This window comes from Apium graveolens, unplaced genomic scaffold, assembly GCF_009905375.1.
Source record: "Apium graveolens cultivar Ventura unplaced genomic scaffold, ASM990537v1 ctg2686, whole genome shotgun sequence".
NCBI lineage: Eukaryota > Viridiplantae > Streptophyta > Magnoliopsida > Apiales > Apiaceae > Apium > Apium graveolens.
The window spans coordinates 17,755-89,843 of record NW_027417767.1 but is presented as its reverse complement, the minus strand read 5'-3'; the positions used below and the strand labels follow the sequence as shown (position 1 = coordinate 89,843).

General features: G+C 31.5%; 2 long non-coding RNA genes across 5 annotated transcripts; both read right to left on the bottom strand.

Moving 5' to 3' along the window:
- Positions 1–37,847: 37,847 nt before the first annotated feature.
- On the bottom strand, positions 37,848–39,212 carry LOC141700665 (uncharacterized). The gene is made up of 4 exons (XR_012566450.1): positions 39,036–39,212; positions 38,902–38,965; positions 38,009–38,127; positions 37,848–37,920 (listed from the first exon to the last, which is right to left on the bottom strand). It is a non-coding gene; the product is annotated as an uncharacterized LOC141700665 (long non-coding RNA).
- Positions 39,213–39,959: 747 nt separating this feature from the next.
- Positions 39,960–48,051, bottom strand: LOC141700668 (uncharacterized). Of its 4 annotated transcripts, none has more exons than XR_012566453.1 (10): positions 47,764–48,051; positions 46,631–46,736; positions 46,430–46,544; positions 46,107–46,146; positions 44,683–44,746; positions 43,773–43,859; positions 43,558–43,695; positions 41,425–41,616; positions 40,615–41,344; positions 39,960–40,525 (listed from the first exon to the last, which is right to left on the bottom strand). It is a non-coding gene; the product is annotated as an uncharacterized LOC141700668 (long non-coding RNA). The 4 variants fall into 4 exon arrangements; XR_012566452.1 differs by having other exon boundaries at positions 39,962–40,525; positions 40,615–41,296; positions 41,398–41,616; positions 46,631–46,698; XR_012566451.1 differs by having other exon boundaries at positions 39,963–40,525; positions 40,615–41,296; positions 41,398–41,616.
- Positions 48,052–72,089: the final 24,038 nt, after the last annotated feature.

Sequence of the window (72,089 nt, the reverse complement as noted above, 5' to 3'; positions counted from 1 at the left end):
AAATACACATAATCAACTTTAAAAGGGTTTCTTCATAATAAATTTAGAATGGATGATTTTGACAATCAAGGAAAGTAAATTTTAAGCACAAATTAGCAAGAAAACAATCCTTAAAAGCATCTCTATTAATTTTCATTTTGCTAAATAGTAGAACCGCTATACTAGTTACAATACTATAAAAAAATGTGTTCCACATAAGTATCCTTTGTAAATTTTAAATATAGCATTTGAAACTGCATGTTCGCCACCAAGGTACATGAGTTCCAATGTACATCGATGGCACAAGAATGAATTTAAAAAAAAATCCACAGGTCAAAATGGAACTTTGTCAGAAGAATGGATGTAGCATAAATTTTTAACACCAATATACCATCACTTAGAAGTGGACTCTTCTTGAGCAAAAACTAATTTTAAATAAGGTTCCTTCAGTAAAATGAATATACTTGACCCAACAAATGAATAAAATGATGGGTCAAGCTTCATTATCAAGTAGTGTTTACGCTCAGATATGCACGGTCACCTATCCACACAAGTTGGAAATTTGATTCATAGTCACATCTTAAAAGTAAAAACAGACAACACAAGATGCAAACATCCATATAACAAAACAATGTTTGAGGTGCACCTCTGCTTTTCCTTTGTTGAACATCTACCATTTTCCCCTGTATTTCTAATGCTACCTCGTGGGCCTGCATACAACAACATAAAACAAAAGTTCTTTTGTAGACGCCAGAATTCATTTAATCATTACAGAAGTAGAAGTACTAGTGCGTATGTCCAAGTCACTAGTATCATGTTTGTTAAAACAGCAAACAGACGGAAAAGTAATCGCAACACAAATGAAAAAATGGTGCAGCTACAGGAAAGAATTTTCCCTAAGTGGCACTTTTAAATACCTGACAAGGAAGTGTTGTTTATCAAGAGCAAACCACTTTTTATAATCTGATCCCAAATAGGGAAACATTTTGTTAGCATTAGATTTAAGAAAAAATGTACCTTATTATTTATTCGCATACCTGATTTCTGGTTGTCCAAAAAGTTATCCTTCTATTTCAAATTTACAGATATCTTACAAATAGGGCTTATTGAGATAACTGCAACTGTTTACAATGTTTTAGATCATCAAAACTATTCAGAATTAAAAGTACGCCACCTGGGCTGTTCTTCTATGTGGACTAACAACACAGCCAAGAAACAGTTGTTTTCACAAAGTACTTGACACTTCCTTTAGTTACTTAAAAAAAAGAGTTGTTTCCATTTCTCTTCTATTCTAACCCTTTCACCACATGACTAACTTTTGTTGAGAGCTTACAAACAAAAAATGATGCAGAAAATAAGATATTTAAATATAAAAATTGGTACTTAGATACAAAATTATATTATATATATAGCTAATTTTACGTCAACGTGCTATGTGAATAGAACTCTTTGCCTACTTGTGGAAAAAGGGGAACAGAAATTATAGTACTCATTTTTTTCTAAAGTAGATCACAACAGGGAAATTATTCAAATTGGTAAGAAAATTTGAACGACCACTTAATATTTCGGCACATCTTCCTTACTTACAAAAAGTCAATGATACACTTGAACCAAAGAAACATAAAGAATCTAAAAAACTGATGGTAAAAATAGGAACGATAGACATAAGACATATATACACGCATGAATTTCCTTCAGCATATGACACTTAGATGACATAAATGCAATAAAATCATGTCTTAAGAAAGATGGTGAAAAAATAATCACACTTTCATAAGATAAGAAGAACACTTCTAAAATCATGGGACTGACTACGAGCCTACATGTATTTCTTATAAAAGTTAAATGTTACCAATCTTATTAGCCATAGTCATTAGAAATTAGATTCTTCGCCCCCATTCCTTAAAAAAGGCAAAATCAATATAACGTTATCCATAGTACACTGTATCACCTTTGTCTTTTTATGGGTATCATCAAATGGTAATGTGATCAATAACTAACAGAGTCAACACTACTTAACTACTACAGGTAAGTAGACATGCAACTCATAACTTCCAAAAAAAATGAAAAGCAAGAAACTCAGCAGAAAGATGCAAATAGGACGAATCATGATATGGGGAGAAGAATTACCTTAACTTTTTGAGAAAATGATATATCCAAGTATTTCTCCCTAATATGACAGGCATAACTTGTGTGTCAGAGTATTTGCAATATCGTACAGATGTAAATAACACATACAATCATTAACAAAAGCGAGATGAGTAGCCTTCCACTACCTTCTCTATAAATAAAAGAAAAAATCACAATTACATTTATATCAGAGAACTATGTATTTCCATGTATTAGACCAATTTGGATATTTCCAACCGAAACTGACATAAAAAAATCAGAAGCTAGATACTTTATATAATAATTATGCGCAGATTGTATATAGTGAGAGCAGTGTTATTAACTTTTAATTGGTTATTTCCAAGTTGCTTCAGCATAAGATAGTCCTTGCCACTTCACCAAGTACTCCAAATTATCTAAACTTTCCTTGCTGACTCTTTCTGCAATTACCCTTTCCACCTGACGTTTCATCAAAATAATTTAGCACATAATGACATGGAAAAGTAATGGATGACGTAAACAACAGTACTGTATCAATGCTGAACCTGACTGTTTTGTTTTGTGAAATTTAAGTCCAATTACTTGCTCATGTCATGGACCTCGATCTGAAAGGCTGTGCCACATGGTGTAAGGAACAACGGTGATCCAATACTAGGAAAATTAAACAGTTTGATTACATATGATCTTGACACTCATGAACCAAATGATTTTGTTGATGGTAAATTGGAAAGTAGAACTAAGTCATCCTTTGTAGAAAATAAAGATGTTACATGAACAAAAATCTACACAGCACAAAGAAGATGTTTATCAAATTAACATCCAATGAATCATAGCTTCAAGCCATTGGCTTTCACTCATAAAAACAAGTCCGCATTAACTTTTGCTGTTAAAACTGTAACAAGGCAGGTCTTTCTTGTACCATAGCAATTTTACAATGATAATATTCTTAGCAACTAAATTCAGAAATGATAAATTCAAAACGCCACAAATAACATAAACATGACGTAGATGATCATTCCAAAACTTTATCTAAGTTCTATTTAAGTACAACAAACACAACGTAATACATACATGTTTCACAAAAAATGCAACAATTCGAAGTTTGAATACTCACAACATAACAGAGTAGTTCAATTTCAGACAATAGTGGACTGAACTACTATCTTGCAACCTACTAAAATGCCAGATACAATTTCAGCAAACTTACCTCTGGTTAAAGTTCAGATAGTTTTCAACCACACACACAAAATACCCATCAAGAATTCATAAAAAAGCAGAGCGAGAACACTGAATTATATACTCAAAACCCACTATCATATATCTATATATATATATATACATACATTCAAGAATTTATATCAGGAATAAAAAAACCTAAATAAAAATCAATCATATACACACAAACACATATCATATCACACCCGAACATTTTTTTCAACCAGAAATCAAGAAAATCGATAAAGTTAAGAATTAATAAGAAATTTAAACCAAGAACACCGATTACATATATATACACATAAAGAAAGCAGCTACTCATTAAAAACTCATATCAAGAACTAAGAATTTCAAAACCCACAAAAATATATACGCACAAAAGATATTTAAGACCCCTAATTCTTCAAAACTCAAACCAAATTAACAGAAAAAATTCAAGAAAAAAAAACAGATAAAAATGATACCTTATTTTCTCCGAGTCCTTCTCACTCTGTTCTTCTCTTTCTCTTTCTCTATCTACTCTCCTCTCTCTCTATATATAAATAATATGACACCCGTTAGAAGCCATCTTTCCTGTAAAGAAAACCCCTTCTTTCTTCTCAATATCTCTCCCGTTAGAAGCCATCTTTCCTGTAAAGAAAACCCCTTCTTTTCTTCTCAATATCTCTCTCTCTCTCTCTCCGTATATCTTTCTCTCTAATCTATTTCTATCTCTCTCTCGACTCTCTTTTTCTCTCTTTTTATACAAACATTGTTGTGAGTCTGTTTTTCGTACGTTTGGAAAGCCGAAGTTCAATTTATAGCTGTCGCACGAATGTAATTTTAAATTCTGTCCGTAGGATCAATTTTTAATCAAACGTATGTTTTTAACTTTAACCCCCCTAATACACGATACATTTATTATTGTGTTTTTTTATCGCTGGTATAATATATTAATTTTAATTCTTCATTTCCGAGTAATTATTTCAAGAATAATTTTATTTTTCATATTTTTTTAATTGCGTTATATTGACAATTAATTAATTTTAAGGATAATAAACATCTTTTTAAAATTTTATAAATTTAATTTTCAATTAATAAACTATTTCTATTCATGAATGTTTGTTCATTAATTTCAAATTAATAAAATTTTTATTACATGTTTATACGCTAAAAAATTTTCTTTAAAAAATCAAATATATTTAGGCATTCATCCTTACAAAATTGCAAACAATTCTAGTCTTCATTTAGATAGTATTTTTATTAATATATTCATTTTGTTTCACTATTTTATATGTATTGTTTGAACACACGTGAGAAAAAATAATTAAATCAAATTAAGTCATATAATTTAGTACAGTGTTGTCATCTATTTAAGTGACTCAAATTTCTTTTGTTTATAACTATGAATTAAAAAAAAAGTTATGTGGCATCAAATATATTTGTGACATGAAATTGAGGATATAGAATTAGGAAAAAAAAACTTGCCCAAGGCATGTCTAGTTCATGGTCAAATTGAATATTTTTATTTATAATTTTGTTCTTATTTAATCATTTATTTATCGGTAATATTTTTTTTTAGATTCGAATGGAATGTCCGTAACACTTGAAATGATATTTTTATATATAGGTTTGAGTAAAGCTGCTGAGAAAAAGCAAGCATATAGTTAAATTCAAATTTTCCCTAATACTATAATGTACGTAGGTTAATGGAGCTAATATATAATACATTAATATATTTTACTCTCATTTAGGGAACCTAGATTTTATATTTTATAATTAAAATCAAGAAAGAATTAAAACATTGATTCAGCAACGAGATTTAAAACTAATATCGGCAAAGAAGTTAAGATGTCAAATATTACTAATTATTTTTGTTAAAGAAAAAAAAAGTACCTCATATTCGGAGACCAAACTGTTTTAATCTGATAAACAAGTTAAACTAGCCCTAAATTTTCTTTATTTGAGAACTATATTTTTTTGTGTTTACAAATTAAACTGGCCCTAAATACATACATACAACTAATCACTCTTAAAAGGTGTAATGATTTGAAAAGAAAACATTGTTCTACTGAGAAGAAAAGATTGTATATTTTGAGAGTGTTTGGATAAGTGAGCATTTTAGAATTGATTTTAGTGTTTTTAGAATTGAAAAAATAAACTGAGCGGTCTAAATTTTGGTTTTTGACCGCCTAAAATCTAGTCAAAATTTGACCCGCCAAGCCTAATTTTTCAGTTCTATGGTAACACATGTTTTATCATCAATACTAACACTTTATTTTATGTTACAATAGCAATTTGATCATGTCTATTGTAACATAAACTAAACTCTACAGCAACGTAAAAAAAAGGTGTTATCTTATATCACATTTTAGTAGTTTAAGGTAACACTTTTGCTTGTAACATCAAAAAAAATGTTGGTAAATACCAAATATGGTGTAGTGGATCTGGACTAAAACAAAGGAAGATATGCAAGAAGAGTTGGAGGACTAAAAGACTTGTAGAAGATATCTGATTGATATATTTTAGTAGACAGAATTATATTTCATATCAATTAGAATATATCTTGTAACTGTGTACTATATAAACACAAACTTAGGGTTTACGTGTTATCATTATCGAGAAGATTATACATTGTAACCTAGCAGCTCTTAGTGATATTGTTCATCACTGAGAGAGAACAGTTCCATTGTAACAGAGTTTATCATATTGAATATATCTGTTTACTGTTACTTGTGTTCAAAATCGATTTGATTGTATAAACACTGTATTCAACCCCCTTTTGACAGTGTTGTGTGACCTAACAAGTGGTATCAGAGCTTTTCTGTTAACACACATACAGTAAAGATCCAAACAATCATGATTGAAGAAGCACAAACTCCAACTAAGCCCACCAAAACTCAAGAAACTCAGAACACTCAAACTCACAGTAGATATGAGACTATCAGGGTTCCCATACTAAGACCATCTGAGTATCCCATATGGAAAGTGAAGATGACTATGTTTCTGGAAGCCACAGATCCAGAATACCTTGAAAGAATTAATGAAGGACCGCATAAGCCTACCAAGCTCTCTATTGCAGTTGCTGATCAACCAGCAAAGGTGATACCAAAGGAAAAAAGTGAATACATAACTGAAGACATCCAATCTATTGCCAAGGATGCAAGGGTAAGGCATTTGCTGCACAGTGCAATTGACAATGTGATGTCAAACAGAGTAATTGGATGCAAGACTGCAAAGGAGATATGGGATGCTTTGGAGACAAGATGTTAGGGAACTGATGCAATCAAGAAAAACAGGAAGACCATACTCACACAGGAGTATGAGCACTTTGACTCAAAAGCTGATGAGTCATTAACTAATCTATATGACAGGTTTGTCAAACTTTTGAATGATCTGTCACTGGTGGACAAGGAATATGATCTTGAAGATTCAAATCTGAAATTCCTGTTAGCTCTTCCTGAAACTTGGAATTTATAGTCTACATAAGAGACAATTATGACCTTGCTGAGACTACTCTTGATGAAATCTATGGTATGCTCAAGACTCATGAACTTGAGATGGATCAAAGGAGCAAGAGGTATGGAAGAAAGTCAAGGACAGTTGCACTTAAAGCTGAGGAGGAATCTCCAAAAGTGGTTGTCTCAAAAAGGGGCAAATGAAAAGCTCTCATCATAAAGTCTGATTCAGAATCATCAGATTCTGATGATGATGATTCATAAACTGAAAGTTTACCTGAAGTGGATGTTGATGCAGAAATGATGCAGCTGTGTGCTCTTATGGTGAAGGGTATCACTAAGATTGCCTACAGGAAATTTAGAAAGGGCAAGAAATTTTCCAGGAAAGGTGGAAGTTCTGATAAGAAGGGTTTCAGAAAGTCTGAAGGCAAAGTAGGAAAGTTTGATAGTGGAGACAACTCAAATGTCAAATGTTACATATCTCCTGACTGCAAGAAAGGAAAAGGTGACAAAGGCGAGGCACTTGTCACAAAGAAGAAAAGATGGACAGACACTTCAGATTCTTAAGATGAGGTGAAATATGCATTGATGGCAAATGCTGATAGCAGTACTGACACTGCTGAATTGAAGGTACCTCAAACAACTTATACTTTTCATACTGATGATATTACTGAGTTGAGATTATATCTTAAAACCATGTTCATTAGTTATAGAGATCAGACTTTAACATGTGAAAGATTAACTTCTGAAAATCTTGCTTTTAAAAGAAGGAATTACTATTTAGAAAAGGAGTTATTTATATTCCATCAAACTCAGAAAGAAAGAGTTGATGCTTTTTATGTTAGAGATGAAGTGCTAAAATTGAATGAATCTCTAAAAATGAGTTAGAAAAGGAAAGAGAAATTATCAGAACTTGGACTAACTTTGGCAGAACAACTCAGAATTTACTAAGTAGTGGAAACTGGAAAGAGGGCTTAGGTTATGGAGATGATAAAAGTGAGAAAGGAACTGAACAAATTGAGTCAATTATTGTTAAACAGACTACTAAGCCAAAGATAAATCTTGTTAAGTTTGTAGCAAAAACTGTAAAGTCTGATTCTGAAAAGATGAAAGATTCTAAGATAGAAGTAAAAGAAAAGTCAACTTCTGACAAATTAAAACAGGATAAACCAGCTAAAGTAAATATAGGCTTAATGACTAAGAAGCAGCTTAAGCATAAGCTGAAAGAGATTAGAAATGTCAACAAGGTTAAGGAAGCTAGGAAAAATAGGAATGGAAAGGAAGGTGTGAATAAAAGCAATAATTATATGCATGTTCCTAACGCTCCTAGAAAGAAATGTTATAACTGTGGAAACTCTAACCATCTTGCTTCTTTTTGCAGGAAGAATAAAGATATAAACTCTTTACCTCCTAGATCAGGAGTTAAGAGTCATTTTGTTAGGTTTAAACCATAAAATTCTTATTTTCATTGTGGTAGTTTATGGCATTCCATTTATACTTGTAATGAATATCATAGTTTGTACTATGATTATTATCAAATAAAACCTTCTTTAAAGAAAGTTAGCATTGTTCCTTCTAGTTTAAAGTCTGATGCAAAGTCTGATATAAATTCTGATAAACAACATGTTAGCATAAACTCTGAAATTAAATCCGCTACAAATGCTAAAAACTTAAAAAGGCCAAAGGATCCAAGCAAGTCTGGGTCCTTAAAAGTAACCATTAGTGGTCTTTGTGATTGCAGGGCAACAGGAAGAACATCCTAGTTCTGGACAGTGGATGTTCAGGACATATGACTGGAAATAAAGCCCTGCTATCAGACTTTATGGAGAAAGCTGGCACAGAAGTTTCTTATGGAGATGGCAACATGGGAAAAACTCTGGGATATGGCAATATCAATCTTGGGAATGTCATCATTGAAACAGTAGCTCTTGTCTCGGGACTTAAGCACAATCTGCTAAGTGTGAGTCAAATTTGTGACAGAGGTTATCATGTGGATTTCTTTGAAGAACACTGTGAAGTTGTAAGCAATTCTACAGGCAAAGTGGTTCTGAAAGGATACAGGCATGGTAACATATATGAAGCCAGACTTTCAACAAGTTCTGATGGTTCTGCAATCTGTCTGTTGAGCAGAGCATCAATTGAAGAAAGCTGGGATTGGCACAAGAAACTCTCTCATTTAAATTTCAACAATATAAATGAGCTTGTAAAGAAAGATCTTGTGAGAGGACTGCCAAAATCAGTATTTGCTCCAGATTGCCTTTGTGATTCATGTCAAAAGGCAAAACAAAAAAAAACTTCATTCAAGAGCAAAACTGAATCTTCAATTCTTGAGCCTTATCACCTACTGCATGTTGATCTATTTGGTCCAGTCAATGTCATGTCTATTGCAAAGAAGAAATATGTTATGGTTATAGTGGATGAGTTCACAAGATACACTTGGGTGTATTTCTTGCACAAGAAGACTGAAACTGCATCTACTCTAACTGATCATGTCAGACAGCTGGATAAGTTGGTGAAAGACTCTGTGAAAATTATAAGAAGTGATAATGGCACTGAGTTCAAGAATTCAATCATGGAAGAGTTCTGCAAAGAGCATGGAATGAAGCAGGAATTTTCTGCACCTGGAAGTTCACAACAAAATGGAGTTATAGAAAGAAAGAACATGACTCTTATTGAAGCTGCAAGAACTATGCTTGATGAAGCAAAGCTACCAACATACTTGGTTTGGCTGATGAAAATTCCATCACTTCTTTGGCTGACTTGAAGTCCAAGAAACTAACTTAATTCTCCAATCATGCTCATCTAATATTCACTCTGCATGAGTCTTGAAAATATTTGACATAATTTTTCATTTGTAGAACCAAAAATGATATCATCCACATAGATTTGAACCAGAATAATATCACCACCATGCTGCTTGTAGAATAGAGTCTTGTCAATTGTTCCTCTAATGAATCCATTTTTAAGCAGAAATTCTGACAGAGTGTCATACCAACCTCTAGGTACTTGCATCAATCCATAGAGAGCCTTTGGCAATTGATAAACAAAATCTGGAAATTCTGGATCTTCAGAGTTAGGTGGTTGTTGCACATAAACCTCTTCTTCCAACTCGCCATTAAGAAATGCACTTTTTACATCCATTTGAAATTTGAGTGTGCATAAAATGCAAGAAAAATCCTTATTGTTTCAAGTCTTGTAACTGGAGCAAAAAATTTCATCATAATCAATTTCCTCTTCTTGTGAGTAAACTTTTTCAACCAATCTTGCTTTGTTCCTTGTTACAATTCCATTTTCATCAATTTTATTCATGTATATCCATTTTATTCCAATTATGCTTATGTTCTTTAGGGCGGAAACCAACTTCCAAACTTTATTTATTTCAAATTGATTTAGCTCTTTTTGCATGGCAGATATCCAGTCAGGATCAAGTAGAGTTTCCTCAGTTTTCTTAGGCTCAATTTGTGAAAAAAGCATACATGTAGACATTCATTTACAGTTGTACTTCTAGTCCTCACTCTAGCATTTGGGTCACCAATAATTACATCTCTTGTGTGACTCCTATCCCATTTCCTGGTGTGATTTTGTTGACTTGAATTTTCTGCATTTTCTTCACCATTGGAATGACTTGCAGAACCTTCTCCTCTTTCTCCCCCTGAGTTTGTGCCATCAAATTTAGGTGTATGAGATGAGTTTTCATTCTCATGATTCACTTGCTCAGTTGACTCTTCATTCATTCTGTCACTTGTGTCAATTTTAACTTCATCTTCAGAATCACTATCAATGTTTAGATTTTCAAACTTAAGGGCTTCAGCTTCATTCTCATCAAGACATTCCAAGCCTGGACACTTGTCATCATCAAAGGTCACATTTGTGCTTTCCATAATTTTCTTTTGTTCAAGCACATAAACTCTGTAGGCAGTCCTCTCCAATGAATATCCCAGAAAAATTGCTTCAAAAACTTTAGAGTCAAGTTTTCCCACATATTCATAGTTGTCTTTTAGCACAAAGCACTTGCTTCCAAACACATGCAGATGTTTCACAGTAGGCTTCCTTTTTGACAAAATTGAGTAAGGTGATTTGCCAAGATTTTTGTTGATGAGATATCTGTTTTGAGTGTAGCATGCAATGTTGACAGCTTCTTCCCAAAAACTTGTTGGTAAATTGGTAAATTGGCATCTTGCAACATTGTTCTAGCAGCCTCAACTAGAGTTCTATTCTTCCTTTCAACTACCCCATTTTTTTGAGGTGTCCTTGCAGCTGAGAACTCTTGAACAATACCCCTGTCTTTGCAGAATTCATTTAAAATTGCATTCCTGAATTTTGTGCCATTGTCACTCCTCAATCTTTTCACACAATTTTGATCTTCAGCCTGCTTCTCAATCTTCTTGATGTGTTCAATTATGATATGTGGAGTTTCATCCTTTGAATGCATAAACTCTACCCATGTATACCTTGAGTAGTCATCCTAAATCACAAGTGCATATTTCTTTCTAGAAATAGATAAGACATTAACTGGTCCAAACAGGTCATTGTGAATAAGTTGCAATGGTGCACTTATGGAATTCACAGTTTTGCTTTTGTGACTGGACCTTTTCATTTTGCCTTTTTGACAAGCCTCATAAACTCCATCTTGAGCAAATTCCAGATTTGGCATGTCTCTCACTAATTCCTTTTTCACCAAGGTATTAATTGCTTTGTAGTTCAGGTGAAAGAGTTTCTTGTGCCACGGTTTGCTTTGCTCAATAGATGTCTTGGTCTAGAAGTAACATATACCATCCTTATTTGATGAGTATAGATCTGCAACAAACAAGCTTCCTTTCCTTGCTCCTTTCAAAGAAACTTCACCAGTCTTTTTATTGATAATTGAGTAGTCTCCTTTGTCAAATAAAACCTTGAACCCTTATCTGTGAATTGACTGACCTTCAGGAGATTCACCTCAAGACCAGCTACCAGTGCTACATCTTCAATGACAACATTCCTAGAAACTATTTTGTCATATCCCATTGTGAACCTTTTGCTGTTGTCTCCAAAAGTCACCAATAGGCCAACCATCTCCTCAAATTGTGATAGCAGGGCCTTATCACCTGTCATATGTCTGGAGCATCCACTGTCAATGATCCATCTGACTCTCTTCATTTTTCCTTGCACATAATGAGGATTAAGTGTGTTTAGCTACCCATGCAGTGTTGGGTACTTTTTTTTTTTAACATAAGTTGCAGAAGTAGAATTTGATGATTCAAAAAGAACAGTTTTCAATGATTGATTTGCATTTTCCTTTTTAGTTGTAGATCCAAGGTTAACTTCTTTGAGATCTACTCTCAGTTTATGACAGCTTGTCATTACTTTCATATAGCAAGGAATGCAATCAAATTTATCACAGAATATATAGGGGTCTTCTGTATTTGCTTCATTGTATTTCCATGCTTCCACTTTTGGCTCACTAACAGCCTTCTTACAAAGGTGAGTTAGGTGATTTATTGAGCGACACTTTTGACATTATTTCCAGGGAGCATCTGCAACAAATACAAAGTTATTGCTCTTGTTCACTCCAATTTTCCCATTCATGTTCTTCTTTTTCTTTCTTGTATTCTCAGTTTTGATTTCCTTGATTGGTGTCTTAGAAACTTGATTGACCATGGGCTTCTTCTTAATTTCAGCAGTAGGGGTGGTTTCTTCATTTTTCTTTTCACTGTCTTCAGCTGCAAGTTCTTACTTGATGACCAACTCAACCTCACTGAAATTTACTTCACATGCCTTGAACAAAGGTGCATCAACTTTTCTCAACATAACTGAGACATCCTGATCTGCAATTGATTTATCTTTCTCACCTTCAATTTTCTTGTTGATGGTTAAGGCATCATAGTCCAAACCAATAGCTATATTAGCACATGGTTTTTTCTTCTCATGGTAATGTCCAACCAACTGAGATGTATTTCCGAAAGAATTCAATCTCACCTCATTCTTCTCCAACGTTTCCCTCAACACAGCTTCAATTTTACTTGCACACTTGAGTTTGTTTTTCAAATATTCATTTTCTTGCTTGACAGTTTCAAGCTCAATAAGCTGGAGCTCCAATTCTTGCTTTTCAATCTCAAGCTTCTCATTTGTCTTTGATAGTCTACTAACTTCCTCGGTAGCTTCCACCATACTTGTGTGGATATGAAACATCTCTACATTCATCGTTTCAACAGTTTCTTTATATTGGCTTGTATTTAAATCAATAGTAGTTAGAGTTGGTACCTTTGATTTTTATGAGGATGATTCTCCTTGCTTAAGAGCCATAAGTGCATAATTTCAAAATTCTTCATTCTCATCATCTTCATCAGTGTCATCCCAACTCTTGCCTTCAGCTATGTAAACCTTTTCCTGTTGTTTCTTCAAGAGAGCTTCATACTTTGCTTCTAATTCTAGATAGGCTTTATCCTTCTTCACTATATTTAGCTTCTCGCACTCAGTTGCAAAGTGTTCCAACTCATCACAGTTAAAGCACCTTATTTTTGATCAGTCAACATATCCAGTTTTGTAGCCACCTTTGCTAGCTGAGTTAAATTGAGTTTTTGGTTTCCAGTTGTTGCAATTTGAGGATTGTCCCTTGTTCTTGAAAAACCTTGGCTTTTTAACCCTGATGTTAGAGAATTTACTAGCCAGGTAAGCCATTGATTGATACATCTCATTGAGCTCATCAAGGGTGCAGTATTCATCTTCCTCTATGTAATATCCGGGATATAGCGTGTAATTTTTATTTTATCAATAAATAATTATTATGTGATTATTATATGATTTTTGGGTGAATTATTTGATGATTGGTGTGGATATGTGGATACTTATATGTGGTAAAGTATAAGTATGTTAATTTTATTATGTCCAGAATAAAATACAGATAATTAAGATATTTTTCTGGTAATTTTTGGAGAGTTATATGATTTCATATTGATTTATGAATTTATTAATTATTTTCTGAATAATTACAAAATTATTTTATAAAGCAGGGAATCGTCCAACTTCAACTGGTTTTACGTTTTTACAACCCGAAACTCTTCCGAAAACTCCTTCCTAACCTAATCTGGTAATTCCGGACATTTTTCGTGTTTTGACTTTTTCAATTCGGATTACGGTTTGACCCGTACGCGTCCCGACGTACAATTTTCGATACGATAATTATTTCGGTGAATCAACAAAACCCGTATTCTCGAAAGAAGGGATTCTAGTACATTATTTTTGTATAAAGTGTTTTATAAAAAGCCCGGTTTGGATAATTATCCAATACGGGTATCAAATCGGATCGTTGTTACAGTTATTTAGCGGCTAAGTAACCAATTTATCGATCCAAAACGATCCAACACGATCCAATATTCCATAAATATATATAGCCCTTTTATTATTTCATTTTATTCATATAATCATAATCAGTCAGTAAAATTCCGTAAAATACAGAGAAAACGTCGAATTCATGTCGCGTTCTTGATAATCAAACCTACGAACGAGGGCATTATCGAACTCCGATTCGGACGTGCCATATATCAAATCGAAGCTCTCGAAAAGTACTTTCATAATCAATCATCCGTTTTTATGCAGGAATCAAGGTATTTTTATTATTTAATTAATTTATTTCGAATTAATTATAGATTAAATTATGAAAATTTGTTCTTGATGTTGTTGATATGATTTGATGACTCCATCGTGTTGATAATATTTTTCTGGTCATTTTGGTATATTATACATCGAATTTAATAACATATAGAAAAGGGTAACAAACGATAACGGGAAGGCGATCATCGGAGTTTGAAGGTTCGCCGGCGGCGGAACTTCGATCTAGTTTTCCGATTAAATCGTCGATTGTTTGAGTAAATTGATTCTGCAGATACGTTCCTGGAAGCAAGAGCAACATTTCCTGTTAATTTGGTGAATTTCTGAGTGGTTTTGCAGGTGGCCAGAAAAGCTCCAATCGCCGTTAATGGCGACTGGCCGGCGACGACGGCGGAATGACGGGGAAGACGATAAAATTACCATTTGTACCCCCCTCGTTTCCAAAGTCTGCAAAACTTGGATTACTGTTTACAAAAATTTCAAAAATCAGATTTCTGTTTTATTATTTTCAGAAATGGTATTTCTTTTAATAATATTTTCAGAAATTGATTTTTATTTATTTTGAAAATTCAAATTTCTTTATTTAATTTCTGAAAATTATTTTTAATTTAAAAATAAATCTAGATTATTTAATTAATTAATTTTAGTTGATAATTAATTATTTAATTAGTTAATTAATTTAATATTAATTGATTAATTAATTTAATTAGTTATTAATTATTTTTAATTGATTTATAATTAGATTTAATTAATTATTTTTGATTTAAAAATTTTAAAAAATAGTTTGAGCTTTAAAATATTATTTAAAATTATTTTCAAGACTCGATAATTATTATAAAATTATTTTAAAGACAGATTCGAGTATTCGAACCCTGTTATTTAATTATAAAATGATTCGGAGGCCCATTTTAATTCCGAAAAATGTTATGTGCTACGTGCTATCTGATTGTTGTGTTATATGCCTATGTGGTTATTTTTTAACTGTTTATTAATAACTTTCAATCCGTAAATTGGATTTGGATGAAACGAAGGTAGATAAAAGTTTTTGACATCTATGTGACAATTAGAATAATATGAGATTAAATATTAAAAGATACTTGTGATGCCTAGCAGAATAAATGAGGCATAGAAAGAAAGCCAATGATCAGTAAATAGAACTGAAGCGTAGAAAGAGAATACGAGTGATTGATAAATAGAAGCAAGGCATAAAAAGAGAAGGAAAGTGGTTGATGAGTAAAACTGTTAGATGAGTACAAGTAAAGTGGTAATCATCTGTGATAAGGCAAGTACTTCCAAACCTTCTTCAAGATGTATTGCAAATATTTTCGAACTATCTCATAACATGTCGCTATTATTTAAAATAACTCATGTTTTATATTACAAACGCTTTAAACTATTTAACCTTGAACCCTGATTCTTATTGATCTTGAGCCATAAGCCTTATTCTTCATAAACCCTTGATTGTTGAATTCCCACATACAAGCCAGACACATACAATACTACTCCACAAATACATATCTACCATATACTGATTTCTGATATTGAATTGTTTGACATACCAACCCTTATTCCTTGTTTAAAAGAAGACCAATCCTTAGAACCCTTGAACCCTTGGCGTTCTACTTTCTGATTCTTTTCATGATTAAAAGCCAATCTTTTTGAATTCCTAGTTATACCTTCATGGTATTGTGAATCACCCTATGCTTCAAGATAAATGTTGTTTATGATTCAGCTTATTGATTTACATTGGTTATCATTTTGAATTGTTTTAGAATTGGATGGTTTTATAAATGTGGACCAGATTCGTGGTCGGACCAGATTCGTGGTCGGACCAGATTCGTGGTCATAGTAGGCCAATGCCTGCCTTGGATCCAGTATATAGAGCAAAGCTGGGAGCCTTGCTCGGGGTTAGTGCGTGACTGATCAGCAGCCTAACCTTGGTTTTTAAAATGAAAAGTGAATATCCAATTCTAATCATTGCTTATTCAGAAACTTGATTCTCCTGAATCATTTCAATTGGTTATTGTTTAACCTCAGTTATTGCTATTATGACTTGCTGAGCTAGTTAACTCACTCTTGCAAATCTTTTTATGTTTTCAACAGTTGAAAATGAAATTGTTGGTAATAAGGATTCCCAGTCCAGTGTGCGAGCTAGGATTCCAGGTTAAGTTGGATCGAGCTAGCAGGAGCTTTATATGGTAGATGAGTAATGCAAGATTGTAAGAACGATAGTATTATCAGTTGTAAGTTGAACTACTTGGGATTTGGTACGATATAATAAAAGATAAGGTTGTGGTTTGTTTTCATACTTTAACCTGTTGCGATCCATGATTGTGTAAAGAAGGGTCAATGCATATAATATTTTATATAAAGGTTTATATATATTGGGTGTGTGTGTTGTGAACCCCAAACTTCTGACTCGGGTTTGGAGGGCGTTACAGTTTGGCATCAGAGCCACAGGTTTTAAGTCATTGAAACAAGCCTAGATTGTCGGGAATGGATAGAGGGTTAGGATTAGGATTAGGAAATAGAAAGATAGAACGTCGAGAGGTTGAGTGCGACCAAATAGTAGGTTTTAGTGTGATCCGTGATGAGATTCGATATTCTTATCTAGCGACGTGGTTTCCAAATAGCGGCTATGGCAGATTCTTTTATCCCGGGATCGTCTGATCATTCGGAGCACTCAGGCGGAAGACCCTCATCTGATTCGCGTCCTGCTCTTCCATCTGTGTTAGCCATATGAAAAGAATGTCTTTTATGAAACTTTTAGATTCCGGATTAACAAACTGTTAGATTATAAATTAGGACTAACCCCTGAATCTTGCATTATAATATTAAAATACTTGGATATCCATGAATGTATAGATTGTTGTTTTTATCTCAATCAGATGCAGCTTCGTGGTTCTTTCATTCTGGTTTTATAATATTAGATGCTTGGAATAGATGATTAAAATTATAGATGGTTAAAATTATAGATGAAAAAATAAAGGTCTGATATAGATAAGTTGACCAGAAAGTAGAAATGGTTGTCAACATAGCCATTTGCTGGCATGTTACTGCTGCGAGGATGCGAGGGAAAGTATAAATTCTCACAGAAAATAGAAATGGTCTAACTTGAATTTATGTTCTCACAGAAGGATGTGAGGGAAGTATAAATTCTTTGTCAAATGCCATGTTTTCCTAGTAATATATTTCTGAGAAACAATTATTATGTTTTCTTCCTGAAATAGTTGCATGTGTTCTGTGGTGTGTATGTTGAAATCACTTTGCATTTTGGGGATATACAATGTATTCTTTGAAGTTCTGGTAATCATTTTGTACATGTAGTTGGTAAAAAAAATTGTCAGTATATTAAAAATTGGTTTGATTGTTGAGTCATTGGATATCAGTTGCCCAATTTAGTCTCCCTTCCAGTTTTTAAGCTAGAAATAATGCCTCCCAGATTTAATAAATCCCAAGGTCTTGGACATAGAATATTTGCAGGACATGTCAAGTACTTCGAAAAAAAATATAACAGGAAAATATTATATTAGTACTTTTAATATTATAATGCAAGATTCTTTAATAAATTTCAATAACTACTTGCAGGTCCTAAAAAATACGAAAAACTAAGATTACTAAAGTTTATTCCTACAGACATGCTATAACAAGCATAATGAGCAACTCTTGAGGCTGATCACAACAAAGATGTAGTCACTTCACCTTCTAATTAAGAAATTGGCCGGATGCTAGTGTTAATCATCAGCTGCATCTCTATACACATGCAATAGTAAAGTCAAAACAGAAAGAGATGTAACATTCTGCCATCATATTCTCACATAATATGTTTTTTAACCATGCATATTACATGTATCAATAATCGAAAATTACCTAACTCATTGATATAATTCATATAATATCTCTGAGTTCGATTATAGCTTATGCCAAGAATTATGAAAATGGATACTTGTACAAAAGTGTGTAGGCTTATTTCAGATAACTCTTTTATGAGTACAGGTGCTACTAACTACATATAGGTTTTATGAGTAATATTATGCATACAACAAACAACTTGCTGGTACCAGTACTCCTTCTGCTGCTTATACTGTTTGCATCACAAAAGGAAATGGTGCTTTTATTCAAGTTGAATTTCTCTTTTTCAGGTTTGGAGCTTTTTATAAAGATTTAAGTTAACTAACAGATTTTAATGTTACAACTTACAAGTATAAACCTTGAATTGGAATTGGATTCACAATTGTACATTAAAACTATTGGAGCATTATAAATATAAATAACGACTAAGTTTGCAGAATAAAAACATCTTGATCTAACTGACCAGCAGTTATTGTATTCTGGTCAAAACAAGAGGATTAATAGGTGATATAGTTCTACTGTATTCAGTATAAGAAACATTGAATTACTTGTAAACTTTTCAACCTAAATATGACCAAGAGTTCATATCTTAAACTTTGCAACTCTTGATGCTACTATACTCCTGTGTATATATAAGATTATATATGTTCTACCCTATAAAGTAGAATGATTCTATTGAATTTAATCTTCAGTTAGTGCTTAATAGCATGAGAAGTTGGAGGATTTTGATAAAGACTGTCAACCTTGTTTTTTTAAAACAGAAAAGTTGTGATATGTGCAGTCATACAGTAAATGTTTTACGTGGGATATTATTATAATAGGTTCAGGCATTTCTATTTTAAAAATGTAGGATTTTTAGAAGATAACTAGTTAACCCTCATCCTAATTACCAACTTAGAATTGAATTGCTTCAATTAAGATAAAATTAAATATCTGAAAGAATTTCCCTCGCTTAAATATTAAATTGAAAATACTTGGCAGCGTTATTTATCGTCATTTGTATAAAAGAGTGACACTTCTGCCTTCCAATAATGATATGTTGAAATCTAGCACATTGAAATTTAATAGATCTTTTCATATACTCTATACAGATTCTTGTCTCTTTTATTATGTTTTAGGTGTTTTACATGGATCAAGATAAAGATAATGAGGAGCAGAATTCTGAAGGAGTATCCAAGAAAAGAACCAGAGGTCCGACGTTGTGCACAAAACTTAAAAGAAGGATGGTTAATCAGAACTTGGAGTGTAGCATTTCTTTCGACGAATATGGTGACCCAATCGGGGACATGCTTAAAGATTTCAGGAGTTATATAGGATCAGTGGCCAGAGTACAAGTTGATATTAATATCGAGAGTTGGGATCAAGTTAATCAAGGGCTGAAAGATGTCATGTGGGATGATATTAAGGTACAAACTTTAATATTTAACTAAAACTACTGTAAATAGTAGGTGTGACCTTCTGATATTACAAAAGTATGATATATCTGCTGGTTTTTATCATTATGTTCTATTCTTTTAACTCTCAGCTTCTAGATTACAAACACAAGTTAATCTCATGAGATTTTCTCATATGTTTCTGTTCTTGTTTTATTTCATTGTTATAAAAAAATTAATTATAAATTTTACCATGATAATTTTTAGTTATGCCAATAAATATGCTAGGCCAATGTTAGAGAATGATGAAAAAACAGAAGTGTTCATTCACTGTCAAAAATTAAGTTCAGTGACCTAGAGAAGTTATATATAGCTAATTTGTTGACCTAGAAACATCACTGCATGTCTGGGTAAATATACAAATTTACTGAAATTCTAAAAATGTACAAAACTACATGTGAACCAAATTAACAAGAAATTTATTCATCCACACCATCTCTTCTGGACTCTCTGGGCATTAAATACATGTGTGAGCAATATGCCAATATCTGAAACATCCTGCCCTTCTTAAATCTTCCATGATAGACTTATTGTTTCAAACAGCTTAGTTCCATCTTTCCATTTAGTTTCCGTGACATTATTTATAACAGAAGAATTTAACATTCACTATTATGATCTATAACATATCATTGTAGTGGACTACTGGGACCAAAAATCTTCTTAGAAGCTCTGTATATCATGCAACTTACTTTCATGTAGCTACTTGCAACATTTATGTTTGAACCTGCACAATCCATCTAAATCTCCAAGTATGATTGCGCCTTTCGTATAGCTCTCTTGTACATTGAAGAAGAGGTTGAAATCTGAATAATATGATGAATAGCTGTTCAAATTTTGTGAATGTTTGTTTGCATTAAGCATAACTCTACAAGTAAAAAGTATGCCATAAGCTCTGACTAAATACTCTGACTAAATACAAGTAAATCTTTTTCATTGTGTTTCCTTATGCAATAAGCTCTGACTAAATACAAGTAAATCTTTTTCATTGTGTTTCCTTATGCAATAAGCTCTGACTAAATACTCTGTTGTTTTCGTATTTTGATCCAGTAACACTTGCAAACCGGGTTATATATACATCTGACTAAATACAGTTGTGAGGTTTCGGCATGTTAGTTGATCAGGCTACTTAAAATATCAGTATATTCATGTTGCTAAAAGTTTTAGATGTATTTCTAATTTTGTAACCATTTAAGAAGGTAGATATATCTAATTTTTAAATGCTAGTGGATTCCTTTTACCCTTTATACTTGTCTTTAAGCAAATTAACTGGAACTTATAAACAACTTACTGCAATCACCTAACAAAAAGAACAAGATAAAATAGATTCAACATATCAAATTATGGACAATTAAGACCTAATGACCTACTAAGACCGTGATTGTACATATAATTGTTGTAATTTGGCTTATTCATTTTTATCAAAGGAATTTGCGTAATTGTATTCTGTCAGGATATTTGTATTCTGAAATATTTTGTCAAGATATTTTGTCATTATATTCTGTCAGGATATTTGTTAATTTATAGGGATCTTTTATTAATTTTCTGTAATGCTTATGTTTTGCATAAGAAATGTTTTCTTAGGTTTGATTATATTTTAAAGTCTGGAAATTAGTTTTGTGGAGTAAGCTTAGTGAATTATTTTTATGCATAGTTACCATTTGCTGTCAATGGATTTCTTTTTCTTTATAAGGTATATACTTGTTCACACGCACACTGCATGTCTGCGTATTAGATTAAATATGTAATTTTATCTTTATGTTCAAAGTCGTTGGAAATTGGATGATTCGCGTAAAAAGAACGTCTTAGAAAGAGCAGGGAAGCAGTGGAGGGATTTCAAGAGAAAGTTGACCAAAAATTACTTGCGCAAAGGGAATGATCCATGTGAAAAATACAATTTTATCAGCGAGGAGATGTGGGAATTATTTAAAAAAAGACGTGAAACAGAGGAGTTTAAGGTAATTAAAATGATGCCCCTAAAATTCTCAGGTGTCTTGTTTACTCGTGGAAGTTTATGATTTTCCCCTGTCTTATTTTCTGCCTTTACTTATCATCCAGAATTGATAATTAAAACTACTCATGCACAGATTGAACTATGTTGTAGTAAATGTTAGTGACTATAGCATGATTGATTACTAAATAATCATTAAACTACACCGGTAATACCTCGCAGCAGGCATCCTCAAAGATTATACATATGTTGCTAGTTAACTCACACCTCTTTTTTTGTGTTAAACAGGAAATAAGTGAAAAAGCAAAATTAAGTTAACAACATAATGAACATGTACATTATCTTGGACCTAGTGGATATGCGGCAAGAAGGACAAAGTGGTGTGTTGACCCAATAGCTTCTTTGACTGGTTATGAATCCACTAATTCATCAGCTTTATCGAGTGAGCTTACCGGACGTAGCTATGATTGGATTAGAGCACGTACAAAACCTCGGGAGGGCGGAGGTTATTACTTTCCAAATGACAAGACGAAGGAAGTGTTTGACAAAATGGTAAATTACTAAACTATTCTTGTGTTAAATTACATATAGTACTGAAGGCTAAGGTTCCTTCACTTTCTAATAAATATTATGAACAGGGAGAGTTGCAGAGGCAGGTTTCAGATGGGTCATGGACTCCAGAAGGCCATGATGACATTTTGTCACGTGCACTTGGTCAGAAGGAGCATGGAGGACGTGTTAGAGGGGTTGGTGGAGGAGCCAAAATTAAAGATGTATTTGGATCAGGGAAAACTAAACATAGTGGCCTCGTCTCGGTGGATGAGTTGGCCACAATTACACAAGAAATTACTAAATAAGTTCATAAGGAGTTTGAGGAGAAGATGAATAAAATGATGAATTCAAAGCTTGAAGGTATATTTAATCAATTGAAGCAAATGGGTGTGTCAATTTCAGGTGATCAGTTTGTGAATAATTTTGGTACACCAAAAAATGAAATTGTTCGAAGCAGTTGTCAGTCGGTACATGATTCGGTACATGGAGAAGATCATTTCACAAATCTCAAGGTAATAAATAAACCTTTCTATTTGGAATATCTAAACACCAAGGTTAAATGTTAATTCTTAATTTACAAAGAGGATTCTAGCGGTTTGATATTTTTTACTTGGTATTTGTGTTAATTTATGCATTTCAGACTCCAACACTTTGATGTCTTTGGGTGATACATCTGGAAAAAAAGAGAGTTATTGCATCAAGGGGGGCTGTTTTTCCATTAAATAGTGGAGGGGTTAATATGATTCATAATAGCCCGATTGTGCCTCACAATGTCAAAGTATCAGTTGATGATGTTGTAGCTGAATATCAACTAACCTCACTTCCTGTGCCATGTGATGAACATGAGACGGTAGGAAATGCAGCGGTATATTTGTTCAATGGCCGAAGGATCTTGTGACATTAGGGCAGGTATATGTCTTGTGAGGTGAAAGTTTACTCCAGAATTTTTTTTCTCTCGTTCATTTATAGTTTTTCATGTTTGTAATTGTTTTTTACTATAGGAGCCGATATTATTGGAAAAGAAGAAAAAGACTAGCCTCAAGAAAAATGTCCAGGTGCCAAAAAAAGTTGAAAGCAAAGGTTCAGTGACTCCTATAAAGAAAACCCCACCATTGCTTGATGATGACATACACTCAAGTGAGCATTGTCGATCTCTACGTTTCTTGCTTAATAAGAGGCCTCCCACTAAAAAAAGTGAGGTCTTCAAGTATGAAGAAAATGGAGAGGATCCAATATACATCACGCCTGAAGATATTGATCAATTGTTGAAAATGAGTTGGTTAAACATATCTGTTTTGGAAATATTTCTAAAGTAAGACCAAGTTTTTTCTTCCTTAATTACTTTAAAATCTATCAACACGCATGCTTATTGTAATAAGTAATTTTTGTAGGTACGTTAGCACTTTGTGCAAGGATACATTTGGATTCATGTTGCCATCTAGATTAGCCATAACACATAATCGTGACTATCAACGTCAACAGGAAGCAGCTGATTACATGACAAATGTTTTGGTAGAAAAAAAAAAAAAAAAACCTTTTATCCTAGCACCATACATCCAAGAGTACGAACAAAATAAGTCTCTATCACTAATTTTATTACTAGTGTAATCCAAAATATTTATTACATATGTTTGTATCATTGCAGCAACCATTGGATGTTGCTCCTGTTTTGTCTCAAAGTAAGTGCTATATATGTGTTTGATCCATTGAAACAAGAACGGAAAATACACTTGGCAACATCTGCCCTGACGTAAGTTAAATATGAATTTTAGTTTTGCATAATATATTGTTCTAATTTCATAATAAATGTGAATAATGATGTATGCTTAATTCACAGGACATATAAATTATACGTACGAGAAGGTGGATTAATGAATAATATAAAAGAATTTGGCTGGCATCATTCTGAGGTTCAGGTATTACTTGTTTACATGTTTGATCTTTTTTTCTATTTACATAACTTGAAAAATGATGTTGTTTTATGCGTAGTGTCCTCAACAAGAAGGAGCACTGAGTGTGGTTTTTTCGTTATGAGGTACATGCACGACATAATCATGCTTTCTCAAAAAAATTCCACCATAAATTGGAAAGTGGTAAGAAAAATAATGTCCACATTGTTTTACAAATATTAATTAAATAGAGATTTTTCTAATACTTTGTCTTTCATATTTTGAAGGGTCTTGGTTCAAGGAACTATACCAAAAAGGAAATTAGAGAGATACGAGAGCTTTGGGCACAATTTTTTACTTTAGAATGTTTCTAACAAGGTAATTCTTTTAAATTTTTAGATCCTCCATTTGTGCTATAAGTAATTGATAGAAGCATATAACCATTTCATAATTGGATGTGTTGGTTGATTTTATTTGTTTACAATATGTGTGGAGAAGCATAAAAGTATTTCCTACCTTGCTATTTCAAACATTTAACTGAAATATAGAATCTTCGTGTTGGTTATAATGTGCATGATTGTGAATTTATTTTTTATTGAACATTTCAGAGAAAAATGAGAACGGATGGTCAAGCATTTATGAAGGGGGACTTGAAGATTTTGAAGTACTTGTTAGGGGAGACACATTATGTGTTATTTTATTTGTAAGGGAACCATAATAGAAAGAGTTGGATGGTATTTGTAATTCAATATACTCTTCTTTCAAGATTAGTATATTTAAATTTTTTAAATTTATTGTAATATATAATTTTTAAGTTGTAAAATTTAATTTTTTGTTGTACTTAATTTTTGGGATTTTAGAATTAATTGTATAATGAAACAGGTTTATAGAAAATATATAAAATATCAATGGAAAACAGGAAAGAATTTAATTTTTCAGTGACAAAAAGCATCGGCATTCTAGCTAACCGACGCTATTGATAAGAAGCAAGTGTGTCGGCATTACTGCTAATTGATGCATTTGGTGAGAAGCAATAGCATCGGTTAACAAACAGGTGAACCAGCGCAACAAGTGACAGGCAAGTGCATAGGCATTTTAGTGAACCGACGCAACATGTGAGAACCAATAGCGTCGGCATTGGATATAACCGACGCAATTAATCAAACCAAAAGCGTCGGCATTTTGTCTAACCGACTCATTGCAAGGCGACAAATAGCGTCAGTTATATCAATAACACTGACACTATAAGTCAACCTACAGCGTCGGTTGATTAACCTATAATGTGTGTCGTTTAACTGACACAATTAATGTTTCTGTGTCGCTCATTTAACCGACGATGTAGGTCCATACCTATAGCGTCTCCCACACTTACTTCGCCACTTGACCAACGCCTTAGTGCTGTTTTAACCGACGCTAAAAATCCAGACTGTACTAGTGATGATGGCTAATCTGGGTTATGAAAAATCTTTGGCAAAGCTTGGACAATTGAAGAGACCTCACATGAGGAGGGAGTGGAGTTTCTTCTTTGACAGAATCACCAAGGCTTTTGCAAACAAGTGCTCCAATTTTGATGCAATCCCTATCAGAAGTCAGCAAATTGGGTATGCTCTAATTACTCCAATTTTCATAGGTGATAGGATGACAGAAGATAGAAATACAGTTTATTTTGCTAGATTCTGTCAGCTTTTATACAGTTTATGTTGCTCTGATGCACTCCAATTAGCAAGTGAGTTGATTGAACCTTTTAAACTTGCTAAAAGAGCTTTTACTGACTTATTATCTACTGATAATAAGAAGACTTTACTAAGACCCCTCCAATTTCCCATATCTGTCAAACAAGTCTTAGTAAATTTTGATCCAGCCACCTATGCTGCTAAATATCCTGATGTACAACCAACCCAACCTCCATCAGCACCTACACAACCTACCACTTCTCAACCTCAACCAACTCAACCTACCATCAGAACATACTTCCAACCAGCACAATCCTCACAACAACCATCAGCACCTACCATCAGACCTTCATCTTCAAGGCCTAAAAGAGCAAAATATGTTCCTAAATCTCCACCAATGAGAAGAAGGATGATTCTAAGGGATGAATTAGATGATGAAGAAGCACAGGGTCATGCATCAGAACATGTGCCTGTTGAAGCTGAAAATGTGATTTTTCAGAAGACAGTAGAAGCTGAAGGGTCAACCCATCATATAAATACTGAAGCTGAGGGTTTTGATAAGTTGAAGAGGAAAAGAACTGTAAGTTCTGATGCTACTCGGGGAACTCCTATACCATCTAGGAGATCTAAGAAACAGAGGGCATGAAGGCACATGGCTCAACCTCCATTAGAGGATACTGAAGAAGCTGAGGAAAGGGGATCAGGAATCTCTGATCTCAAAAGAACCAATTAAAATTGAAGCCCTTCCAGAACCTAAAGACATCGTTACAGATGCAGTGATCACAACTCCCGTCTCTCCAATCAAGGCTACAGATAATGTTGAAGAACAAGCCACAAGTTCTGAAATAGATATTCATAATCTGAATATTCCTACTGTTCTTTATCTGGAAGCTCCAACAGTAGCTCAGCCATCTACTGTTAATTCTCCAATCTTAAATGATGAGATACCATTTACATCAATTCTGAATCAGGAACCTGAAGATCAGAATTTAGATGAAGTTGAAACAGAAACTCCTATAGCCTCACACACTCTTATTTTATCAGAGGATAATGAGTCTTCTTCAAGTTCTGGAGACAGTGTTTCAGTACATACTCCAGCTCTTGTACTTGGAAAGGAAGCATTGGTCAAGAAGTTTGTTGAATAAGCTGATCCTGTTCCTTGGGAAGAAACTCACAGAGGTGTTGAGTGGACCAAGAAGTGGAATGACTCTGATTTCATTCAAGCTCTAAAGTTCTGACAGAGCATATTGCTAAAGCTGATGAGCTGATGACAAATTCTGATTTCAAGACACAACTCAAAGTCACAGCTCTAAGTGTCAAGTCTCTTCAAGGTCAACACTCTATAACTCATGAAAAGGTTGACAAACTTCTGGAAAAAGCTGAAAAGCTGGATATGGAGACCAAGCTTGATAAAAAGAGGTTTATCAAACCTATTTCTGAGAAAGTTGAAGCAATTGAGAAAGCTCAGGAGAAGCAACAGGCCCAAATTACTGAGGTCCTGCAAAATCAAGTCTCTCAACAAGCTCAATTGAATGAAATTCAATCTTCAGTAGAACTTTTTCTCTCTCTCTTCTACTATCAGATGATGCCAAAAAGAGGGAGAAGGTAGTTAAGTACAAATGTTCTAATGATTAAGTACTGAAGAAGAAAGATGATGAAGCTGATGACCAGGGAAACTCTGATAAGAGTATAGGTCAAGGAAAATCTTCACAGAAAGTAATTTCTGATGTTAGCAAATCTTCTACACATAACAAGTCAAGTTCTGATGAGCAAAGTTTGATGACAAAGCCTGATGTTCTGATTCAAGGTGGAAGTCAAGACTCTCAGAAGTTTCTGCAAACTCTGAAGCTCAACGGAAAGCAGACTACTGTCTACTACAAAGATTCTAAAATCCAGACACTTGATGATGAGATTGCTAGAAGATTATTTCTGAAGCATAATCCTGGAATGCATTTTGAAAATCTCAAGGAGGAAGAAGCTAGATTTAAAGCTGAGAAGACAAATCTTAAGTGTGGCGCCCTCCAAACCCGGGTCATAAGTTTGGGGTCCACACACACACACCTTATTTATAACCTGCTTATAATAATGATAAAGATAATAATAATGATATGCAGTGACCCTACTTACCAACTACCACGGACCGCAACAGGTTAAAGTATGCACACAAGCCAAACACACACTTATATTACAAACCGTTCAAATCCCAACTATTCCAACTTAACACTGACTATTAAACATTATTACAAACTTTTACAAACTCAAAAGTATCCCAAAAGAAGCCTACTAGCTTAGCTCGATCAACCTGAACCCCATAACTCTCGCGCTGGACTGGGGGTCCTCGATTCGGGCAATAAATTGTAATTTTGTGGTTATGCTTGAATTTATAAAAGGTTTATTACATTTTGGATTGAACTTGAGCTAGTTTCTATTAACTAGTACAAGAAACTTTCTCAAGGTGCCTACGTACCCTATCTAGTTAATCAGGGATCAAATCCACGTAGTTCTCTAGTTTGAATTGAAGTAGTATGTTGTTTCATAAACTCAACTGTTATCAATTAAAGATATATGTGAACTTATTTGAAAGATTGCGGATTTATTTGATTCGCACGATTAATAACTTAGAGAAACTCAACTATTTCTTTATTTAACATGACTAAAAGCATGCATTATTTAGGTGACAGCCGAGGTCCTGGAGATGTGGGCATACCGCTTACTTTATTATTAACAACTTATTTATCATGCTATATTATCCAGATATTTAACCCACTTCATAATAATATAGTCCATATAGTACCGTAATAAGTATAACACAAAGTTACCCTAATAACGATAAAACTATAATACTAAGTTACCCTAATAAATATACCGAGCTATTCTAAAAAATTTCTACCAAGGTTCTTTTCGAGACGCCAATACCTCCCTAACATAGTTGCAACATGGTTATACAACCAAACCTAAAAAAGATATCAAAACAAAATCAATTATTAAAGTTTAATTATAGATATTAAAATATACATAAAACTTACCGTATAATTTACTGAAAACGTCTCTTGCACCATATGCGTTAAAGTCTTCGTCAACATCGCTTCTAATTCTGCAAAATTTATCAAATAGTCAAAGTTAATTATAATTCTATAAAAATATAAAATGAATAATTTAAAATGTTTTCGATCAACTTGCATGTGCGACGTTACTTCTCTCATTTCCAAGCACATTAAACAACCTTGTAGAAGGACTAGAGCAAAAGCCAGTCAATATAAAATCAATCTCATTTAAACTAATTTTTAATCAAAATAAATATTCAATCAAAATGATTTTAAAATTTAAAGAACTAACCTTGACCTCTGCAACCCCAATAGACCTTGACTTCACTTTATCATCACCAAGAACACTGTGTAGTATCTCCTTTACAATGTGTTCATCATCTAGCCCTATTCTATATTGTATAAAAGATAATACAATCCTATGGAATAATACACAATTTACTAATACGTCATATAATTACTATACATATCTTAACTAGTAAACACGTAATCAAAAAACACGATATTAGAATTGAGGACTCTATAGTACATTTATCAACACTTTAAACGAATCCTAATAATACATATGATAAAGTAGAAATCCCCGATTCGGGCAATAAATTGTAATTTTGTGGTTATGCTTGAATTTATAAAAGGTTTATTACATTTTGGATTGAGCTTGAGCTCGTTTCTATTAACTAGTCTAAGAAACTTTCTCAAGGTGCCTACGCACCCTATCTAGTTAATCAGGGATCAAATCCACGTAGTTCTCTAGTTTGAATTGAAGTAGTATGTTGTTTCATAAACTCAACTGTTATCAATTAAAGATATATGTGAACTTATTTGAAAGATTGCGGATTTATTTGATTCGCACGATTAATAACTTAGAGAAACTCAACTATTTCTTTATTTAACATGACTAAAAGCATGCATTATTTAGGTGACAGCCGAGGTCCTGGAGATGTGGGCATACTGCTTACTTTATTATTAACAACTTATTTATCATGCTATATTATCCAGATATTTAACCCACTTCATAATAATATAGTCCATATAGTACCCTAATAAGTATAAAACTAAGTTACCCTAATAACTTAGAGAAACTCAATTATATCTTTATTTAGGTGACAGCCGAGGTCCTACAGATGTGGGCATACTGCTTACTTTATTATTAACAACTTATTTATCATGCTATATTATCCAGATATTTAACCCACTTCATAATAATATAGTCCATATAGTATAACACTAAGATACCCTAATAACTATAACACTATAATACTAAGTTACCCTAATAACTATACCGAGCTATTCTAAAAAATTTCTACCAAGGTCCTTTTTGAGACGCCAATACCTCCCTAACATAGTTGCAACATGGTTATACAACCAAACCTACAAAAGATATCAAAACAAAATCAATTATTAAAGTTTAATTATAGATATTAAAATATACATAAAACTTACCGTATAATTTACTGAAAACGTCTCTTGCACCAAATACGTTAAAGTCTTCGTCAACATCACTTCTAATCCTGCAAAATTTACCAAATAGTCAAAGTTAATTATAATTCTATAAAATTATAAAATGAATAATTTAAAATGTCTTCGATCAACTTGCATGTGCGACGTTGCTTCTCACTTTCCCAAGCACATCAAACAACCTTGTAGAAGGACTAGAGCAAAAGCTTATCAAAATAAAATCAATCTCATTTAAACTAATTTTTAATCAAAATAAAAATTCAATCAAAATGATTTAAAAATTTAAAGAACTAACCTTGACCTCTGCAACCCCAATAGACCTTGACTTCACTTTATACCCTTTACAATGTGTTCATCATCTAGCCCTATTCTATATTGTATAAAGGATAATACAATCCTATGGAATAATACACAATTTACAAATACGTCATATAATTACTATACATATCTTAACTAGTAAATACGTAATCAAAAAACACGATATTAGAATTGAGGACTCTATAGTACAGTTATCAACACTTTAAACGGATCCTAATAATACATATGACAAAGTAGAAATCCCCGATTCGGGCAATAAATTGTAATTTTGTGGTTATGCTTGAATTTATAAAAGGTTTATTACATTTTGGATTGAGCTTGAGCTAGTTTCCATTAACTAGTATAAGAAACTTTCTAGGTGCCTACGTACCCTATCTAGTTAATCAGGGATCAAATCCACGTAATTCTCTAGTTTGAATTGAAGTAGTATGTTGTTTCATAAACTCAACTGTTATCAATTAAAGATATATGTGAACTTATTTGAAAGATTGCGGATTTATTTGATTCGCACGATTAATAACTTAGAGAAACTCAATTATTTCATTATTTAGGTGACAGCCGAGGTCCTGCAGATGTGGGCATACTGCTTACTTTATTATTAACAAATTATTTATCATGCTATATTATCCAGATATTTAACCCACTTCATAATAATATAGTCCATATAGTATAACACTAAGATACCCTAATAACTATAACACTATAGTACTAAGTTACCCTAATAACTATACCGAGCTATTCTAAAAAATTTCTACCAAGGTCCTTTTCGAGACGCCAATACCTCCCAAACATAGTTGCAACATGGCTATACAACCAAACCTACAAAACATATTAAAACAAAATCAATTATTAAAGTTTAAATATAGATATTAAAATATACATAAAACTTACCGTATAATTTACTGAAAACGTCTCTTGCACCATATACGTTAAAGTCTTTGTCAACATCGCTTCTAATTCTGCAAAATTTATCAAATAGTCAAAGTTAATTATAATTCTATAAAAATATAAAATGAATAATTTAAAATGTCTTCGATCAACTTGCATGTGCGACGTTGCTTCTCTCATTTCCAAACACATTAAACAACCTTGTAGAAGGACTAGAGCAAAAGCCTGTCAATATAAAATCAATCTCATTTAAACTAATATTTAATCAAAATAAATATTCAATCAAAATGATTTTAAAATTTAAAGAACTAACCTTGACCTCCGCAACCCCAATAAACCTTGACTTCACTTTATTATCACCAAGAACACTGTGTAGTATCTCCTTTACAATGTGTTCATCATCTAGCCCTATTCTATATTGTATAAAAGATAATACAATCCTATGGAATAAAACACAATTCACTAATACGTCATATAATTACTATGCATATCTTAACTAGTAAACACGTAATCAAAAAACACGATATTAGAATTGAGGACTCTATAGTACAGTTATCAACACTTTAAACGGATCCTAATAATACATATGATAAAGTAGAAATACCCGATTCGGGCAATAAATTGTAATTTTGTGGTTATGCTTGAATTTATAAAAGGTTTATTACATTTTGGATTGAGCTTGAGCTAGTTTCTATTAACTAGTATAAGAAACTTTCTCAAGGTGCCTACGTACCCTATCTAGTTAATCAGGGATCAAATCCACGTAGTTCTCTAGTTTGAATTGAAGTAGTATGTTGTTTCATAAACTCAACTGTTATCAATTAAAGATATATGTGAACTTATTTGAAAGATTGCGGATTTATTTGATTCGCACGATTAATAACTTAGAGAAACTCAACTATTTCTTTATTTAACATGACTAAAAGCATGCATTATTTAGGTGACAGCCGAGGTCCTGCAGATGTGGGCATACTGCTTACTTTATTATTAACAACTTATTTATCATGCTATATTATCCAGATATTTAACCCACTTCATAATAATATAGTCCATATAGTACCGTAATAAGTATAACACTAAGTTACCCTAATAACTATACCGAGCTATTCTAAAAAAATTCTACCAAGGACCTTTTCGAGACGCCAATACCTCCCTAACATAGTTGCAACATGTTTATACAACCAAACCTACAAAAGATGTCAAAACAAAATCAATTATTAAATTTTAATTATAGATATTAAAATATACATAAAACTTACCGTATAATTTACGGAAAACGTCTCTTGCACCAAATATGTTAAAGTCTTCGTCAACATCGCTTCTAATCTTGCAAAATTTATCAAATAGTCAAAGTTAATTATAATTCTATAAAAATATAAAATGAATAATTTAAAATGTCTTCGATCAACTTGCATGTGTGACGTTGCTTCTCTCTTTTCCAAGCACATCAAACAACCTTGTAGAAGGACTAGAGCAAAAGCCTGTCAAAATAAAATCAATCTCATTTAAACTAATTTTTAATCAAAATAAAAATTCAATCAAAATGATTTGAAAATTTACAGAACTAACCTTGACCTCTGCAACCCCAATAGACCTTGACTTCACTTTATCATCACCAAGAACACAATTTACTAATACGTTCTTCATCTAGCCCTATTCTATATTGCATAAAAAAGAATACAATCCTATGGAATAATACACAATTTACTAGTACGTCATATAATTACTATACATATCTTAACTAGTAAACACGTAATCAAAAAACAGGATATTAGAATTAAGGACTCTATAGTACAATTATCAACACTTTAAACGGATCCTAATAATACATATGATAAAGTAGAAATCCCCGATTCGGGCAATAAAATGTAATTTTGTGGTTCTGCTTGAATTTATAAAAGGTTTATTACATTTTGGATTGAGCTTGAGCTAGTTTCCATTAACTAGTATAAGAAACTTTCTCAAGGTGCCTACGTACCGTACCCTATCTAGTTAATCAGGGATCAAATCCACGTAGTTCTCTAGTTTGAATTGAAGTAGTATGTTGTTTCATAAACTCAACTGTTATCAATTAAAGATATATGTGAAATTATTTGAAAGATTGCGGATTTATTTGATTCGCATGATTAATAACTTAGAGAAACTCAACTATTTCTTTATTTAACATGACTAAAAGCATGCATTATTTAGGTGACAGCCGAGGTCCTGGAGATGTGGGCATACTGCTTACTTTCTTATTAACAACTTATTTATCATGCTATATTATCCAGATATTTAACCCACTTCATAATAATATAGTCCATATAGTACCGTAATAAGTATAACACTAAGTTACCCTAATAACTATAACACTATAGTACTAAGTTACCCTAATAACTATACCGAGCTATTCTAAAAAATTTCTACCAAGGTCCTTTTCGAGACGCCAATACCTCCCTAACATAGTTGCAACATGTTTATACAACCAAACCTACAAAAGATATCAAAACAAAATCAATTATTAAAGTTTAAATATAGATATTAAAATATACATAAAACTTACCGTATAATTTACTGAAAACGTCTCTTGCACCATATACGTTAAAGTCTTCGTCAACATCGCTTCTAATCCTGCAAAATTTATCAAATAGTCAAAGTTAATTATAATTCTATAAAAATGTAAAATGAATAATTTAAAATGTCTTCGATCAACTTACATGTGCGACGTTGCGTCTCTCTATTCCAAGCACATCAAACAACCTTGTAGAAGGACTAGAGCAAAAGCCTGTCAAAATAAAATCAATCTCATTTAAACTAATTTTTAATCAAAATAAAAATTCAATCAAAATGATTTAAAAATTTAAAGAACTAACCTTGACCTCTGCAACCCCAATAGAGCTTGATTTTACTTTATATCTAGCCCTATTCTATATTGTATAAATGATAATACAATCCTATGGAATAATACACAATTTACTAATACGTCATATAATTACAATACATATCTCTTAACTAGTAAATACGTAATCAAAAAACACGATATTAGAATTGAGGACACTATAGTACAGTTATCAACACTTTAAACGGATCCTAATAATACATATGACAAAGTAGAAATCCCCGATTCGGGCAATAAATTGTAATTTTGTGGTTATGCTTGAATTTATAAAAGGTTTATTACATTTTGGATTGAGCTTGAGCTAGTTTCCATTAACTAGTATAAGAAACTTTCTCAAGGTGCCTACGTACCCTATCTAGTTAATCAGGGATCAAATTCACGTAGTTCTCTAGTTTGAATTGAAGTAGTATGTTGTTTCATAAACTCAACTTTTATCAATTAAAGATTTATGTGAACTTATTTGAAAGATTGCGGATTTATTTGATTCGCACGATTAATAACTTAGAGAAACTCAATTATTTCTTTATTTAGGTGACAGCCGAGGTCCTGCAGATGTGGGCATACTGCTTACTTTATTATTAACAACTTATTTATCATGCTATATTATCCAGATATTTAACCCACTTCATAATAATATAGTCCATATAGTATAACACTAAGATACCCTAATAACTATAACACTATAATACTAAGTTACCCTAATAACTATACCGAGCTATTCTAAAAAATTTCTACCAAGGTCCTTTTCGAGACGCCAATACCTCCCAAACATAGTTGCAACATGGCTATACAACCAAACCTACAAAACATATTAAAACAAAATCAATTATTAGAGTTTAAATATAGATAATAAAATATACATAAAACTTACCGTATAATTTACTGAAAACGTCTCTTGCACCATATACGTTAAAGTCTTCGTCAACATCGCTTCTAATTCTGCAAAATTTATCAAATAGTCAAAGTTAATTATAATTCTATAAAAATATAAAATGAATAATTTAAAATGTCTTCGATCAACATGCATGTGCGACGTTGCTTCTCTCATTTCCAAGCACATTAAACAACCTTGTAGAAGAACTAGAGCAAAAGCCTGTCAATATAAAATCAATCTCATTTAAACTAATTTTTAATCAAAATAAATATTCAATAAAAATGATAATAAAATTTAAAGAACTAACCTTGACCTCCGCAACCCCAATAAACCTTGACTTCACTTTATCATCACCAAGAACACTGTGTAGTATCTCCTTTACAATGTGTTCATCATCTAGCCCTATTCTATATTGTATAAAAGATAATACAATCCTATGGAATAATATACAATTTACTAATACGTCATATAATTACTATACATATCTTAACTAGTAAACACGTAATCAAAAAACACGATATTAGAATTGAGGACTCTATAGTACAGTTATCAACACTTTAAACGGATCCTAATAATACATATGATAAAGTAGAAATCCCCGATTCGGGCAATAAATTGTAATTTTGTGGTTATGCTTGAATTTATAAAAGGTTTATTACATTTTGGATTGAGCTTGAGCTAGTTTCTAATAACTAGTATAAGAAACTTTCTCAAGGTGCCTACGTACCCTATCTAGTTAATCAGGGATCAAATCCACGTAGTTCTCTAGTTTGAATTGAAGTAGTATGTTGTTTCATAAACTCAACTGTTATCAATTAAAGATATATGTGAACTTATTTGAAAGATTGCGGATTTATTTGATTCGCACGATTAATAACTTAGAGAAACTCAACTATTTCTTTATTTAACATGACTAAAAGCATGCATTATTTAGGTGACAGCCGAGGTCCTGGAGATGTGGGCATACTGCTTACTTTATTATTAACAACTTATTTATCATGCTATATTATCCAGATATTTAACCCACTTCATACATATAGTACCGTAATAAGTATAACACTAAGTTACCCTAATAACGATAAAACTATAATACTAAGTTACCCTAATAACTATACCGAGCTATTCTAAAAAATTTCTACCAAGGTCCTTTTCGAGACGCCAATACCTCCCTAACATAGTTGCAACATGGTTATACAACCAACCCTACAAAAGATATCAAAACAAAATCAATTATTAAAGTTTAATTATAGATATTAAAATATACATAAAACTTACCGTATAATTTACTGAAAACGTCTCTTGCACCAAATATGTTAAAGTCTTCGTCAACATCACTTCTAATCCTGCAAAATTTACCAAATATGTAAAGTTAATTATAATTCTATAAAAATATAAAATGAATAATTTAAAATGTCTTCGATCAACTTGCATGTGCGACGTTGCTTCTCACTTTCCCAAGCACATCAAACAACCTTGTAGAAGGACTAGAGCAAAATCCTGTCAAAATAAAATCAATCTCATTTAAATTAATTTTTAATCAAAATAAAAATTCAATCAAAACGATTTTAAAATTTAAAGAACTAACCTTGACCTCTGCAACCCCAATAGACCTTGACTTCACTTTATCATCACCAAGAACACTGTGTAGTATCTCCTTTACAATGTGTTCATCATCTAGCCCTATTCTATATTGTATAAAAGATAATACAATCCTATGGAATAATACACAATTTACTAATACGTCATATAATTACTATACATAAATTAACTAGTAAACACGTAATCAAAAAACACGATATTAGAATTGAGTACCCTATAGTACAGTTATCAACACTTTAAACGGATCCTAATAATACATATGATAAAGTAGAAATCCCCGATTCGGGCAATAAATTGTAATTTTGTGGTTATGCTTGAATTTATAAAAGGTTTATTACATTTTGGATTGAGCTTGAGCTAGTTTCTATTAACTAGTATAAGAAACTTTCTCAAGGTGCCTACGTACCATATCTAGTTAATCATGGATCAAATCCACGTAGTTCTCTAGTTTGAATTGAAGTAGTATGTTGTTTCATAAACTCAACTGTTATCAATTAAAGATATATGTGAACTTATTTGAAAGATTGCGGATTTATTTGATTCGCACGATTAATAACTTAGAGAAACTCAACTATTTCTTTATTTAACATGACTAAAAGCATGCATTATTTAGGTGACAGCCGAGGTCCTGGAGATGTGGGCATACTGCTTACTTTATTATTAACAACTTATTTATCATGCTATATTATCCAGATATTTAACCCACTTCATAATAAAATAGTCCATATAGTACCGTAATAAGTATAACACTAAGTTACCCTAATAACGATAACACTATAATACTAAGTTACCCTAATAACTATACCGAGCTATTCTAAAAAATTTCTACCAAGGTCCTTTTCCAGACGCCAATACCTCCCTAACATAGTTGCAACATGGTTATACAACCAAACCTACAAAAGATATCAAAAAAAAATCAATTATTAAAGTTTAATTATAGATATTAAAATATACATAAAACTTACCGTATAATTTACAGAAAACGTCTCTTGCACCAAATACGTTAAAGTCTTCGTCAACATCACTTCTAATCCTGCAAAATTTACCAAATAGTCAAAGTTAATTATTATTCTATAAAAATATAAAATGAATAATTTAAAATGTCTTCGATCAACTTGCATGTGCGACGTTGCTTCTCACTTTCCCAAGCACATCAAACAACCTTGTAGAAGGACTAGAGCAAAAGCCTGTCAAAATAAAACAATCTCATTTAAACTAATTTTTAATCATAATAAAAAATTCAGTCAAAATGATTTAAAAATTTAAAGGACTAACCTTGACCTCTGCAACCCCAATAGACCTTGACTTCACTTTATAATCTCCAAGAACATTGTGTAGTATCCCCTTTACGATGTGTTCATCATCTAGCCCTATTCTATATTGTATAAACAATCCTATAGAATAATACACAATTTACTAATACGTCATATAATTACTATACATATCTTAATTGGTAAACACGTAATCAAAAAACACAATATTAGAATTGAGGACTCTATTTATAGTACAGTTCTCAACACTTTAAACGGATCCTAATAATACATATTATAAAGTAGAAATCCCCTATTCGGGCAATAAATTGTAATTTTTTGGTTATGCTTGAATTTATAAAAGGTTTATTACATTTTGGATTGAGCTTGAGCTAGTTTCCATCAACTAGTATAAGAAACTTTCTCAAGTTGCCTACGTACCCTTTCTAGTTAATTAGGGATCAAATCCACGTAGTTCTCTACTTTGTGGTTGTATGTTGTTTCAGAAACTCAACTGTTATCCATTAAAGATATATGTGAACTTATTTGAAAGATTGCAGGATTTATTTGATTCGCGCGATTAATAAATTAGAGAAACTATAAGATTTTGTTTCAAAATTTACAAGATTAAAATATATCATAGGTGGTATATTTAGGTATTCATTTCTTTATTTAACATTACTAAAAGCATGCATTATTTAGGTGACAGCCGAGGTCCTGGAGATGTGGGTATACTCCTTACTTTATTATTAACAACTAATTTATCATGCTACATTATCTGGATATTTAACCCACTTTATAATAATATAGTCCATATAGTACCTTAATAATTATAACACTAAGTTACCCTAATTACTAAAACACTATAACACTAAGTTACCCTAATAACTATAACGAGTTATTCTAAAAAAGTTCTACCAAGATCCTTTTCGAGACGCCAATACCTCCCTTGTGTACTAGCAACATGGTTATACACCCAAACCTATAAAAGATATCAAAACAAAATCAATTACTAAGTTAATTATAGATATTAAAATATACATAAAACTTACCTTATAATTTACTGAAAACGTCTATTGCACCAAATACGTTAAAGTCTCCATCAACATCACTTCTAATCCTGCAAAATTTACCAAATAGTCAAAGTTAATTATAATTCTATAAAAATATATAATGAATAATTTACAATGTCTTCGATCAAATTGCATGTGCGATGTTGCTTCTCTCTTTCCAAAGCACATAAGGACTAGAGCAAAAGCCTGTCAAAATAAAATCAATCTCATTTAAAACTAATTTTTAATCAAAATAAAAATTCAATCAAAATGACTTAAAAATTTAGAGCACTGAGCTCTACGACCCCAGCAGAACATTACTTCACTTTATGATCACCAAGAACACCATGTAGTATCCCATTTACGATGTGTTCATAACCTAGCCCTATTCAATATTGTAAAAAGATAGTAGAATCCTTTGGAATAATACACGATTTACTAATCCATAATATAATATCTTTACATATTTGAACTAGTAAACACAATAGTAGAATTGAGGATTGTATAGTACAGTCATCAATACTTTAGACGGATCCTAATAATACATATAATAAAGTAAAAATCCCCGATTCGGGCAATAAATTGTAATTTTGTTGTTATTCTTGAATTTATAAAAGGTTATTACATTTTGGATTGAGCTTGAGCTAGTTTCTATTAACTAGTATAAGAAACTTTCTCAAGGTGCCTACGTACCCTATCTAGTTAATTAGGGATCAAATCCACGTAGTTCTTTACTTTGAGCTAGTATATTGTTTCATAAACTCAACTTTTATCATTTAAAGATATATGTGAACTTATTTGAAAGATTGTGGATTTATTTGATTCGCACGATTAATATATTATAGAAATTATAAGATTTTGTTTCAAAATTTTTAAGATTAAAATAGATCATTGGTGGTAGATTTAGGTATTCATTTCCTTATTTAACATGATTAAAATCATGCATTATTAGGTTACACCCGAGGTCCTAGAGATGGGGCACACTGCGTACTTTATTATTATCCATGTATGTTATCATGCCACATTATCTAGATATTTAACCTACTTGATAACTATATAGTCCATATAATACCCTAATAAATAAAACACTAAGTTACCTACGTAGTACGAGCTATTCTACAAAAAGATCTACCTAGGTCCTTTTCGAAATGCCAATATCTCCCTAACATAGTTGCACTATGGTTTATACTCAATCCTACAAGATATATCAAAACAAAAGTAATTATTATAGTTTTATTATAGACATTAAAATATACATAAAACTTTCCTTGTAATTTACTGAAAACGTCTTTTGCACCAAATACGTTAAAGTCTTCATCAACATCACTTCTAATCCTGCAAAATCTTACCATATAGTCAAAGTTAATTATAATTCTTTGAAAATATAAAATGAATAATCTAAAATGTATTCGATCAAATTGCATCTGCAATGTTGCTTCTCTCTTTCCCAAGCACATCAAAACAACTTTGTAGAAGGATCAGAGCAGAAGCTGTCAAAAAAAAAATCAATCTCATTTAAAACTAAATTTTAATCAAAATAAAAATTCAATTAAATGATTTAAAAATTTAGAGGACTAACCTTGACCTCTGCCACCTCAACAGACCATGACTTCAATTTATAATCACCAAGACCACTAATGTAGGATCCCTTTTACGATATGTTCATAAACTTGCCCTATTCTATATTGTATAAAGATAATACAATCATATGAAATAATACACAATTTACTAATACCTAATATCATATCAATACATATTTGAACTAGTAAACAGGTAATAAAAAACACATTTTATAGAATTGAGGACTGTATATTATATTTATTAATACTTTATATGGATCCTCGAAGATATATAATTAAGTAAAAACCCCGGTTCGGGCAAAAACTTTGTGGTTTTCCTTGAATTTATAAAATGTTTATTACATTTTGGATTGAGCTTGAGCTAGTTTCCATTAGCTAGTATAAGAAACTCTCTCAAGGTGCCCAAGTACCCTATCTAGTTAAATAGGGATCAAATCCACGTAGTTCTCTACTTTTAGTTGGTATATAGTTTTGTAAACCTAATTGTTATCATTTAAAGATATAGATATGAATTTACCTAATTATACACTTAATTCAAACCCACACACATAATAAATAAGATAAAATGCTGACTAGACCCCTACAATAGTCAAAGGAAATTACCAAAGTTCATCGATGTTGTTATGCAGTGGTTTACCAGTTATAAGCAAAAGGAAATTACCGAAGCTCCTCGACGTTGTTCTGCAGCGGAGTACCAGTTATAAGCAATTTAATCTTAGTTCTGAATTCCTGCAAACCATATTTTGTATTTCAAATATCTGCACAGAGAGTAAGCACCGTACCTATAGCTTTGTGAGAATTGCCAATACCACATGTGACACATATACTGCCGCTTTACTGTTGTTTAACCTATGTGCTTCATCAACCATGAGATAGTTCCACTTAAACTTAGAAAGCACTCCCGTGTCCTTCAGTAGTACTTCATACATAGTCAACAGGGCATCAAAATTTATGCCCCTTCCATTCTTCTTATCAGAGTAGAATTCATATTGTTAACAAACCTACAAGATACAAATCTGTATTATTAAAATGAACTAAGTAATGCTACTTGTAATAGGAAGTCTGGACATAAGGGGGTTATTATCTTCCATTAAGTGAGGAGATGATCACAGAAAAGCAACTAAGCCTCAAATGTTCTAAGAACAACTTACCATTTACAACATCTACATTCAAGTTAATGCTGCTAGTAATAGGAAGTTTGGACAGGAGGTTATTGCAGAAAAGTAACTAAGCGGCATATGTTCTGAGAACAACTTAACATTTACAACATCTACATTCTCATTTAAGTAATAAGCTTCCTAATGTTTCTCCATATTGATTGTGGTAAAGGAATGTTTATCATCTTTTATTTTTTAAAGCTACCAGTAATAACAATGCAATGAAAATGATTATTCAAATTCAAATGAGTTCAACCAAGAATTTTATTAAAATAAGCAAGGAGACGGAGCATCTTTGTCATTTGTTTTTCTTTAGATATCACCTGAAGACATAGTGCAGAATATAAACTTCAATTACTACAAGCTAACAATTACATTAAGCTTATATTTAACCAGTAATGTCTAAATAATATCACCTCTGATTAAAAAATATGCTGTTTACTGCAAATAATACTGTAATTAGCAAAGTATTTGAAAAATGCATTATAATATTACAGGAAGTACTGCATTAGTATTGTAATGGTAACATTAATAAGGGTAGTATGTCTTTTTCTTTCTAGGAGTTAGTTACAGGAGTCAGAGTCTATAAATAGTGATGTGCGTCTTGTATTTCAGATTATGAATGTGATTTATGGAAAGGAAATCAGTTTTCACCAATCTTCTTCCTCTCTCTATAACTACTTTCTCCCTATAGGGTTTTGATCTCAAATCTCCCACTAAACTACGTTTCTCACTCGTTTCTGCTCTAAATCTCTATGTTTCTCTTTCAATCTCTCTCTGATCTCTGCTAATTCTCTTTACTCTGATTAGAATATCAGAATACACCAAAAACATACAGAAAAAACACTAAAACCATGAAAAACCTGACAAATATAATCAGTACACAGTGTTCTAGTTCCTGTTCTTTCAAGATTATGCACAAAAGTTAAGAACTTTGTACAAATTATTTATCCTTTAAATTTTTTGTTGACTTCACATTATATAACAAAATGGACTGTTAACAAGCTTTCACGTCATTTTACTACCGTAGACCTAGTTCTACTTCACGCTTTTATAAGATTATGAATAGGTATAAGAGTTTTGTTAAAATTACATATACTTCAACTAATACTGTTGACTTCACAACTATCCCCAAAATGTCCTGCTAATAATCTCTCAAGACATTCAATTACTTTCTACATTTCAATTTTACATTCACAACAAACGGATTAAAAAGAATCAACACATTGGAAATATTAGTAAGCGTCTAGTTTCATCATCAAAAGTTATCCCTCAATGCCAGAAAGAAAATTTCCAGCAGACTACTGAAAATCAGTTGCATATCTTTCAAATTATGCCATCATTTCTACAATTTTAAAGTCATCGGCAGCATCAAATGATATCTTATAAAATACTAACAAACATAATATAATAAAATACACATATTTTATCTTAGTAATGTTGTACAGCTCCTAAAATTTTAAAATATTTAATATGCACACACACACACACACACATATATATATACTAGTATTTGAACAGGTTAACAACTCAAAATAAGAGTAGCCAAGTATCAAGTTGAGCCTCAACCCTCAAGCTTGACTAATCTAGGGTAAAATTTAAGATAGCTCAGTTTTTATTCAGGTTACCATATTTAATGTTGTTTCACACTGTATATAACAGATATGCTTGAAAACTTTCATGTATCTATAATTAATATGCAGAAAGAGTGTTACCAATCTACCTTAGTCAACATGCATACATAGGCAAAAACATGAATCAGTTAAACCACGGTCAATTTGATACCTCTCGGATTGCACGTGCTCTAACATATATAATGACATCCATTTCGGGCTGGCATTTTTAAAATTCTTTTTCCCAATTTGATAATGTCGATAATGGAACAACAACAATAACAAATGGACCATAAATTTGTTGAGGATTCTGTAGTAAGAAAAAAAATGTTATTAGAAACACTTTCCATCTTTTCCAGAACAAAAGCAACAGAATTATCAGTGTACCTTCAGAAAACCAAGCATAAAACCGACTGAAAAGTTCTGCCCAACCCCATTCCATCAGCTAATATAACATTAGTATCATTGCTCCAACTGCATTGTCAAACTAGATTGCATTAGAATTATTCCACTGCTGAAAAATCTTACGTAGCATGAAGCTAACTGCTGGTAACTGTTAACAAGGAAGTTTAATCCCTCAAGCTGATAATCTTTGAGTTTACCACCCTTCAAACATTCAGGCTGTGCATCAAGCTTCCTCAAACTTCAAGGAAAAGAAAATGACTACATAGAAAATACACATAATCAACTTTAAAAGGGTTTCTTCATACTAAATTTAGAATGGATGATTTTGACAATCAAGGAAAGTAAATTTTAAGCACAAATTAGCAAGAAAACAATCCTTAAAAGCATCTCTATTAATTTTCATTTTGCTAAATAGTAGAACCGCTATTCTAGTTACAATACTATAAAAAAATGTGTTCCACATAAGTATCCTTTGTAAATTTTAAATATAGCATTTGAAACTGCATGTTCGCCACCAAGGTACATGAGTTCCAATGTACATCGATGGCACAAGAATGAATTTAAAAAAAAATCCACAGGTCAAAATGGAACTTTGTCAGAAGAATGGATGTAGCATAAATTTTTAACACCAATATACCATCACTTAGAAGTGGACTCTTCTTGAGCAAAAACTAATTTTAAATAAGGTTCCTTCAGTAAAATGAATATACTTGACCCAACAAATGAATAAAATGATGGGTCAAGCTTCATTATCAAGTAGTGTTTACGCTCAGATATGCACGGTCACCTATCCACACAAGTTGGAAATTTGATTCATAGTCACATCTTAAAAGTAAAAACAGACAACACAAGATGCAAACATCCATATAACAAAACAATGTTCGAGGTGCACCTCTGCTTTTCCTTTGTTGAACATCTACCATTTTCCCCTGTATTTCTAATGCTACCTCGTGGGCCTGCATACAACAACATAAAACAAAAGTTCTTTTGTAGACGCCAGAATTCATTTAATCATTACAGAAGTAGAAGTACTAGTGCGTATGTCCAAGTCACTAGTATCATGTTTGTTAAAACAGCAAACAGACGGAAAAGTAATCGCAACACAAATGAAAAAATGGTGCAGCTACAGGAAAGAATTTTCCCTAAGTGGCACTTTTAAATACCTGACAAGGAAGTGTTGTTTATCAAGAGCAAACCACTTTTTATAATCTGATCCCAAATAGGGAAACATTTTGTTAGCATTAGATTTAAGAAAAAATGTACCTTATTATTTTATTCGCATACCTGATTTCTGGTTGTCCAAAAAGTTATCCTTCTATTTCAAATTTACAGATATCTTACAAATAGGGCTTATTGAGATAACTGCAACTGTTTACAATGTTTTAGATCATCAAAACTATTCAGAATTAAAAGTACGCCACCTGGTCTGTTCTTCTATGTGGACTAACATTTCTCTTCTATTCTAACCCTTTCACCACATGACTAACTTTTGTTGAGAGCTTACAAACAAAAAATGATGCAGAAAATAAGATATTTAAATATAAAAATTGGTACTTAGATACAAAATTATATTATATATATAGCTAATTTTACGTCAACGTGCTATGTGAATAGAACTCTTTGCCTACTTGTGGAAAAAGGGGAACAGAAATTATAGTACTCATTTTTTTCTAAAGTAGATCACAACAGGGAAATTATTCAAATTGGTAAGAAAATTTGAACGACCACTTAATATTTCGGCACATCTTCCTTACTTACAAAAAGTCAATGATACACTTGAACCAAAGAAACATAAAGAATCTAAAAAACTGATGGTAAAAATAGGAACGATAGACATAAGACATATATACACGCATGAATTTCCTTCAGCATATGACACTTAGATGACATAAATGCAATAAAATCATGTCTTAAGAAAGATGGTGAAAAAATAATCACACTTTCATAAGATAAGATGAACACTTCTAAAATCATGGGACTGACTACGAGCCTACATGTATTTCTTATAAAAGTTAAATGTTACCAATCTTATTAGCCATAGTCATTAGAAATTAGATCTTTCGCCCCCATTCCTTAAAAAAGGCAAAATCAATATAACGTTATCCATAGTACACTGTATCACCTTTGTCTTTTTATGGGTATCATCAAATGGTAATGTGATCAATAACTAACAGAGTACTGAACGTAGAAGGCAACACTACTTAACTACTACAGGTAAGTAGACATGCAACTCATAACTTCCAAAAAAAATGAAAAGCAAGAAACTCAGCAGAAAGATGCAAATAGGACGAATCATGATATGGGGAGAAGAATTACCTTAACTTTTTGAGAAAATGATATATCCAAGTATTTCTCCCTAATATGACAGGCATAACTTGTGTGTCAGAGTATTTGCAATATCGTACAGATGTAAATAACACATACAATCATTAACAAAAGCGAGATGAGTAGCCTTCCACTACCTTCTCTATAAATAAAAGAAAAAATCACAATTACATTTATATCAGAGAACTATGTATTTCCATGTATTAGACCAATTTGGATATTTCCAACCGAAACTGACATAAAAAAATCAGAAGCTAGATACTTTATATAATAATTATGCGCAGATTGTATATAGTGAGAGCAGTGTTATTAACTTTTAATTGGTTATTTCCAAGTTGCTTCAGCATAAGATAGTCCTTGCCACTTCACCAAGTACTCCAAATTATCTAAACTTTCCTTGCTGACTCTTTCTGCAATTACCCTTTCCACCTGACGTTTCATCAAAATAATTTAGCACATAATGACATGGAAAAGTAATGGATGACGTAAACAACAGTACTGTATCAATGCTGAACCTGACTGTTTTGTTTTGTGAAATTTAAGTCCAATTACTTGCTCATGTCATGGACCTCGATCTGAAAGGCTGTGCCACATGGTGTAAGGAACAACGGTGATCCAATACTAGGAAAATTAAACAGTTTGATTACATATGATCTTGACACTCATGAACCAAATGATTTTGTTGATGGTAAATTGAAAAGTAGAACTAAGTCATCCTTTGTAGAAAATAAAGATGTTACATGAACAAAAATCTACACAGCACAAAGAAGATGTTTATTAAATTAACATCCAATGAATCATAGCTTCAAGCCATTGGCTTTCACTCATAAAAACAAGTCCGCATTAACTTTTGCTGTTAAAACTGTAACAAGGCAGGTCTTTCTTGTACCATAGCAATTTTACAATGATAATATTCTTAGCAACTAAATTCAGAAATGATAAATTCAAAACGCCACAAATAACATAAACATGACGTAGATGATCATTCCAAAACTTTATCTAAGTTCTATTTAAGTACAACAAACACAACGTAATACATACATGTTTCACAAAAAATGCAACAATTCGAAGTTTGAATACTCACAACATAACAGAGTAGTTCAATTTCAGACAATAGTGGACTGAACTACTATCTTGCAACCTACTAAAATGCCAGATACAATTTCAGCAAACTTACCTCTGGTTAAAGTTCAGATAGTTTTCAACCACACACACAAAATACCCATCAAGAATTCATAAAAAAGCAGAGCGAGAACACTGAATTATATACTCAAAACCCACTATCATATATCTATATATATATATACATACATTCAAGAATTTATATCAGGAATAAAAAAACCTAAATAAAAAATCAATCATATACACACAAACACATATCATATCACACCCGAACATTTTTTTCAACCAGAAATCAAGAAAATCGATAAAGTTAAGAATTAATAAGAAATTTAAACCAAGAACACCGATTACATATATATACACATAAAGAAAGCAGCTACTCATTAAAAACTCATATCAAGAACTAAGAATTTCAAAACCCACAAAAATATATACGCACAAAAGATATTTAAGACCCCTAATTCTTCAAAACTCAAACCAAATTAACAGAAAAAATTCAAGAAAAAAAAACAGATAAAAATGATACCTTATTTTCTCCGAGTCCTTCTCACTCTGTTCTTCTCTTTCTCTTTCTCTATCTACTCTCCTCTCTCTCTATATATAAATAATATGACACCCGTTAGAAGCCATCTTTCCTGTAAAGAAAACCCCTTCTTTTCTTCTCAATATCTCTCCCGTTAGAAGCCATCTTTCCTGTAAAGAAAACCCCTTCTTTTCTTCTCAATATCTCTCTCTCTCTCTCTCCGTATATCTTTCTCTCTAATCTATTTCTATCTCTCTCTCGACTCTCTTTTTCTCTCTTTTTATACAAACATTGTTGTGAGTCTGTTTTTCGTACGTTTGGAAAGCCGAAGTTCAATTTATAGCTGTCGCACGAATGTAATTTTAAATTCTGTCCGTAGGATCAATTTTTAATCAAACGTATGTTTTTAACTTTAACCCCCCTAATACACGATACATTTATTATTGTGTTTTTTTATCGCTGGTATAATATATTAATTTTAATTCTTCATTTCCGAGTAATTATTTCAAGAATAATTTTATTTTTCATATTTTTTTAATTGCGTTATATTGACAATTAATTAATTTTAAGGATAATAAACATCTTTTTAAAATTTTATAAATTTAATTTTCAATTAATAAACTATTTCTATTCATGAATGTTTGTTCATTAATTTCAAATTAATAAAATTTTTATTACATGTTTATACGCTAAAAAATTTTCTTTAAAAAATCAAATATATTTAGGCATTCATCCTTACAAAATTGCAAACAATCCTAGTCTTCATTTAGATAGTATTTTTATTAATATATTCATTTTGTTTCACTATTTTATATGTATTGTTTGAACACACGTGAGAAAAAATAATTAAATCAAATTAAGTCATATAATTTAGTACAGGTTGTCATCTATTTAAGTGACTCAAATTTCTTTTGTTTATAACTATGAATTAAAAAAAAGTTATGTGGCATCAAATTTATTCGTGACATGAAATTGAGGATATAGAATTAGGAAAAAAAAACTTGCCCAAGGCATGTCTAGTTCATGGTCAAATTGAATATTTTTATTTATAATTTTGTTTTTATTTAATCATTTATTTATCGGTAATATTTTTTTTTAGATTCGAATGGAATGTCCGTAACACTTGAAATGATATTTTTATATATAGGTTTGAGTAAAGCTGCTGAGAAAAAGCAAGCATATGGTTAAATTCAAATTTTCCCTAATACTATAATGTACGTAGGTTAATAGAGCTAATATATAATACATTAATATATTTTACTCTCATTTAGGGAACCTAGATTTTATATTTTATAATTAAAATCAAGAAAGAATTAAAACATTGATTCAGCAATGAGATTTAAAACTAATATCGGCAAAGAAGTTAAGATGTCAAATATTACTAATTATTTTTGTTAAAGAAAAAAAAAAGTACCTCATATTCGGAGACCAAACTGTTTTAATCTGATAAACAAGTTAAACTAGCCCTAAATTTTCTTTATTTGAGAACTATAATTTTTTGTGTTTACAAATTAAACTGGCCCTAAATACATACATACATACAACTAATCACTCTTAAAAGGTGTAATGATTTGAAAAGAAAACATTGTTCTACTGAGAAGAAAAGATTGTATATTTTGAGAGTGTTTAGATAAGTGAGCATTTTAGAATTGATTTTAGTGTTTTTAGAATTGAAAAAATAAACTGAGCGGTCTAAATTTTGGTTTTTGACCGCCTAAAATCTAGTCAAAATTTGACCCGCCAAGCCTAATTTTTCAGTTCTATGGTAACACATGTTTTATCATCAATACTAACACTTTATTTTATGTTACAATAGCAATTTGATCATGTCTATTGTAACATAAACTAAACTCTACAGCAAGGTAAAAAAAAGGTGTTATCTTATATCACATTTTAGTAGTTTAAGGTAACACTTTTGCTTGTAACACCAAAAAAAATGTTGGTAAATACCAAATATGGTGTAGTGGATCTGGACTAAAACAAAGGAAGATATGCAAGAAGAGTTGGAGGACTAAAAGACTTGTAGAAGATATCTGATTGATATATTTTAGTAGACAGAATTATATTTCATATCAATTAGAATATATCTTGTAACTGTGTACTATATAAACACAAACTTAGGGTTTACGTGTTATCATTATCGAGAAGATTATACATTGTAACCTAGCAGCTCTTAGTGATATTGTTCATCACTGAGAGAGAACAGTTCCATTGTAACAGAGTTTATCATATTGAATATATCTGTTTACTGTTACTTGTGTTCAAAATCGATTTGATTGTATAAACACTGTATTCAACCCCCTTTTGACAGTGTTGTGTGACCTAACAAGTGGTATCAGAGCTTTTCTGTTAACACACATACAGTAAAGATCCAAACAATCATGATTGAAGAAGCACAAACTCCAACTAAGCCCACCAAAACTCAAGAAACTCAGAACACTCAAACTCACAGTAGATATGAGACTATTAGGGTTCCCATACTAAGACCATCTGAGTATCCCATATGGAAAGTGAAGATGACTATGTTTCTGGAAGCCACAGATCCAGAATACCTTGAAAGAATTAATGAAGGACCGCATAAGCCTACCAAGCTCTCTATTGCAGTTGCTGATCAACCAGCAAAGGTGATACCAAAGGAAAAAAGTGAATACACAACTGAAGACATCCAATCTATTGCCAAGGATGCAAGGGTAAGGCATTTGCTGCACAGTGCAATTTACAATGTGATGTCAAACAGAGTAATTGGATGCAAGACTGCAAAGGAGATATGGGATGCTTTGGAGACAAGATGTTAGGGAACTGATGCAATCAAGAAAAACAGGAAGACCATACTCACACAGGAGTATGAGCACTTTGACTCAAAAGCTGATGAGTCATTAACTAATCTATATGACAGGTTTGTCAAACTTTTGAATGATCTGTCACTGGTGGACAAGGAATATGATCTTGAAGATTCAAATCTGAAATTCCTGTTAGCTCTTCCTGAAACTTGGGATTTATAGTCTACTACCATAAGAGACAATTATGACCTTGCTGAGACTACTCTTGATGAAATCTATGGTATGCTCAAGACTCATGAACTTGAGATGGATCAAAGAAGCAAGAGGTATGGAAGAAAGTCAAGGACAGTTGCACTTAAAGCTGAGGAGGAATCTCCAAAAGTGGTTGTCTCAAAAAGGGGCAAATGAAAAGCTCTCATCATAAAGTCTGATTCAGAATCATCAGATTCTGATGATGATGATTCATAAACTGAAAGTTTACCTGAAGTGGATGTTGATGCAGAAATGATGCAGCTGTGTGCTCTTATGGTGAAGGGTATCACTAAGATTGCCTACAGGAAATTTAGAAAGGGCAAGAAATTTTCCAGGAAAGGTGGAAGTTCTGATAAGAAGGGTTTCAGAAAGTCTGAAGGCAAAGTAGGAAAGTTTGATAGTGGAGACAACTCAAATGTCAAATATTACATATCTCCTGACTGCAAGAAAGGAAAAGGTGACAAAGGCGAGGCACTTGTCACAAAGAAGAAAAGATGGACAGACACTTCAGATTCTTAAGATGAGGTGAAATATGCATTGATGGCAAATGCTGATAGCAGTACTGACAATGCTGAATTGAAGGTACCTCAAACAACTTATACTTTTCATACTGATGATATTACTGAGTTGAGATTATATCTTAAAACCATGTTCATTAGTTATAGAGATCAGACTTTAACATGTGAAAGATTAACTTCTGAAAATCTTGCTTTTAAAAGAAGGAATTACTATTTAGAAAAGGAGTTATTTATATTCCATCAAACTCAGAAAGAAAGAGTTGATGTTTTTTATGTTAGAGATGAAGTGCTAAAATTGAATGAATCTCCAAAAATGAGTTAGAAAAGGAAAGAGAAATTATCAGAACTTGGACTAACTTTGGCAGAACAACTCAGAATTTACTAAGTAGTGGAAACTGGAAAGAGGGCTTAGGTTATGGAGATGATAAAAGTGAGAAAGGAACTGAACAAATTGAGTCAATTATTGTTAAACAGACTACTAAGCCAAAGATAAATCTTGTTAAGTTTGTAGCAAAAACTGTAAAGTCTGATTCTGAAAAGATGAAAGATTCTAAGATAGAAGTAAAAGAAAAGTCAACTTCTGACAAATTAAAACAGGATAAACCAGCTAAAGTAAATATAGGCTTAATGACTAAGAAGCAGCTTAAGCATAAGCTGAAAGAGATTAGAAATGTCAACAAGGTTAAGGAAGCTAGGAAAAATAGGAATGGAAAGGAAGGTGTGAATAAAAGCAATAATTATATGCATGTTCCTAACGCTCCTCGAAAGAAATGTTATAACTATGGAAACTCTAACCATCTTGCTTCTTTTTGCAGGAAGAATAAAGATATAAACTTTTTACCTCCTAGATCAGGAGTTAAGAGTCATTTTGTTAGGTTTAAACCACAAAATCCTTATTTTCATTGTGGTAGTTTATGGCATTCCATTTATACTTGTAATGAATATCATAGTTTGTACTATGATTATTATCAAATAAAACCTTCTTTAAAGAAAGTTAGCATTGTTCCTTCTAGTTTAAAGTCTGATGCAAAGTCTGATATAAATTCTGATAAACAACATGTTAGCATAAACTCTGAAATTAAATCCGCTACAAATGCTAAAAACTTAAAAAGGCCAAAGGATCCAAGCAAGTCTGGGTCCTTAAAAGTAACCATTAGTGGTATTTGTGATTGCAGGGCAACAGGAAGAACATCCTAGTTTTGGACAGTGGATGTTCAGGACATATGACTGGAAATAAAGCCCTGCTATCAGACTTTATGGAGAAAGCTGGCACAGAAGTTTCTTATGGAGATGGCAACATGGGAAAAACTCTGGGATATGGCAATATCAATCTTGGGAATGTCATCATTGAAACAGTAGCTCTTGTCTCAGGACTTAAGCACAATCTGCTAAGTGTGAGTCAAATTTGTGACAGAGGTTATCATGTGGATTTCTTTGAAGAACACTGTGAAGTTGTAAGCAATTCTACAGGCAAAGTGGTTCTGAAAGGATACAGGCATGGTAACATATATGAAGCCAGACTTTCAACAAGTTCTGATGGTTCTGCAATCTGTCTGTTGAGCAGAGCATCAATTGAAGAAAGCTGGGATTGGCACAAGAAACTCTCTCATTTAAATTTCAACAATATAAATGAGCTTATAAAGAAAGATCTTGTGAGAGGACTGCCAAAATCAGTATTTGCTCCAGATTGCCTTTGTGATTCATGTCAAAAGGCAAAACAAAAAAAAACTTCATTCAAGAGCAAAACTGAATCTTCAATTCTTGAGCCTTATCACCTACTGCATGTTGATCTATTTGGTCCAGTCAATGTCATGTCTATTGCAAAGAAGAAATATGTTATGGTTATAGTGGATGAGTTCACAAGATACACTTGGGTGTATTTCTTGCACAAGAAGACTGAAACTGCATCTACTCTAACTGATCATGTCAGACAGCTGGATAAGTTGGTGAAAGACTCTGTGAAAATTATAAGAAGTGATAATGGCACTGAGTTCAAGAATTCGATCATGGAAGAGTTCTGCAAAGAGCATGGAATTAAGCAGGAATTTTCTGCACCTGGAAGTTCACAACAAAATGGAGTTGTAGAAAGAAAGAACATGACTCTTATTGAAGCTGCAAGAACTATGCTTGATGAAGCAAAGCTACCAACATACTTGGTTTGGCTGATGAAAATTCCATCACTTCTTTGGCTGACTTGAAGTCCAAGAAACTAACTTAATTCTCCAATCATGCTCATCTCATATTCACTCTGCATGAGTCTTGAAAATATTTGACATAATTTTTCATTTGTAGAACCAAAAATGATATCATCCACATAGATTTGAACCAGGATAATTGTTGGGTTCCGAAGGCATAAAACGCAGCGGATAAACGTAAATAAAACAAAAATTCGAAACCCAAAAACAGGATCCATATATAATTATGGGCAGATTATGGAGATAACGAATCATACCTTTCAAGAGATTAACTTTTACGAACTCAACGGAGATCCTAGCTATCACGCTTTGTGTCTACCTCTCGGAGAAACACCTCTATGGTATCCACACGAGCACCTTCAAGAACGTCTCACGAACTTGACTACGGAATGGATGTACTAGCCTCCTTCTTGACGATCTGAATTGCCTCTGCCTCTCTTTGCTGCTAGGGTTTTCTTAAAAAACGTTCAAGCCTCTTTAACCTCTCATTATCTATTTATAATGACTGATTAAAAAGGCCCATAATAGCAAAGCCCAACCCTAGTAGGTATAAAATCAATCTCATTTAAACTAATTTTTAATCAAAATAAATATTCAATCAAAATCAAAATGATTTTAAAATTTAAAGAACTAACCTTGACCTCTGCAACCCCAATAGACCTTGACTTCACTTTATCATCACCAAGAACACTGTGTAGTATCTCCTTTACAATGTGTTCATCATCTAGCCCTATTCTATATTGTATAAAAGATAATACAATCCTATGGAATAATACACAATTTACTAATACGTCATATAATTACTATACATATCTTAACTAGTAAACACGTAATCAAAAAACACGATATTAGAATTGAGGACTCTATAGTACAGTTATCAACACTTTAAACGGATCCTAATAATACATATGATAAAGTAGAAATCCCCGATTCGAGCAATAAATTGTAATTTTGTGGTTATGCTTGAATTTATAAAAGGTTTATTACATTTTGGATTGAGCTTGAGCTAGTTTCTATTAACTAGTATAAGAAACTTTCTCAAGGTGCCTACGTACCCTATCTAGTTAATCAGGGATCAAATCCACGTAGTTCTCTAGTTTGAATTGAAGTAGTATGTTGTTTCATAAACACAACTGTTATCAATTAAAGATATATGTGAACTTATTTGAAAGATTGCGGATTTATTTGATTCGCACGATTAATAACTTAGAGAAACTCAACTATTTCTTTATTTAACATGACTAAAAGCATGCATTATTTAGGTGATAGCCGAGATCCTGGAGATGTGGGCATACTGCTTACTTTATTATTAACAACTTATTTATCATGCTATATTATCCAGATATTTAACCCACTTCATAATAATATAGTCCATATAGTACCGTAATAAGTATAACACTAAGTTACCCTAATAACGATAAAACTATAATACTAAGTTACCCTAATAACTATACCTAGCTATTCTAAAAAATTTCTACCCGGGTCCTTTTCGAGACGCCAATACCTCCCTAACATAGTTGCAACATGGTTATACAACCAACCCTACAAAAGATATCAAAACAAAATCAATTATTAAAGTTTAATTATAGATATTAAAATATACATAAAACTTACCGTATAATTTACTGAAAACGTCTCTTGCACCAAATACGTTAAAGTCTTCGTCAACATCACTTCTAATCCTGCAAAATTTACCAAATAGTCAAAGTTAATTATAATTCTATAAAAATATAAAATGAATAATTTAAAATGTCTTCGATCAACTTGCATGTGCGACGTTGCTTCTCACTTTCCCAAGCACATCAAACAACCTTGTAGAAGGACTAGAGCAAAAGCCTGTCGAAATAAAACAATCTCATTTAAACTAATTTTTAATCATAATAAAAAATTCAGTCAAAATGATTTAAAAATTTAAAGGACTAACCTTGAACTCTGCAACCCCAATAGACCTTGACTTCACTTTATACCCTTTACAATGTGTTCATCATCTAGCCCTATTCTATATTGTATAAAAGATAATACAATCCTATGGAATAATACACAATTTACTAATACGTCATATAATTACTATACATATCTTAACTAGTAAACACGTAATCAAAAAACACGATATTAGAATTGAGGACTCTATAGTACAGTTATCAACACTTTAAACGGATCCTAATAATACATATGATAAAGTAGAAATCCCCGATTCGAGCAATAAATTGTAATTTTGTGGTTATGCTTGAATTTATAAAAGGTTTATTACATTTTGGATTGAGCTTGAGCTAGTTTCTATTAACTAGTATAAGAAACTTTCTCAAGGTGCCTACGTACCCTATCTAGTTAATCAGGGATCAAATCCACGTAGTTCTCTAGTTTGAATTGAAGTAGTATGTTGTTTCATAAACACAACTGTTATCAATTAAAGATATATGTGAACTTATTTGAAAGATTGCGGATTTATTTGATTCGCACGATTAATAACTTAGAGAAACTCAACTATTTCTTTATTTAACATGACTAAAAGCATGCATTATTTAGGTGATAGCCGAGATCCTGGAGATGTGGGCATACTGCTTACTTTATTATTAACAACTTATTTATCATGCTATATTATCCAGATATTTAACCCACTTCATAATAATATAGTCCATATAGTACCGTAATAAGTATAACACTAAGTTACCCTAATAACGATAAAACTATAATACTAAGTTACCCTAATAACTATACCTAGCTATTCTAAAAAATTTCTACCCGGGTCCTTTTCGAGACGCCAATACCTCCCTAACATAGTTGCAACATGGTTATACAACCAACCCTACAAAAGATATCAAAACAAAATCAATTATTAAAGTTTAATTATAGATATTAAAATATACATAAAACTTACCGTATAATTTACTGAAAACGTCTCTTGCACCAAATACGTTAAAGTCTTCGTCAACATCACTTCTAATCCTGCAAAATTTACCAAATAGTCAAAGTTAATTATAATTCTATAAAAATATAAAATGAATAATTTAAAATGTCTTCGATCAACTTGCATGTGCGACGTTGCTTCTCACTTTCCCAAGCACATCAAACAACCTTGTAGAAGGACTAGAGCAAAAGCCTGTCGAAATAAAACAATCTCATTTAAACTAATTTTTAATCATAATAAAAAATTCAGTCAAAATGATTTAAAAATTTAAAGGACTAACCTTGAACTCTGCAACCCCAATAGACCTTGACTTCACTTTATACCCTTTACAATGTGTTCATCATCTAGCCCTATTCTATATTGTATAAAAGATAATACAATCCTATGGAATAATACACAATTTACTAATACGTCATATAATTACTATACATATCTTAACTAGTAAACACGTAATCAAAAAACACGATATTAGAATTGAGGACTCTATAGTACAGTTATCAACACTTTAAACGGATCCTAATAATACATATGATAAAGTAGAAATCCCCGATTCGGGCAATAAATTGTAATTTTGTGGTTATGCTTGAATTTATAAAAGGTTTATTACATTTTGGATTGAGCTTGAGCTAGTTTCCATTAACTAGTATAAGAAACTTTTTCAAGGTGCCTACGTACCCTATCTAGTTAATCAGAGATCAAATCCACGTAGTTCTCTAGTTTGAATTGAAGTAGTATGTTGTTTCATAAACTCAACTGTTATCAATTAAAGATATATGTGAAATTATTTGAAAGATTGCGGATTTATTTGATTCGCATGATTAATAACTTAGAGAAACTCAACTATTTCTTTATTTAACATGACTAAAAGCATGCATTATTTAGGTGACAGCCGAGGTCATGGAGATGTGGGCATACTGCTTACTTTCTTATTAACTTATTTATCATGGTATATTATCCAGATATTTAACCCACTTCATAATAATATAGTCCATATAGTACCGTAATAAGTATAACACTAAGTTACCCTAAAAACTATAACACTATAATACTAAGTTACCCTAATAACTATACCGAGCTATTCTAAAAAATTTCTACCAAGGTCCTTTTCGAGACGCCAATACCTCCCTAAGATAGTTGCAACATGTTTATACAACCAAACCTACAAAAGATTTCAAAACAAAATCAATTATTAAAGTTTAAATATAGATATTAAAATATACATAAAACTTACCGTATAATTTACTGAAAACGTCTCTTGCACCATATACGTTAAAGTCTTCGTCAACATCGCTTCTAATTCTGCAAAATTTATCAAATAGTCAAAGTTAATTATAATTCTATAAAAATATAAAATTAATAATTTAAAATGTCTTCGATCAACTTGCATGTGCGACGTTGCTTCTCTCTTTTCCAAGCACATTAAACAACCTTGTAGAAGGACTAGAGCAAAAGCCTGTCAATATAAAATCAATCTCATTTAAACTAATTTTTAATCAAAATAAATATTCAATCAAAATCAAAATGATTTTAAAATTTAAAGAACTAACCTTGACCTCTGCAACCCCAATAGACCTTGACTTCACTTTATCATCACCAAGAACACTGTGTAGTATCTCCTTTACAATGTGTTCATCATCTAGCCCTATTCTATATTGTATAAAAGATAATACAATCCTATGGAATAATACACAATTTACTAATACGTCATATATTTACTATACATATCTTAACTAGTAAACACGTAATCAAAAAACACGATATTAGAATTGAGGACTCTATAGTACAGTTATCAACACTTTTAACGGATCCTAATAATACATATGATAAAGTAGAAATCCCCGATTCGAGCAATAAATTGTAATTTTGTGGTTATGCTTGAATTTATAAAAGGTTTATTACATTTTGGATTGAGCTTGAGCTAGTTTCTATTAACTAGTATAAGAAACTTTCTCAAGGTGCCTACGTACCCTATCTAGTTAATCAGGGATCAAATCCACGTAGTTCTCTAGTTTGAATTGAAGTAGTATGTTGTTTCATAAACTCAACTGTTATCAATTAAAGATATATGTGAACTTATTTGAAAGATTGCGGATTTATTTGATTCGCACGATTAATAACTTAGAGAAACTCAACTATTTCTTTATTTAACACGACTAAAAGCATGCATTATTTAGGTGATAGCCGAGGTCCTGGAGATGTGGGCATACTGCTTACTTTATTATTAACAACTTATTTATCATGCTATATTATCCAGATATTTAACCCACTTCATAATAATATAGTCCATATAGTACCGTAATAAGTATAACACTAAGTTACCCTAATAACGATAAAACTATAATACTAAGTTACCCTAATAACTATACCTAGCTATTCTAAAAAATTTCTACCCGGGTCCTTTTCGAGACGCCAATACCTCCCTAACATAGTTGCAACATGGTTATACAACCAACCCTACAAAAGATATCAAAACAAAATCAATTATTAAAGTTTAATTATAGATATTAAAATATACATAAAACTTACCGTATAATTTACTGAAAACGTCTCTTGCACCAAATACGTTAAAGTCTTCGTCAACATCACTTCTAATCCTGCAAAATTTACCAAATAGTCAAAGTTAATTATAATTCTATAAAAATATAAAATGAATAATTTAAAATGTCTTCGATCAACTTGCATGTGCGACGTTGCTTCTCACTTTCCCAAGCACATCAAACAACCTTGTAGAAGGACTAGAGCAAAAGCCTGTCGAAATAAAACAATCTCATTTAAACTAATTTTTAATCATAATAAAAAATTCAGTCAAAATGATTTAAAAATTTAAAGGACTAACCTTGAACTCTGCAACCCCAATAGACCTTGACTTCACTTTATACCCTTTACAATGTGTTCATCATCTAGCCCTATTCTATATTGTATAAAAGATAATACAATCCTATGGAATAATACACAATTTACTAATACGTCATATAATTACTATACATATCTTAACTAGTAAACACGTAATCAAAAAACACGATATTAGAATTGAGGACTCTATAGTACAGTTATCAACACTTTAAACGGATCCTAATAATACATATGATAAAGTAGAAATCCCCGATTCGGGCAATAAATTGTAATTTTATGGTTATGCTTGAATTTATAAAAGGTTTATTACATTTTGGATTGAGCTTGAGCTAGTTTCCATTAACTAGTATAAGAAACTTTTTCAAGGTGCCTACGTACCCTATCTAGTTAATCAGGGATCAAATCCACGTAGTTCTCTAGTTTGAATTGAAGTAGTATGTTGTTTCATAAACTCAATTGTTATCAATTAAAGATATATGTGAAATTATTTGAAAGATTGCGGATTTATTTGATTCGCATGATTAATAACTTAGAGAAACTCAACTATTTCTTTATTTAACATGACTAAAAGCATGCATTATTTAGGTGACAGCCGAGGTCCTGGAGATGTGGGCATACTGCTTACTTTCTTATTAACTTATTTATCATGATATATTATCCAGATATTTAACCCACTTCATAATAATATAGTCCATATAGTACCGTAATAAGTATAACACTAAGTTACCCTAATAACTATAACACTATAGTACTAAGTTACCCTAATAACTATACCGAGCTATTCTAAAAAATTTCTACCAAGGTCCTTTTCGAGACGCAAATACCTCCCTAAGATAGTTGCAACATGTTTATACAACCAAACCTACAAAAGATATCAAAACAAAATCAATTATTAAAGTTTAAATATAGATATTAAAATATACATAAAACTTACCGTATAATTTACTGAAAACGCCTCTTGCACCATATACGTTAAAGTCTTCGTCAACATCGCTTCTAATTCTGCAAAATTTATCAAATAGTCAAAGTTAATTATAATTCTATAAAAATATAAAATGAATAATTTAAAATGTCTTCGATTAACTTGCATGTGCGACGTTGCTTCTCTCTTTTTCAAGCACATTAAACAACCTTGTAGAAGGACTAGAGCAAAAGCCTGTCAATATAAAATCAATCTCATTTAAACTAATTTTTAATCAAAATAAATATTCAATCAAAATGATTTTAAAATTTAAAGAACTAACCTTGACCTCTGCAACCCCAATAGACCTTGACTTCACTTTATCATCACAAAGAACACTGTGTAGTATCTCCTTTACAATGTGTTCATCATATAGCCCTATTCTATATTGTATAAAAGATAATACAATCCTATGGAATAATACAGAATTTACTAATACGTCATATAATTACTATACATATCTTAACTAGTAAACACGTAATCAAAAAACACGATATTAGAATTGAGGACTCTATAGTACAGTTATCAACACTTTAAACGGATCCTAATAATACATATGATAAAGTAGAAATCCCCGATTCGGGCAATAAATTGTAATTTTGTGGTTATGCTTGAATTTATAAAAGGTTTATTACATTTTGGATTGAGCTTGAGCTAGTTTCCATTAACTAGTATAAGAAACTTTCTCAAGGTGCCTACGTACCCTATCTAGTTAATCAGGGATCAAATCCACGTAGTTCTCTAGTTTGAATTGAAGTAGTATGTTGTTTCATAAACTCAACTGTTATCAATTCAAGATATATGTGAAATTATTTGAAAGATTGCGGATTTATTTGATTCGCATGATTAATAACTTAGAGAAACTCAACTATTTCTTTATTTAACATGACTAAAAGCATGCATTATTTAGGTGACAGCCGAGGTCCTGGAGATGTGGGCATACTGCTTACTTTCTTATTAACTTATTTATCATGGTATATTATCCAGATATTTAACCCACTTCATAATAATATAGTCCATATAGTACCGTAATAAGTATAACACTAAGTTACCCTAATAACTATAACACTATAGTACTAAGTTACACTAATAACTATACCGAGCTATTCTAAAAAATTTCTACCAAGGTCCTTTTCGAGACGCCAATACCTCCCTAAGATAGTTGCAACATGTTTATACAACCAAACCTACAAAAGATATCGAAACAAAATCAATTATTAAAGTTTAAATATAGATATTAAAATATACATAAAACTTACCGTATAATTTACTGAAAACGTCTCTTGCACCATATACGTTAAAGTCTTCGTCAACATCGCTTCTAATTCTGCAAAATTTATCAAATAGTCAAAGTTAATTATAATTCTATAAAAATATAAAATGAATAATCTAAAATGTCTTCGATCAACTTGCATGTGCGACGTTGCTTCTCTCTATTCCAAGCACATTAAACAACCTTGTAGAAGGACTAGAGCAAAAGCCTGTCAATATAAAATCAATCTCATTTAAACTAATTTTTAATCAAAATAAATATTCAATCAAAATGATTTTAAAATTTAAAGAACTAACCTTGACCTCTGCAACCCCAATAGACCTTGACTTCACTTTATACCCTTTACAATGTGTTCATCATCTAGCCCTATTCTATATTGTATAAATGATAATACAATCCTATGGAATAATACACAATTTACTAATACGTCATATAATTACTATACATATCTTAACTAGTAAATACGTAATCAAAAAACACGATATTAGAATTGAGGACTCTATAGTACAGTTATCAACACTTTAAACGGATCCTAATAATACATATGATAAAGTAGAAATCCCCGATTCGGGCAATAAATTGTAATTTTGTGGTTATGCTTGAATTTATAAAAGGTTTATTACATTTTGGATTGAGCTTGAGCTAGTTTCCATTAACTAGTATAAGAAACTTTCTCAAGGTGCCTACGTACCCTATCTAGTTAATCAGGGATCAAATCCACGTAGTTCTCTAGTTTGAATTGAAGTAGTATGTTGTTTCATAAACTCAACTGTTATCAATTAAAGATATATGTGAACTTATTTGAAAGATTGCGGATTTATTTGATTCGCACGATTAATAACTTAGAGAAACTCAATTATTTCTTTATTTAGGTGACAGCCGAGGTCCTGCAGATGTGGGCATACTGCTTACTTTATTATTAACAACTTATTTATCATGCTATATTATCCAGATATTTAACCCACTTCATAATAATATAGTCCATATAGTATAACACTAAGATACCCTAATAACTATAACACTATAATACTAAGTTACCCTAATAACTATACCGAGCTATTCTAAAAAATTTCTACCAAGGTCCTTTTCGAGACGCCAATACCTCCCAAACATAGTTGCAACATGGCTATACAACCAAACCTACAAAACATATTAAAACAAAATTAATTATTAAAGTTTAAATATAGATATTAAAATATACATAAAACTTACCGTATAATTTACTGAAAACGTCTCTTGCACCATATACGTTAAAGTCTTTGTCAACATCGCTTCTAATTCTGCAAAATTTATCAAATAGTCAAAGTTAATTATAATTCTATAAAAATATAAAATGAATAATTTAAAATGTCTTCGATCAACTTGCATGTGCGACGTTGCTTCTCTCATTTCCAAGCACATTAAACAACCTTGTAGAAGGACTAGAGCAAAAGCCTGTCAATATAAAATCAATCTCATTTAAACTAATTTTTAATCAAAATAAATATTCAATCAAAATGATTTTAAAATTTAAAGAACTAACCTTGACCTCCGCAACCCCAATAGACCTTGACTTCACTTTATCATCACCAAGAACACTGTGTAGTATCTCCTTTACAATGTGTTCATCATCTAGCCCTATTCTATATTGTATAAAATATAATACAATCCTATGGAATAATACACAATTTACTAATACGTCATATAATTACTATGCATATCTTAACTAGTAAACACGTAATCAAAAAACACGATATTAGAATTGAGGACTCTATAGTACAGTTATTAACACTTTAAACGGATCCTAATAATACATATGATAAAGTAGAAATCCCCGATTCGGGCAATAAATTGTAATTTTGTGGTTATGCTTGAATTTATAAAAGGTTTATTACATTTTGGATTGAGCTTGAGCTAGTTTCTATTAACTAGTATAAGAAACTCTCAAGGTGCCTACGTACCCTATCTAGTTAATCAGGGATCAAATCCACGTAGTTCTCTAGTTTGAATTGAAGTAGTATGTTGTTTCATAAACTCAACTGTTATCAATTAAAGATATATGTGAACTTATTTGAAAGATTGCGGATTTATTTGATTCGCACGATTAATAACTTAGAGAAACTCAACTATTTCTTTATTTAACATGACTAAAAGCATGCATTGTTTAGGTCACAGCCGAGGTCCTGGAGATGTGGGCATACTGCTTACTTTATTATTAACAACTTATTTATCATGCTATATTATCCAGATATTTGACCCACTTCATAATAATATAGTCCATATAGTACCGTAATAAGTATAACACTAAGTTACCCTAATAACGATAAAACTATAATACTAAGTTACCCTAATAACTATACCTAGCTATTCTAAAAAATTTCTACCCGGGTCCTTTTCGAGACGCCAATACCTCCCTAACATAGTTGCAACATGGTTATACAACCAACCCTACAAAAGATATCAAAACAAAATCAATTATTAAAGTTTAATTATAGATATTAAAATATACATAAAACTTACCGTATAATTTACTGAAAACGTCTCTTGCACCAAATACGTTAAAGTGTTTGTCAACATCACTTCTAATCCTGCAAAATTTACCAAATAGTCAAAGTTAATTATAATTCTATAAAAATATAAAATGAATAATTTAAAATGTCTTCGATCAACTTGCATGTGCGACGTTGCTTCTCACTTTCCCAAGCACATCAAACAACCTTGTAGAAGGACTAGAGCAAAATCCTGTCAAAATAAAATCAATCTCATTTAAACTAATTTTTAATCAAAATAAAAATTCAATCAAAATGATTTAAAAATTTAAAGAACTAACCTTGACCTCTGCAACCCCAATAGACCTTGACTTCACTTTATACCCTTTACAATGTGTTCATCATCTAGCCCTATTCTATATTGTATAAATGATAATACAATCCTATGGAATAATAAACAATTTACTAATACGTCATATAATTACTATACATATCTTAACTAGTAAATACGTAATCAAAAAACACGATATTAGAATTGAGGACTCTATAGTACAGTTATCAACACTTTAAACGGATCCTAATAATACATATGATAAAGTAGAAATCCCCGATTCGGGCATTTTGTGGTTATGCTTGAATTTATAAAAGGTTTATTACATTTTGGATTGAGCTTGAGCGAGTTTCCATTAACTAGTATAAGAAACTTTCTCAAGGTGCCTACGTACCCTATCTAGTTAATCAGGGATCGAAATCCACGTAGTTCTCTAGTTTGAATTGAAGTAGTATGTTGTTTCATAAACTCAACTGTTATCAATTAAAGATATATGTGAACTTATTTGAAAGATTACGGATTTATTTGATTCGCACGATTAATAACTTAGAGAAACTCAACTATTTCTTTATTTAACATGACTAAAAGCATGCATTATTTAGGTGACAGCCGAGGTCCTGCAGATGTGGGCATACTGCTTACTTTATTATTAACAACTTATTTATCATGCTATATTATCCAGATATTTAACCCACTTCATAATAATATAGTCCATATAGTACCGTAATAAGTATAACACTAAGTTACCCTAATAACTATAACACTATAATACTAAGTTACCCTAATAACTATACCGAGCTATTCTAAAAAATTTCTACCAAGGTCCTTTTCGAGACGCCAATACCTCCCTAACATAGTTGCAACATGGTTATACAACCAAACCTACAAAAGATATCAAAACAAAATCAATTATTAAAGTTTAATTACAGATATTAAAATATACATAAAACTTACAATATAATTTACTGAAAACGTCTCTTGCACCAAATACGTTAAAGTCTTCGTCAACATCACTTCTAATCCTGCAAAATTTACAAAATAGTCAAAGTTAATTATTATTCTATAAAAATATAAAATGAATAATTTAAAATGTCTTCGATCAACTTGCATGTGCGACGTTGCTTCTCACTTTCCCAAGCACATCAAACAACCTTGTAGAAGGACTAGAGCAAAAGCCTGTCGAAATAAAACAATCTCATTTAAACTAATTTTTAATCATAATAAAAAATTCAGTCAAAATGATTTAAAAATTTAAAGGACTAACCTTGAACTCTGCAACCCCAATCCCCAATAGACCTTGACTTCACTTTATACCCTTTACAATGTGTTCATCATCTAGCCCTATTCTATATTGTATAAAAGATAATACAATCCTATGGAATAATACACAATTTACTAATACGTCATATAATTACTATACATATCTTAACTAGTAAACACGTAATCAAAAAACACGATATTAGAATTGAGGACTCTATAGTACAGTTATCAACACTTTAAACGGATCCTAATAATACATATGATAAAGTAGAAATCCCCGATTCGGGCAATAAATTGTAATTTTGTGGTTATGCTTGAATTTATAAAAGGTTTATTACATTTTGGATTGAGCTTGAGCTAATTTCCATTAACTAGTATAAGAAACTTTTTCAAGGTGCCTACGTACCCTATCTAGTTAATCAGGGATCAAATCCACGTAGTTCTCTAGTTTGAATTGAAGTAGTATGTTGTTTCATAAACTCAACTGTTATCAATTAAAGATATATGTGAAATTATTTGAAAGATTGCGGATTTATTTGATTCGCATGATTAATAACTTAGAGAAACTCAACTATTTCTTTATTTAACATGACTAAAAGCATGCATTATTTAGGTGACAGCCGAGGTCCTGGAGATGTGGGCATACTGCTTACTTTCTTATTAACTTATTTATCATGGTATATTATCCAGATATTTAACCCACTTCATAATAATATAGTCCATATAGTACCGTAATAAGTATAACACTAAGTTACCCTAATAACTATAACACTATAGTACTAAGTTACCCTAATAACTATACCGAGCTATTCTAAAAAATTTCTACCAAGGTCCTTTTCGAGACGCAAATACCTCCCTAAGATAGTTGCAACATGTTTATACAACCAAACCTACAAAAGATATCAAAACAAAATCAATTATTAAAGTTTAAATATAGATATTAAAATATACATAAAACTTACCGTATAATTTACTGAAAACGCCTCTTGCACCATATACGTTAAAGTCTTCGTCAACATCGCTTCTAATTCTGCAAAATTTATCAAATAGTCAAAGTTAATTATAATTCTATAAAAATATAAAATGAATAATTTAAAATGTCTTCGATCAACTTGCATGTGCGACGTTGCTTCTCTCTTTTTCAAGCACATTAAACAACCTTGTAGAAGGACTAGAGCAAAAGCCTGTCAATATAAAATCAATCTCATTTAAACTAATTTTTAATCAAAATAAATATTCAATCAAAATGATTTTAAAATTTAAAGAACTAACCTTGACCTCTGCAACCCCAATAGACCTTGACTTCACTTTATCATCACAAAGAACACTGTGTAGTATCTCCTTTACAATGTGTTCATCATATAGCCCTATTCTATATTGTATAAAAGATAATACAATCCTATGGAATAATACAGAATTTACTAATACGTCATATAATTACTATACATATCTTAACTAGTAAACACGTAATCAAAAAACACGATATTAGAATTGAGGACTCTATAGTACAGTTATCAACACTTTAAACGGATCCTAATAATACATATGATAAAGTAGAAATCCCCGATTCGGGCAATAAATTGTAATTTTGTGGTTATGCTTGAATTTATAAAAGGTTTATTACATTTTGGATTGAGCTTGAGCTAGTTTCCATTAACTAGTATAAGAAACTTTCTCAAGGTGCCTACGTACCCTATCTAGTTAATCAGGGATCAAATCCACGTAGTTCTCTAGTTTGAATTGAAGTAGTATGTTGTTTCATAAACTCAACTGTTATCAATTCAAGATATATGTGAAATTATTTGAAAGATTGCGGATTTATTTGATTCGCATGATTAATAACTTAGAGAAACTCAACTATTTCTTTATTTAACATGACTAAAAGCATGCATTATTTAGGTGACAGCCGAGGTCCTGGAGATGTGGGCATACTGCTTACTTTCTTATTAACTTATTTATCATGGTATATTATCCAGATATTTAACCCACTTCATAATAATATAGTCCATATAGTACCGTAATAAGTATAACACTAAGTTACCCTAATAACTATAACACTATAGTACTAAGTTACACTAATAACTATACCGAGCTATTCTAAAAAATTTCTACCAAGGTCCTTTTCGAGACGCCAATACCTCCCTAAGATAGTTGCAACATGTTTATACAACCAAACCTACAAAAGATATTGAAACAAAATCAATTATTAAAGTTTAAATATAGATATTAAAATATACATAAAACTTACCGTATAATTTACTGAAAACGTCTCTTGCACCATATACGTTAAAGTCTTCGTCAACATCGATTCTAATTCTGCAAAATTTATCAAATAGCCAAAGTTAATTATAATTCTATAAAAATATAAAATGAATAATCTAAAATGTCTTCGATCAACTTGCATGTGCGACGTTGCTTCTTTCTATTCCAAGCACATTAAACAACCTTGTAGAAGGACTAGAGCAAAAGCCTGTCAATATAAAATCAATCTCATTTAAACTAATTTTTAATCAAAATAAATATTCAATCAAAATGATTTTAAAATTTAAAGAACTAACCTTGACCTCTGCAACCCCAATAGACCTTGACTTCACTTTATACCCTTTACAATGTGTTCATCATCTAGCCCTATTCTATATTGTATAAATGATAATACAATCCTATGGAATAATACACAATTTACTAATACGTCATATAATTACTATACATATCTTAACTAGTAAATACGTAATCAAAAAACACGATATTAGAATTGAGGACTCTATAGTACAGTTATCAACACTTTAAACGGATCCTAATAATACATATGATAAAGTAGAAATCCCCGATTCGGGCAATAAATTGTAATTTTGTGGTTATGCTTGAATTTATAAAAGGTTTATTACATTTTGGATTGAGCTTGAGCTAGTTTCCATTAACTAGTATAAGAAACTTTCTCAAGGTGCCTACGTACCCTATCTAGTTAATCAGGGATCAAATCCACGTAGTTCTCTAGTTTGAATTGAAGTAGTATGTTGTTTCATAAACTCAACTGTTATCAATTAAAGATATATGTGAACTTATTTGAAAGATTGCGGATTTATTTGATTCGCACGATTAATAACTTAGAGAAACTCAATTATTTCTTTATTTAGGTGACAGCCGAGGTCCTGCAGATGTGGGCATACTGCTTACTTTATTATTAACAACTTATTTATCATGCTATATTATCCAGATATTTAACCCACTTCATAATAATATAGTCCATATAGTATAACACTAAGATACCCTAATAACTATAACACTATAATACTAAGTTACCCTAATAACTATACCGAGCTATTCTAAAAAATTTCTACCAAGGTCCTTTTCGAGACGCCAATACCTCCCAAACATAGTTGCAACATGGCTATACAACCAAACCTACAAAACATATTAAAACAAAATTAATTATTAAAGTTTAAATATAGATATTAAAATATACATAAAACTTACCGTATAATTTACTGAAAACGTCTCTTGCACCATATACGTTAAAGTCTTTGTCAACATCGCTTCTAATTCTGCAAAATTTATCAAATAGTCAAAGTTAATTATAATTCTATAAAAATATAAAATGAATAATTTAAAATGTCTTCGATCAACTTGCATGTGCGACGTTGCTTCTCTCATTTCCAAGCACATTAAACAACCTTGTAGAAGGACTAGAGCAAAAGCCTGTCAATATAAAATCAATCTCATTTAAACTAATTTTTAATCAAAATAAATATTCAATCAAAATGATTTTAAAATTTAAAGAACTAACCTTGACCTCCGCAACCCCAATAGACCTTGACTTCACTTTATCATCACCAAGAACACTGTGTAGTATCTCCTTTACAATGTGTTCATCATCTAGCCCTATTCTATATTGTATAAAATATAATACAATCCTATGGAATAATACACAATTTACTAATACGTCATATAATTACTATGCATATCTTAACTAGTAAACACGTAATCAAAAAACACGATATTAGAATTGAGGACTCTATAGTACAGTTATTAACACTTTAAACGGATCCTAATAATACATATGATAAAGTAGAAATCCCCGATTCGGGCAATAAATTGTAATTTTGTGGTTATGCTTGAATTTATAAAAGGTTTATTACATTTTGGATTGAGCTTGAGCTAGTTTCTATTAACTAGTATAAGAAACTCTCAAGGTGCCTACGTACCCTATCTAGTTAATCAGGGATCAAATCCACGTAGTTCTCTAGTTTGAATTGAAGTAGTATGTTGTTTCATAAACTCAACTGTTATCAATTAAAGATATATGTGAACTTATTTGAAAGATTGCGGATTTATTTGATTCGCACGATTAATAACTTAGAGAAACTCAACTATTTCTTTATTTAACATGACTAAAAGCATGCATTATTTAGGTCACAGCCGAGGTCCTGGAGATGTGGGCATACTGCTTACTTTATTATTAACAACTTATTTATCATGCTATATTATCCAGATATTTAACCCACTTCATAATAATATAGTCCATATAGTACCGTAATAAGTATAACACTAAGTTACCCTAATAACGATAAAACTATAATACTAAGTTACCCTAATAACTATACCTAGCTATTCTAAAAAATTTCTACCCGGGTCCTTTTCGAGACGCCAATACCTCCCTAACATAGTTGCAACATGGTTATACAACCAACCCTACAAAAGATATCAAAACAAAATCAATTATTAAAGTTTAATTATAGATATTAAAATATACATAAAACTTACCGTATAATTTACTGAAAACGTCTCTTGCACCAAATACGTTAAAGTGTTTGTCAACATCACTTCTAATCCTGCAAAATTTACCAAATAGTCAAAGTTAATTATAATTCTATAAAAATATAAAATGAATAATTTAAAATGTCTTCGATCAACTTGCATGTGCGACGTTGCTTCTCACTTTCCCAAGCACATCAAACAACCTTGTAGAAGGACTAGAGCAAAATCCTGTCAAAATAAAATCAATCTCATTTAAACTAATTTTTAATCAAAATAAAAATTCAATCAAAATGATTTAAAAATTTAAAGAACTAACCTTGACCTCTGCAACCCCAATAGACCTTGACTTCACTTTATACCCTTTACAATGTGTTCATCATCTAGCCCTATTCTATATTGTATAAATGATAATACAATCCTATGGAATAATAAACAATTTACTAATACGTCATATAATTACTATACATATCTTAACTAGTAAATACGTAATCAAAAAACACGATATTAGAATTGAGGACTCTATAGTACAGTTATCAACACTTTAAACGGATCCTAATAATACATATGATAAAGTAGAAATCCCCGATTCGGGCATTTTGTGGTTATGCTTGAATTTATAAAAGGTTTATTACATTTTGGATTGAGCTTGAGCGAGTTTCCATTAACTAGTATAAGAAACTTTCTCAAGGTGCCTACGTACCCTATCTAGTTAATCAGGGATCGAATCCACGTAGTTCTCTAGTTTGAATTGAAGTAGTATGTTGTTTCATAAACTCAACTGTTATCAATTAAAGATATATGTGAACTTATTTGAAAGATTACGGATTTATTTGATTCGCACGATTAATAACTTAGAGAAACTCAATTATTTCTTTATTTAGGTGACAGCCGAGGTCCTGCAGATGTGGGCATACTGCTTACTTTATTATTAACAACTTATTTATCAAGCTATATTATCCAGATATTTAACCCACTTCATAATAATATAGTCCATATAGTACCGTAATAAGTATAACACTAAGTTACCCTAATAACTATAACACTATATATATAAGTTACCCTAATAACTATACCGAGCTATTCTACAAAATTTCTACCAAGGTCCTTTTCGAGACGCCAATACCTCCCTAACATAGTTGCAACATGGTTATACAACCAAACCTACAAAAGATATCAAAACAAAATCAATTATTAAAGTTTAATTATAGATATTAAAATATACATAAAACTTACAGTATAATTTACTGAAAACGTCTCTTGCACCAAATACGTTAAAGTCTTCGTCAACATCACTTCTAATCCTGCAAAATTTACAAAATAGTCAAAGTTAATTATTATTCTATAAAAATATAAAATGAATAATTTAAAATGTCTTCGATCAACTTGCATGTGCGACGTTGCTTCTCACTTTCCCAAGCACATCAAACAACCTTGTAGAAGGACTAGAGCAAAAGCCTGTCGAAATAAAACAATCTCATTTAAACTAATTTTTAATCATAATAAAAAATTCAGTCAAAATGATTTAAAAATTTAAAGGACTAACCTTGAACTCTGCAACCCCAATAGACCTTGACTTCACTTTATACCCTTTACAATGTGTTCATCATCTAGCCCTATTCTATATTGTATAAAAGATAATACAATCCTATGGAATAATACACAATTTACTATTACGTCATATAATTACTATACATATCTTAACTAGTAAACACGTAATCAAAAAACACGATATTAGAATTGAGGACTCTATAGTACAGTTATCAACACTTTAAACG